At 48.1% G+C, this 66131-nt stretch overlaps 1 protein-coding gene across 1 annotated transcript; it reads left to right on the top strand.

The window, feature by feature from the left end:
- Positions 1-6118: 6118 nt before the first annotated feature.
- Positions 6119-51240, top strand: LOC139242062 (interferon-induced GTP-binding protein Mx1-like). The gene is made up of 14 exons (XM_070870208.1): positions 6119-6201; positions 10543-10652; positions 11943-12135; positions 16016-16153; positions 18119-18273; positions 19410-19548; positions 22599-22797; positions 27023-27101; positions 32068-32190; positions 33913-34057; positions 35497-35655; positions 40788-40864; positions 47836-48060; positions 49981-51240. Exons 2-14 carry the CDS (start codon positions 10566-10568, stop codon positions 50203-50205), a joined length of 1944 nt encoding a protein of 647 aa, XP_070726309.1. The 5' UTR covers positions 6119-6201; positions 10543-10565; the 3' UTR covers positions 50206-51240.
- Positions 51241-66131: the final 14891 nt, after the last annotated feature.

The raw sequence follows: 66131 nt of genomic DNA, 5'->3' as shown, positions 1-66131 counted from the left end.
CCTCTCTCCTCTCTCTTCCCCCCACTTCTCTCTCTCTCTCTTTCCTCTCTCTTTCCTTTCTTCCTTCCCCCTCTCTCTCCTCGCTCTCTCACTTCCCCCTCTCTCTCTCTCTCTCTCGCCTCCCACCGCTCTGGGGCCCAGGACTCCTGCGGGGGGGGGGGGGGGGGGAGGGCGGAGCCTCAGGTCATGGAATGATTGGGCCGGGAGGGAGGCGGAGCTTGACAGGGGGCGGGGCTGGACAGACGCCTGTCTGGGGAAGCACCAATCAGCGCCGCTCTCTGACTGTCCCTTGCCACTATTGTATCCCATGGGCTAACATGTTTTGCCGCCTTGATACAAGTGAGAACAACACTTGTCAAAACATATGGAGAGAAAGATAAAAGGAGAACACATTGAAGAGTTGCACTGAAACATTTTTAGGTACAAATCATTGCACTGTGTGTTTACCCAAAGAGAAAATTGTTGACAAAATAGAGTTGAATAAAGAGCCGCATACCTCTATATCCCTGACCGAGTGCCTGAGCAGTCTGGGCTATATGAGAAAGCGAACAGTGTTCATGAAGTCTGACTTACTAATCTCCGCCCACTAAAACGTTACCAAACTATTTTGTCTAAGTTTCGATTGTATTATAGGGATACTGCAGCCATTCAAAAACAACTTGCTAACACGTTTGTTCTCTCATTTATTCGTGAATGCATATCATGATGCACAGGCCAAGATAGAATTTGCTTTATATTGTGCCTTTCACGATCTTAGGACGTCCCAAAGTGCCTCATAGCCAATGAAGTACTTTTTGAAGCAGTCACTATTATAACATAGCAAACACGACATCCAATTAGCGTCCTCGCCCAGGCCAACATCCCCAGCATCGAAGCACTGACCACACTCGATCAGCTCCGTTGTGCCAGCCACATTGTCCGCATAGCAACATAGAAACATAGAAAATAGGTGCAGGAGTAGGCCAATCGGCCCTTCGAGCCTGCACCACCATTCAACAAAATCATGGCTGATCATTCCTTCAGCACCCCTTTCCTGCTTTCTCTCCATACTCCTTGATCTCTTTAGCCGTAAGGGCCATATCTAACTTCCTCTTGAATATATCCAATGAACTGGCATCAACAACTCTCTGCGGTAGGGAATTCCACAGGTTAACAACTCTCTGAGTGAAGAAGTTTCTCCTCATCTCAGTCCTAAATGGCCTACCCCTTATCCTAAGACTATGTCCCCTGGTTTTGGACTTCCCCAACATCGGGAACATTCTTCCTGCATCTAACCTGTCCCGTCCCGTCAGAATCTTATACGTTTCTATGAGATCCCCTCTCATCCTTCTAAACTCCAGTTTATAAAGGCTCAGTTGATCCAGTCTCTCCTCATATGACAGTCCAGCCATCCCGGGAATCAGTCTGTTGAACCTTCGCTGCACTCCCTCAACAGCAAGAACGTCCTTCCTCAGATTAGGAGACCAAAACTGAACACAATATTCCAGGTGAGGCCTCACCAAGGCCCTGTACAACTGCAGTAAGACCTCCCTGCTCCTATACTCAAATCCCCTAGCTATGAAGGCCAACATATCATTTGCCTTCTTCACCGCCTGCTATACCTGCATGCCAACTTTCAATGACTGATGAACCATGACACCCAGGTCTAGTTGCACCTCCCCTTTTCCTAATCTGCCGCCATTCAGATAATATTCTGCCTTCGTGTTTTTGCCCTCAAAATGGATAACCTCACATTTATCCACATTATACTGCATCTGCCATGCATTTGCCCTAACCTGTCCAAATCACCCTGCAGCCTCTTAGCATCCTCCTCACAGCTCATACCGCCACCCAGTTTAGTGTCGTCTGCAAACTTGGAGATATTGCACTCAATTCCTTCATCCAAATCATTAATGTATGTTGTAAAGAGCTGGGGTCCCAGCACTGAGCCCTGCGGCACTCCACTAGTCACTGCCTGCCATTCTGAAAATAATCCGTTTATCCCAACTCTCTGCTTCCTGTCTGCCAACCAGTTCTCTATCCGCGTCAATACATTATCCCCAATATCGCGCACTTTGATTTTGCACACCAATCTCTTGTGCGGGACCTTGTCAAAAGCCTTTTGAAAGTTCAAATACACCACATCCACTGGTTCTCCCTTGTCCATTCTACTCGTTACATCCTCATAAAATTCCAGAAGATTCGTCAAGCATGATTTCCCTTTCATAAATCCATGCTGACTTGGACCGATCCTGTCACTGCTTTCCAAATGTGCTGCTATTTCATCCTTAATGATTGATTCCAACATTTTCCCCACTACTGATGTCAGGCTAACCGGTCTATAATTACCCATTTTCTCTCTCCCTCCTTTCTTAAAAAGTGGTGTTACATTAGCTACCCTCCAGTCCATAGGAACTGATCCAGAGTCGATAGACTGTTTTAAAATAATCACCAATGCATCCACTATTTCTAGGGCCACTTCCTTAAGTACTCTGGGATGCAGACTATCAGGCCCCGGGGATTTATTGGCCTTCAATCCCATCAATTTCCCGAACACAATTTCCCACCTAATAAGGATATCCTTCAGTTCCTCCTTCTCATTAGACCCACTTTCCCCGAGTACATTCAGAAGGTTATTTGTGTCTTCCTTCGTGAAGTCAGAACCAAAGAATTTGTTCACTTGGTCTGCCATTTCTTTGTTCCCCATTATAAATTCACCTGAATCCGACTGCAAGGGACCTATGTTTGTCTTCACTAATCTTTTTCTCTTCACATATCTATAGAAGCTTTTGCAATCAGTTTTTATGTTCCCAGCAAGCTTCCTCTCGTACTCTATTTTCCCCCTCTTTATTAAACCCTTAGTCCTCCTCTGCTGAATTCTAAATTTCTCCCAGTCCTCAGGTTTATTGCTTTTTCTAGCCAATTTTATGCCTCTTCCTTGGCTTTAACACTCTCCTTAATTTCCCTTGTTAGCCACGGTTGAGCCACCTTCCCCGTTTTATTTTTACTCCAGACAGGGATGTACAATTGCTGAAGTTCATCCATGTGATCTTTAAATGTTTGCCATTGCTTATCCACCATCAACGCTTTAAATATCCTTTGCCAGTCTATTCTAGCCAATTCACGCCTCATACCATCGAAGTTACCTTTCCTTAAGTTCAGGATCCTAGTTTCCGAATTAACTGTGTCACTCTCCATTTTAATAAAGAATTCTACCCTATTATGGTCACTCTTCGCCAAGGAGCCTCGCACAACAAGATTGCTATTTAGTCCCTTCTCATTACACATCATCCAGTTTAGGATGACCAGCTCTCTAGTTGGTTCCTCGACATATTGGTCGAGAAAACCATTCCTAATACACTCCAGGAAATCCTCCTCCACCACATTGCTGCCAGTTAGGTTAGCCCAATCAATATGTAGATTAAAGTCGCCCATGATAACTGCTGTACCTTTATTGCACATATCCCTTATTTCTTGTTTGATGCTGTCCCCAACCTCACTACTACTGTTTGGTGGTCTGTACACAACTCCCACTAGCGTTTTCTGCACTTTGATATTCCGCAGCTCCACCCATACCGATTCCACATCATCCAAGCTAATGTCCCTCCTTACTATTGCATTAATCTCCTCTTTAACCAGCAATGCCACCCCGCCTCCTTTTCCTCTCTGCCTATCCTTCCTAAATATTGAATACCCCTGGATGTTGAGTTCCCAGCCTTGGTCACCCTGGAGCCATGTCTCCGTGATGCCAATTACATCATACCCGTTAACTGCTATCTGTGCAGTTAATTCATCCATCTTAGTCTGAATACTCCTCGCATTGAGGCACAGAGCCTTCAGGCTTGTCTTTTTAACACACTTTCCCCCTTTAGAATTTTTCTGTAATGTGGCCCTTTTTGTTTTTTGCCTTGGGTTTCTCTGCCCTCCACTTTTACTATTCTCCTTTCTATCTTTTGCTTCAGCCTCCATTTTATTTCCCTCTGTCTCCCTGCAATCGGAGAGGCGGGAGTTCGGGGATTGGTGAGGTCTATAAAGGCCCAGCGGCAGTCGGAGAGGCAGGAGTTCGGGGATTGGTGAGGCCTATAAAGGCCCAGCCGGTGCAGCTGCAGCGGGGAGAGAAGGCAAAATCAAGCAGAAAGAAATCGAAAGGTGACGTCACAGCCAAGGGGGTAAGTGATTGGCTGGTGATTGGTAAGTAGCTTTTCTTTTTTCTCTTCTTTATCAGTAAGTAACCTTTAGCATTGTTGTTGCCAAATAAAGTTTATCTAAGGGTTAAGTCATGGCAGGAGAGCTGGACACGTGTTATGCTCCTCCTGTACTATGTGGGAAGTCAGGGGCGCTTCAGGTGTCCCTGACGACTACGTGTGCGGGAAGTGTTTCCACCTCCAGCTCCTGACAGGCCGCTTTGCGGCCCTGGAGCTGAGGGTGGATTCACTCTGGAGCATCCACGATGCGGAGAATGACGTGAATAGCACGTTTAGTGAGTTGGTCTTACCGCAGGTAAAGGGTACACAGCCAGATAGGGAATGGAAGACCAGCAGGAAGAGCAGTGCAAGGAAGGTAGTGCAGGGGTCCGCTTTGAGTACTGTTGAGGGGGATGACTCATCAGGGGAGGGCAGCAGCAGCCAAGTTCATGGCACCATGGCTGGCTCTGCTGCACAGGAGGGCAGGAAAAAGAGTGGGAAAGCGATAGTGATAGGGGATTCAATTGTAAGGGGAATAGATAGGCGTTTCTGCGGCCGCAACTGAGACTCCAGGATGGTATGTTGCCTCCCTGGTGCAAGGATCAAGGATGTCTCGGAGCGGGTGCAGGACATTCTGAAAAGGGAGGTTGAACAGCCAGTTGTCGTGGTGCATATAGGTACCAATGATATAGGTAAAAAAAGGGATGAGGTCCTACAAAGCGAATTTAGGGAGCTAGGAGCTAAATTAAAAAGTAGGACCTCAAAAGTAGTAATCTCAGGATTGCTACCAGGGCCACGTGCTAGTCAGAGTAGGAATCGCAGGATAGCTCAGATGAATACGTGGATTGAGCAGTGGTGCAACAGGGAGGGATTCAAATTCCTTGGGCATTGGAACCAGTTCTGGGGGAGGTGGGACCAGTACAAACCGGACGGTCTGCACCTGGGCAGGACCGGAACCAATGTCCTAGGGGGAGTGTTTGCTAGTGCTGTTGGGGAGGAGTTAAACTAATATGGCAGGGGAATGCCAGACACGAGATTCCCAAAGCAAGCACTCTACTCGGAACTCCTTCACGGCAAATGAGCCACAGGTGGGCAGAGGAAACGTTACAAGGATACCCTCAAAGCCTCCCTGATAAAGTGCGACATCCCCATTGATACCTGGGAGTCCCTGGCCAAAGACCACCCTCAGTGGAGGAAGTGCATCCGGGAGGGCGCTGAGCACCTCGAGTCTCATCGCCGAGAGCATGCAGAAATGAAGCACAGGCAGCAGAAGGAGTGTGCGGCAAACCTGTCCCACCCTCCCTTACCCTCAACGACTATCTGTCCCACCTGCGACAGAGACTGTAATTCCTATATTGGACTGTTCAGTCACATAAGGACTCATTTTTAGAGTGGAAGCAAGTCTTCCTCGATCCCGAGGGACTGCCGATGATGATGATGATGATAACAGCCCTGCTCTTCTTCGGAACAGTGCTGTGGGATCTTTTACATCCCCCTGAGCGTTTCCCACATTACAACAGTGGCTACACTCCAAAAAGTACATCATTGGCTGTAAAGCGTCCGGTGGTCGTGAAAGGCGCTATATAAATGCTAGTCTTTCTTTCTCTTTCCCAACATACTGCTGACCAATATATTATCCTACCAGCATTAGGCATTTAGATTTTTTTCTGCTGAAATGCTATTTTTCTTTCAGAAGGTTCAAATCTATCATTCACTCCCTGCATCTTTTCATCGCGGTTAGATCTGCTTAGTTCTGTCCCCTGCTTTTAATAAGGTTCACATTCGTTTCCCGAGGAAATGCAGAGGAAACTTCCAGGGAAACCGTAAGCTACCGAGAAACGAAAGTGTACCGGCACGGTCATGTGCTTTCCGCTAAATGACGACCAGGAACTGAAAGCGAAGCGGGAGGGATAAGAAAAGCTGAAATCAAAGCTTGTGCTCCACATCCGCGGCGGCCAGTTTGCAGCAACTGTGAAGAGCTTTCTCTGACAATCTCAGGAGATAGACAGGGACCGGCCGCGACCGTCAAAGCCAACAGGTACCCCTGTCCCTTCTTATACCACTTCAAATCCTCGCTAAACAAGAATTTGTTTTCATGTTTATTTTCCTTAAAAGCCCAAACTGAGTTGTGATTGTAATACATAGAAGCTGTCTATCATTTGGTTGTGGGAACAATTGGCGCATCTCACTTGGAGCAGAGGCTGTATTTAATAAATACTACTTGGATGTTGCTCTTTGATACGGGATTGAAAATAATTGTTTGCAAAGCCATTGGTCTGTTAATTCAGTGCAGGCCATTTGTAGCCGGCCGAGTAGCAGACATCTTTTATACACCTTCCCATTTAAAATAGATAGCATGTCATCATCATCGGCGGTCCCTGGAACCAGGATGACTTGCTTCCACATGGGTTCACAGATGTTTCAATGAAGGACCCGATGTTCCAGTCCTGAACTCCAGTTGAAGGGTGGAAGATGCCTGTGGGTGGATTTTTTAATGTGGGGTGACCGTTGCACATTGCCACCACACGGGCCTGACAGAACTAGATCTTTATCCAGGGGAAGGGTTAACCAGGATCACTGGAGACCTGCTCTGTCTCCAGTAGTCTTCATCTGCTAATATTGCCAATAGTCATGGTCAAACTCGTGTTGGGTTCAAGCCGTGACTGGCACAGCTTCCTCAAAGTAAAATGCGCTTCACAGACAGCCAGGAAGATTATCTGAATTACATTACCCCACCAGTTGTCAGGCCTCGACCGTTTTCTTTTAATAATCAGGTCATGCCTTAAATCAGAAAAAGTGTTGTCTAAATCCTTCCCGCCGTAGCCACCTTGTCCTGCCACCCGAATATTGGAGTGGCCTTCTCTCTGGCACTTGCCCACATTCCTCAGGTGCTTCTCCCTGGTGCCCTCCCTCACGTCCCTCTGGTGCTGCCCTCCCCGATGCTCTACTTGCTGCCAGTTGTGGTTCTTGCCTGAAACCATTGCTTCACTGAAGGAGTGGTTCATCAAGCCCAGCTCTGTGGGTGCAAATTCCTGGTCTAGTAACACCTTTTGCCATACCAGGAATTCCTAACGCCCTGGTGTTAATGTAAAGGCGGGTTCTGAGTGGGGGAAATGTGTGAAACCCAACAGTAAAGTTCACAGGTCGGATTCTCCGATTTCAGCTTGACTAAGCCATTACATTTTGATTTCCGGCTTTCGAGTCTCCAACCTGGATGATCAGCAGTCCATTAAGGGAACAGTAACAAAGTAGTTATGTTAATGGACTAGTAATACAGAAGTCTGGACTAAGGATCCAGGAACATGAGTTTAAATCCACCACAGGAACTAGGGAATTTAAATTCAATTTATATAAATATATCTGGAATAAAAACCTAGTATCAGTAATGGTTTCCATGAAAATACCAGATTTTTAAAAAACCCATCTGGTTCACTAATGTCTTTTAAGGAAGGAAATCTGCAGTGACTCCAGACCCACATCGATGTGAATGACTTTTAGCTGACCTCTGAAATGGCCAAGCGAGCCACCCAGTTGTACACGACCGCTACCAAAGTCACTGTCACTTCACCACCGTCATCGGCAGTCCCTCGAAGCGAGGATAACTTGCTTCCACACCAAAAAAGGATGAGTTCACAGGTATTTCAATGAAGGACCTAATATTCTGGATCCTGAACTACCTCCTCAAGGGTGGAAGATGCCTGTGGGTGGATTGTTTTAACGTGGGGTGGCTGTTTCACACCAGCCATCACACGGGGCTTGACAGAGCGAGGTCTTGGTCCAGTGGCAAGGGTTATCCAAGACAACTGGAGACCTGCTGGAGACTACTGGAGTTCAGAAGAATGAGAGGGGACCTCATAGAAACGTTTAAAATTCTGACGGGGTTAGACAGGTTAGATGCAGGAAGAATGTTCCCAATGTTGGGGAAGTCCAGAACCAGGATAAGGATAAGGGGTAAGCCCTTTAGGACCGAGGTGAGGAGGAATTTCTTCACCCAGAGAGTGGTGAACCTGTGGAATTCTCTACCACAGAATGTTGTTGAGGCCAATTCACTAAATATATTCAAAAAGGAGTTAGATGAAGTCTTTACTACTCAGGGGATCAAGGGGTATGGCGAGAAAGCATGAATGGGGTACTGAAGTTGCATGTTCAGCCATGAACTCATTGAATGGTGGTGCAGGCTAGAAGGGCTGAATGGCCTGCTCCTGCACCTATTTTCTATGTTACTAGAATTGTAGAAGACAAACTAGATGGACCTTTGCTTTTTTTGTCTAACAATTCCTATGTTTCTAACAACCAGGGTGGAAGATAGCAAAAAGTTTTGATGGGGATAAAAGGATCAAAAGGTGAGAGTGGTTAATCAGCAGAGGTACATTGATTATTTTGAAGCAACAGAATTCAGGTCGTAACTGCCTACAGTAATGATCAGACTGCCACTTGCTGGCACATTTAGGTAAAAGAATTTGCAACAGCCAATCAGAAGTACAACACAATGAAAATTTACATATACTTAGAAATTACAATTGCAACTGATCAGCTATTCTTTGATACTATGAAATAAGGAAGCATTCCACTGCATATTAAAAGGCTACTTACAAAAGTATATTCCCATAACGCTAACCTATCATTTATTCACAGAAAAACTTCTACAACTGGGGTAGTACTGACCAAATAAAAACAATTGTATTTTATCCTTTTGCAGAAAATATATTTTCACTCTATTCTCTTCTTCCTATCTTCTACAGGGGCTCTCTGGCACGAACCCAAGTGATAATAGTTTTTATGAGAGCTTCAACAGCAAATATTGGTAGGATATTCAACTGCATGGGGCGTCACAACTGAGCTTGAACCCATCTTGACCTGATGGTAACAATGCACAGTTCAGTAAAGTCTCTGGACAGCAAATAAGAGCTAGAAACTTGCCTCTCAGGGCATGAACACCAATACAATGAACACTGTCACTTCACCACACGGACTGCAGCGGTTCAAGAAGGCCACTGTACCATCATTTTCTCAAGGGCAATTGGGGATGGGCAATAAATGCTGGCCACAGTGATGCCCACATCCCAAGAATGAATTATAAAATAAAAACGATTTAAATGGAATTTGGAGGTGATTAGCTTGGATGAACAAAGGCCCAAGGGCAGCACTTCGATTTAATGATGCTTCCCTGGAATTACTGCTGGGTGCAGTCAGGAGCAGGGAATAGAGGGTTATGCTGATGGGAGTTAGATGAGAAAAGACGGGAATAGGTTCGAGTGGAGGGACAGACTTTCCCCCACAATGGGAGGGATTAACTTCCAGCTGTCACCAAGATGGGGTGGTTGGAGTTAACTGAGGAGGTGAGCAGCAGGAAGAAGCATTGTGCCCTAGACCTGGGACACAATGCAGGCAGCAAGTTTAATGACCTCACCAGGTCAGGAAAAGTGAGTATATTTGCTGATTCACCTATATCCTGTGGTATAGCCCCCCGCATCTTGTTCGGTCTAGCCAAGCGTCCTCCCATCACATTACTTCTCACACCCACAAGTTTGAGCAGCACCAGTCCTTCACTATCCATGCACTCCCTCTGTATCCATCGCCCGCTGCCACTCAGCCCAGTCCTAGTGCCATGCACTGCGTCCGTCGGGTGAAAGCTTGACCTCCGTTCACTCACAGGTCTGGTTTTTTCGTCCCTTGTAGGAGAAGAGAGCATAAAATGTAAGGCAGAGGGAAGAGGAGGTGGGCTGGCATGAATAGTCCAGCTCACAGATGCAGAGGAGGATGTCATGGAGATAAGTGGCACATTTGCATCCCTCTCCATCGGAGATGGGGAACCTGGGAATTTTCACATAGCTAGTGACAGAATTACAAATATGTCTGATACACACATGCCCACTTTATTTTATCAATGACTAAACTATGAGAAGACTGATTAGTACATCGGATATACGGCACACAAACAGGCCATTCGGCCCAACCAGTCAATGCGGTGTTTATGTTCCACTCGAACCTATTCCCGTCTTTTCTCATCTAACTCCCATCAGCATAACCCTCTATTCCCTTCTCCCCCATATGCTTGTCTAACCTCCATTTAAATGCATCGATACTATTTGCCTCAACCACTCCCTGTGGCAGCCAGTTCCACATTCTCACCGCTCTCTGGGTAACGAGGTTTCTCCTGAATTCCCCATTGGATTTCTGGGTGATGATCTTATATTAATGACCTCTAGTTATGCTCTTCCCCGCAAATGGAAACATTCTCTCAGTGTCTACTTTATCAAAACCTTTCATCATTTTAAGGACCTTAATTAGGTCACCCTTCAGATTATGGTGATTGTCACAATTATTACTTTGCCATGACTAATTCAGATCCCTTTCTTTTGTCTTCCGGGGCCTTCAGGTGGAGAGCTGCAGTTGCTGGAGATGAAGGAGGAGGATTACCGAGAGGAGTTCATTTCTTATGAGGCTACGCAGTCACAGCCAATCACCAGCGCCGATTCGCGCACTTTGGTGGGTCCATGCAGACAGTTAGTTGAGTTTTCACCTGGTAACTTACCAGTGAGTACGAGCAGGCACTGATGGCAGGGACAGCTCTGGAGAGTCCCTGTCAGTGGGTGCAAACCTCTCCCAAGCTCCTCTCAGCAGGACATAGAGGCTGAACCCCGGGGGGGGCGCCGTGGGACACCTGTGCTGGAGGTGTTCAATTTAGAGGAAAGTTAAATTAATTTGAAACCCCCCCCCTCCCATTTCCATGATATCACCATCACCATAGGCGGTCCCTCGAAACGAGGATGACTTGCTTCCACGAGAAAAAAAGGATGAGTTCACAGGTGTTTGAAATGAAGAACCTGAGCTATATCCTCAAGGGTGGAAGATGCCGGTGGGTGGATTTTTTTAACATGTGGTGACCGTTGCACACCAGCCACCGCATGGGCTTGACAGAGCGAGGTCTTGGTCCAGTGGCAAGGGTTAACCAGGACGACTGGAGACCTGCTCTGCTGCACGGACTTAGTGCGCCCACATATCGCAGTGTGGGCTGGGCCGTGCTGCCCCTGGGCCCCTGGCCCTGAACTCACGCCTCCCCTGGGCCCCTGGCCCTGAACTCACGCCTCCCCTGGGCCCTAACTAAGATGTTAAATGCCCAGCCGCCTGCACTAATGATTGTGCCAACACTGATGAGCAGGTTGCTCACCTGCAGCCAATCAGGCCTCAGTCAAACCTGGAAGTGTGTGTGTGGGGAGCTGGGTCTCGGTTCTGCTTCAATCTTCTATCTTTAGTATGCACCCGACCCCCAACCCACCCGTCCTTGGCTGTTAAAATCCGACCAACCTCTCTCGTCCCCCTGCAGTTCCTTCCTGCAGCACGTAGCAAGGAATCCATTCCTGTAACAGAGCAACACCATCAGGTAGGAGCTCGCCCCTTTGGTGTTGCATTTGCTTCGAACCCAACTTTACCAACCCACCTCCTGTACTCCAACCCAACGATGGAGGAGAGATGCTAACTCATGGAGGTTTCATCACCTGCCTCCAACCCCGCTGCCCAATCAAACAGCCCATTTCCAGCACATTTACAGCAAATAAATAAAACCGACTTTTTTTTTGTTTCATGAGCCTATGATTTATCTCCCTGGGTTGCTCGTAACAATGTCCAGGAGATAACAATGTCCAGGAGATGAATCTTCAGTTCCAGGACAATCCTGAAGGGTTGGTGACCCGACTCTGGACCACGTCCGTCACCACCTTCGATCAATGTCACAGGAGATTTGACGATTTTGCAAAACCTTTCCGATTGTTTTCACAGCCCATGGATGCAGTGCTGTACAATCATTATGAAGAGAAGGTGCGACCTTGCATTGACCTCATTGACTCGCTGAGAGCATTGGGTGTGGACCAGGACCTGTCTCTGCCGGCCATCGCAGTGATTGGAGACCAGAGCTCTGGGAAAAGCTCAGTCCTGGAGGCATTGTCTGGGATAGCTCTTCCCAGGGGGAGTGGTAAGAACGTTCCCAGTACCAGCAGCTATGCTCCTTTCTGTCTCCTTGTAATCACCCCACTCTTTCCTTATTGCAGTACTTGGGGCAGTTAGACTGACAGAGGCTAATATAGTAGCCACCAGACTTGTCGACTTCCATGAACTCTCAGAGTTTGATCCTTTGCATCATAAACAAGACCATTGCAGGAAACCATTGTTTCTTTTAAATGTGGGGTTTGCTGGCACAGAAGAATAGACAGTGGCCTTTTCATCTGGCTGCAAATCTAGGCCAGGTTGAAGGTATTGAAATCATGTTGGAAAGGTAAGTATGAAACGGAACCAACCAGGGGGCAGACTATCTTAGATCTGGTCCTGTGTAATGAGACAGGATTAATAAACAATCTCCTAGTAAAGGATCCCCTCGGAAAGAGTGATCATAGCATGGTTGAATTTCAAATTCAGATGGAGGGTGAGAAAGTTGGATTTCTAACCAGCGTACTAAGCTTAAATAAAGGGGACTATGAAGGTATGAGGGCAGAGTTGGCTAAAGTGGACTGGGAAAATAGATTAAAGTGATGAACAGTGGTGTACAGTTAAGGAAATATTTCACAACTCTCAAGAAAAATATATTCCAGTGAGGAGGAAAGGGTGTAGATAAAAGATAGCCATCCTTGGTTAACTAAAGAAATAAAGGATGGTATCCAATTAAAAACAAGGGCAGACAAAGTGGCCAAAACTAGTGGGAGGACAGACAGAAGATTAGGAAGCTTTTAAAAGCCAGCGAAGAATGACTAAAACAATGATTAAGAAAGGGAAGATAGACTATGAAAGTAAACTAGCACAAAATATAAAAACAGATAGCAAGAGTTTCTATTGGTACATAAAAAGGAAAAGAGTGGTTAAAGTAAATGTTGGTCCCTTAGAGGGTGAGACTGGGGAATTAGTAATGGGGAACATGGAGATGGCAGAAACTCTGAACAAATATTTTGTATCAGTCTTTACGGTAGAGGACACTAACAATATCCCAACAGTGGATAGTCAAGGGGCTATAGCGGGGGGGGGGAGGAACTTAACACAATCACAATCACTAAGGAGATGGTACTCAGTAAGATAATGGGACTAAAGGCAGATAAATCCCCTGGACCTGATGGCTTGCATCCTAGGGTCTTAAGAGAAGTAACGGCAGGGATTGTGGATGCATTGGTTGTAATTTACCAAAATTCCCTGGATTCTGGGGAGGTCCCAGCAGATTGGAAAACTGCAAATGTAACGCCTCTATTTAAAAAAGGAGGCAAACAAAAAGCAGGAAACTATAGACCAGTTAGCCTAACATCTGTGGTTGGGAAAATGTTGGAGTCCATTATTAAAGAAACAGTAGCAGAACATTTGGAAAAGCATAATTTGGTCAGGCAGAGTCAGCATGGATTTATGAAGGGGGAGTCATGTTTGATAAATTTGCTGGAGTTCTTTGAGGATGTAACAAACAGGATGGATAAAGGGGAACCAGTGGATGTGGTGTATTTGGACTTCCAGAAGGCATTTGACAAGGTGCCACATAAAAGGTTACTGCACAAGATAAAAGTTCACGGGGTTGGGGGTAATATATTAGCATGGATAGAGGATTAGCTAACTAACAGAAAACAGAGAGTGGGGATAAATGGTTAATTCTCGGGTTGGCAATCAGTAACTAATGAGGTGTCGCAGGGATCAGTGCTGGGACCCCAACTATTTACAATCTATATTAACGACTTGGAATAAGGGACTGAGTGCAACGTAGCCAAGTTTGCTGATGATACAAAGATGGGAGGAAAAGCAATGTGTGAGGAGGACACAAAAAATCTGCAAAAGGACATAGACAGGCTAAGTGAGTGAGCAAAAATTTGACAGATGGAGTATAATGTTGGCAGAAAAAAAAATCAAAGAGCAAGTTATTATTTAAATGGAGAAAGATTGCAAAGTGCCGCAGTACAGCGGGACCTGGGGGTACTTGTGCATGAAACACAAAATGATAGTATGCAGGTACAGCAAGTGATCAGGAAGGCCAATGGAATCTTGGCCTTTATTGCAAAGGGGATGGAGTATAACAATCGGGAAGTCTTGCTACAGTTATACAGGGTATTGGTGAGGCCACACCTGGAATACTGCGTGCAATTTTGGTTTCCATATTTACGAAAGGATATACTTGCTTTGGAGGCAGTTCAGAGAAGGTTCACTCGGTTGATTCCGGAGATGAGGGGGTTAACTTATGAGGAAAGGTTGAGTAGGTTGGGCCTCTACTCATTGGAATTCAGAAGAATGAGAGGTGATCTTATCAAAACATATAAGATTATGAGGGGGCTTGACAAGGTGGATGCAGAGAGAATGTTTCCACTGATGGGGGAGACTAGAACTAGATCTTCGAATAAGGGGCCGCCCATTTAAAACTAAGATGAGGAGAAATTTCTTCTCTCAGAGGGTTGTAAACCTGTGGAATTCGCTGCCTCAGAGAGCTGTGGAGGCTGGGACGTTGAATAAATTGAAGGCAGAAATAGACAGTTTCTTAAACGATAAGTGGATAAGGGGTTATGGGGAGCGGGCAGGGAAGTGGAGCTGAGTCCAATGATCTTATTGAATGGCGGAACAGGCTCGAGGGGTCGTATGGCCTACTCCTGCTCCTATTTCTTATGTTCTTATGTCCTCTTATAACCTGAGTTTGAGCAGACTCAATCCAGTTCCTCATGGGCAAAGGCCCTCAGAACTAAACCTGCCATTCATTAGCACCCTTGCTCAAGATCGCTGCAGTGGGGAATAGCAAAAGTAATGCAGTGAGAGATGATCAGGGAAGGGGGGGTGACACACCTTATTCGAGGGGAGCCTGAGCTGTGCTAGATTTGACCCTGGCATAGGGCACCTAGAGTGGAAAGTTTTGCTTTTTCCAACACCAACATGACTCAACTTAAGGAGCACAAAATTCACCAAGAAATGCTCACTAAAAGCTAGTGGACAAAAAAATAATTAAAATGGCTAATGGAATGTTGGCCTACATCTCAAGGGGGTTGAAATACATCGGAGTAGAAGTTATGTTCCAGTTATATAAAGCTCATTTAAATATAGTGTTCATTTCTGGGCACTGCACCGCAGGAAGTGTATATCGGCCTTGGAATGGGTGCAGTGCAGATTCACCAGAATGATACCAGGGTCTGTGGCTCTCTAGCGGACTGTTCAGCCACCAAAGAACTCACTTTAGGAGTGGAAGCAATTCTTCCTCGATTCCGAGGGACTGCCTATGATGATGACCAGGGCTAAAAGGGTTAAATTATCAGGCCAGGTTTCATAGACTAGGCATGAGTTTAGAAGATTAAGGAGCGATCTCGTTGAAATATTTAAGATGATTAAAGATAGGGTAGATAGTGAGAAACTATTTCCTCTGGCGGGAGAACAAGGGGGCATAACCTTAAACTTAGAGCCAGGCCGTTCAGGGGTGATGTCAGGATACACTCCTTCACACAAAGTGGGAGTGGGAATCTAGAACTCTCTCCATACAGAGGCTGGGCAGGGTCAATTGAAAATGTCAAAACTGAGATGGATTGATTTTGTTTATGTAAGAGTACTAAGGGATATGGAAGCAAATGGGTGAATGGAGTGTAAAGATACAGATCAGCCATAATCTAATTAAATGGTGGGACAGGCTGAATGGCCAACTCCTTGTTCTCTGTTCCTAAAGGTCAATTTAAAAAAGTTAGGTCCGCAGTTTCAATGGGAGTCGCAATGTTGGTTGGTGAGTATCATCCCATGTTAGTGGAGGAGTCTACCTGACACAACTCTAACTCCCCCCCTCCCCCCGCCACTTTTTAAAGACTTGAAACAACTCCACCCTCCGATTATCCAAAGATTGACTGCCATCCCTTCTCTCTGTTTGGCAGGTATTGTGACAAGATGTCCTCTGGAACTGAAGCTGAAAAAAGCCAAAGTGGCGAATGTATGGAAGGGACGAATCAGTTACAAGAATTATATGAAAGATTTGTCAAACCCATCTGAAGTGGATAAAGAAATTGTGAAAGGTGCTGGTCCCACTGCTCGAAGCTGTGTTTTGGGTTGGATGATGATGAAATATTTCTGAGCTGTTTTGTTTGTAAAATATGTCGGCAGTTACTGGCGTCTGGTTTATTTTCCTTCATCGCCCCTGTACTCTTGAAGGTGTGGACTCCTTGCTGAGCTTTGGTTTAATGGACGCTGGGTGCTCTCTGATACCCTCACCCCAGTGACCATTATTCATGTGGTAGCATTGACCGCGATTGTTGGTGGGCTACCCACCTAGAGGGGACACCATAGCCAAGCCCAACCCTATCCTCATTTGACATCAGCCATCGCTGGATAGCAGACAGAAGTGGGACCTTATTCCCCCACCACCACACCCCAACCTTGGCTAGTGGTGAGGTCAGCAGGGCATGAGGGTTGTCTCCATGGAGATCAGCTCGTTCTGCAGGTGGCGAACCGAATGTCTAAATTCTATTTTAAACAGTTTTATTTTCAATTTTCTGTGTCCCACCCCTGAAAGGTTTGGGGTCGGGTTCCATGGGTATTAGGAACCCTTTGGCAAATTTCTCAAGTGGCCGTTCTGGCCTTGATTTTAACACCCAGCGAGAACGGTCAGGGGATAAAATTGGGCCGACTTCACTTGCCAGCCTGAGGCCACATCACTCTCCCACCCGGCGACACCTTCCCTCCACCGACATTGGAATAGGTTGAAGCTCCCGCTGCAGGCAAACGAGAGCTGAAGAAGAGGCCAAGCTTGGTTTTAAGAAAATAGCTGTGAAACCCTGGTGGGCCAGGTCAAGCAGGAGCTGTTCTCCCACCCAGGCCCGGCAAAGAGTCCTTGGGTCTCCCCAGCCTCGCCTCCCCCTCTCGGACCTAACAGAAATAGACAGTTTCTTAACTGATAAGAGAATAAGGGGTTATGGGGAGCGGGCGGGGAAGTGGAGCTGAGTCCATGATCAGATCAGCCATGATCGTATTAAATGGTGGAGCAGGCTGGAGGGCTCCTGCTCCTGTTCCTATTTCTTATGTTCTTATCGGCTACCAAAGCCCTTGCCCAGCACTAACTTTATGCCCGAGGACTATTCCTTTGGGTCCTAATGCTCCCGATCTGATTTTCCCCTCCAGCCTGGCAGCCCTGCTGGTTTCTAGAGGGAGACTGTCCTGCATTATTTCACGCTGAGATCACCGGGGGGTTTCCCATCCACCCTTCCCAAATGTCCCCTCCCCACCACAGTACAAATCTAGGAAGGGAAGAGGCAGAAAAAACAGCAAGCAGAGGCTAGGAGGGATGTAACTGAGTCACCTGTCGGCCCTCCCATCAGTGTTCTCGATCAGGCCAACATCCCCAGCATCGAAGCACTGACCACACTTGACCAGTTCCTTTGGGCAGGCCACAACATTCTCACGCCCGACACAGGACACCCAAAGCAAGCGCTCTACTCGGGGCTCCGACACGGCAAGTGAGCCCCAGGTGGGCAGAGGAAACGTTACAGGGACCACCCTTAAAACTCCCTGATAAAGTGCAACATCCCCACTGACACCTGGGAGTCCCTGACCCAAGAGTGCCCTAAGTGGAGGAAGAGCATCCGGGAGGGCGCTGAGCACCTCGAGTCTCGTCGCCGAGAGCATACAGAAGCCAAGCGCAGACAGCGGAAGGAACATGCAGCAAACCAGTCCCACCCTCCCCTTCCCTCAACCACTGCCTGTCCCACCTGTGACAGAGACTGTAATTCCCGTATTGGACTGTTCAGTCACCTGAGAACTCACTTTTAGAGTGGAAGCAAGTCTTCCTCGATTTCGAGGGACTGCCACTTGTAGAAGTCTTGAGCGCCAATCTTCGATGTATCCTCTCGGGCGGAGAAGGGTAAACAACAGCGACAGATCTGAAGAGAGGGGTGTCAGCAATCAGTTTATCCCTGTGTGCTCTGTGGATTTCTTTCTGGAAATTGTGCAATGTGATTGATGCTGAGTTGGGTTTGGTTTTACAGCTCAAAACACCATGGCGGGAAAGGACCTTGGAATCTGCTCAGAGCTCATCAGTCTGGAAGTGGAGTCAAGCAGTGCCCCTGACCTAACGTTAATTGACCTGCCAGGAATCGCACGAGTTGCCGTCGGTAACCAGCCGCACGATATCGGAGAGCAGGTAATGTAGCAGCAGGGCACAATCACCGGCACAATATCATCTCTGGTTCCCAGCTGGATACCTGAAAAGTTTAATTATGAAAAAGTAGTCAATAACCTCGGAGTGCATCTCACTCCTGGCCACATCTATTGTTCCTTCCCATCCTCCTCCTCTCATCTCTGCTTTGCTTCTCTTGCTTCTCGATCACCTGTTCTGTCTCTTTTTGGTTCCTCACGTCTGTCATCGGTGACCGTGCCTTCTGTTGCCTGGGCCCCAAGCTCTGGAACTCCCTCCCTAAACCTCTCCGCCTCTCTACCTCCCTTTCCTCCTTCAAGGCGCTCCCTAAAACCTACCTCTTTGAACAAGCTTTTGGTCACCTGCCCTAATTTCTACTTATGCGGCTTGGTGTCCAATTTTGTATCTCATAATAATCCCGTGAAGTGCCTCAGGACGTTTCACTATGTTAAAGGCGCTATATAAATACAAGTTGTTGTTGTCACACTCGCTCCTCATTCCTCCCAGTCTGTCTCGCTCTTGCCTCTTTCCCTTGCTTATATTTTTCTCTTGTCTGTCTCACTTCGTGCTGCCCCTGCTCTCCCTAAATCTGACCCTTGCTCACACCTCTTGTGTCTGGCCCTTTCTTGCTCGCTCCTAGTTCTTATTTGAAGATCATGTTTACATTTGAGTTCCACTTTTTTCCCCGCAGTGTCAGCTGCAGCTCTGTGGGTAGCACACTGGCCTCTGAGTCAGCAGGTTGTGGGTTCAGGAACTTGACCACATAAATCTAGGCTGACACTCCAATGCAGTGCTGAGGGAGTGCTGCACTGTCGGAGGTGCCGTCTATCGGATGAGACAATAAACCGAGGTCCCGTCTGTTCTCTCAGGTGGACATAAAAGATCCCACTATTACGAAGAAGAGCAGGGGAGATCTACCGGTGTCCTGAACATCTAAAAAAACAGATTATCTGGTCATTATCACATTTCTGTTTGTGGGACCTGGCTGAGAGAAAATTGGTGCTACATTTCCTACTTTATAACAGTGATTACACTTCTAAAGTTCGCCATTGGTTGTAAAGCGCATTGGGATACATGAAAGGCGCTATAGAAGTGTGCATAGCTTTCCTTTGATGAGTTGATTTTGTTCACAATTTATTCAGATCAAGCAACTGATCAGTTCCTACATTAACGAAGATAAGACTATAAACCTTGTAGTCATCCCATGTAACGTTGACTTAGCAACCACAGAGGCCTTGAAAATGGCTCAGGAAGCAGATCCTTCAGGAGAGAGAACCGTAGGTAAGAAGAAACCTCTTTCAGAGGTTTGTTGTGGTAAAAATACACAAGGCTGACCATGAGTGTTCTGATTATACAACAACAATTTACATTTATATAGTGCCTTCAATATAGTAAAACATCGCAAGGCGCTTCACAGCAGCGTTACCAAATAAAATGTGAAATCAAGTCACATGAGGAGATATTAGGACAGATGACCAAAAGCTTGGTCAAAGAGGTAGGTTTTAAGGAGCGTTTTAAAAGAGGAGAGGTGGAGAGGTTTAGGGAGGGAGTTCCAGAGCTTGGCTTCTAGGCAACTGAAGGCACGGCCACCGATGGTGGAGCGATTAAAATCGGGGATGCTCGTGAGGGCAGAATTGGAAGAGCGCAGAGATCGCAATGGGTTGTGGGGCTGGAGGAGGCTACAGAGATAGGGAGTAGTGAGACCATGGAGGGATTTGAAAACCAGGATGAGAATTTTGAAATCGAGGCATTCCTTAGCCGGAAGCCAGTGTAGATCAGCGAGCACAGGGGTGATGGGTGAGTGGGACTTGGTGTGAGTTAGGACAGAACCCTAATTCATCGTCCATGGTTAACAATGGCAGGAAGTAACATGCTTCCAGAACTCGACCCAACCGTACAGTAACATGTTTTATAATGCGCTCCTTAGCATATCACTCTCTGATTAACATTGGTTACGGCTCCATCTCTAATTGAGAATATGGCAAAAAAATCCACGGGGGTGTTGAGGGGGCACACATTCCAGGCGTAAGTGCTAAGGTGTACCCACTGGGATCGAAGGTTCATGGGGTCGGAGGGAGGTCCCTGCTTTCCATGGTAATGGAAGGTGCTCACGGCACCAGGTGTGCATCTAAGACTGCTGAAGAGGCAGGGAAATTTGGCTGAAGACTGGCCCGCCAGAGGGGGATTGGGAGAGAGTTGGGGGGGGGGTTTGGATCCTTCATTAGAAACAATTTGCCTACTTCAGATGATGCCCCCCTTTTAAGAGAGGGCTACGGTTAAAAATAACTTTAAAAAATGAATGTTCTCCTTGAGGCTGCACTGTCGGAGGGGCCGTCTTTCGGATGAGACGTTAAACCGAGGCCCCGTCTGCTCGCTCTGGCGGATGTAAAAGATCCCGTGGCACTATTTTGAAGAAGAGCAGGGGAGTTATCCCCAGTGTCCTGGGGCCAATATTTATCCCTCAATCAACGTAACAAAAACAGATTATCTGCTCATTATCACATTGTTTGTGGGAGCTTGCTGTGTGCAAATTGGCTGCCACATTTCCTACATTACAACAGTGACTACTCTCAAAAAAGTACTTCATTGGCTGTAAAGCGCTTTGGGACGTCCGGTGGTTGTGGAAGGCGCTATAAGAGTCGCAAGTCGTGGGGCCCACCTCCAACATTCAGCAGCATGGTACAGTGGTCTTCACCAGGCCTACGAGCTGAAAAGCCGACACTCGGAATCGCCACATCCCAGATCCGCCCCTTCTTGTAGAATCATAGAATAGTACAGCACAGAAGGAGGCCATTCTTTCGAAGAGCGATCCAGTTAGTCTCACTTCCCCGCTCGTTCCCCATATCCCTGCTATTTTTTCTCCAAGTATTTATCCAATTCCTTTTGAAGGCTTCTATTGAATTTGTATAACATAAGAACATAAGAATTAGGAACAGCAGTCGGCCATCTAGCCCCTCGAGCCTGCTCCGCCATTCAACAAGATCATGGCTGACCTGGCCGTGGACTCAGCTCCACTTACCCGCCCGCTCCCCGTAACCCTTAATTCCCTTATCAGCCAGTGCATTCCAAATCCTAACCGCTCGTTGCAAAAAAACATTTTTCCTCGTGTCGCCTCTGGTTCTTTTGCCAATCACTTTAAATCTGTGCCCTGTGGTTACCGACCCTTCAGCCATTGAAAACCGTTTCTCTTTAAAATGATGAAGGGTTTAGATAGAGTAAATAAACACCTCTATCGAATCGCCTCTTGGCTTTGCAAGGGGTGGGCGGAGGCCAGTACCCAACATATCTCTGTCCTGCCCTAAATTGCCGTGGATTTTTGAGGCGTTGAAAATATTAAACTTTTTTCCTCAGCACATTACTCAGGTTCCTTCCTATCGAACAGCACTGTGGGAGCACCTTCACCACACGGACTGCAGCGGTTCAAGAAGGCGGCTCACCACCACCTTCTCCAGGGCCATTGGCAATGGGCAAAAATACCGGCCTTGCCAGCAATGCCCACATTCCGAGAATGAATTTTAAAAAAAATTCAAACATTGTTTGTGACTCTCTCTCTAATCGAGAAAGCATCCAAGTCGGGTTCTCTGGAGCAATCTCTGATGTTATGTTTGTAGATACCTCTCAAGTCCCTCTGTGCATGGAAAGTAATGGCAGTGAAAATATTTACCCAGATTTCTCCCATAGACAGTTACTAGCGCTAACCCATGTTAAACAAACAGGAACACCTCCGATTCAATGGCGGACAGAGAAATTGCACAGGCATGTTTATACAGTAATATGGCACCATGTGATTGCTGGGCTGTAGTGACTGTTTGCAGCACACAGCAGAGGCATTTATTGCCCATCCCTAATGGCCCTTGAGAAGGTGGTGGTGAGCCGCCTTCTTGAACCGCTGCAGTCCGTGTGGTGAAGGTGCTCCCACAGTGCTGTTAGGGAGGGAGTTCCAGGATTGTGACCCAGCGATGATGAAGGAACGGCCGATATATTTCCCAGTCAGGATGGTGTGTGACTGGGAGGGGAGTTTGCAGGTGATGGTGTTCACATGTACCCGCTGCCCTAGTCCTTCGGGGTATATTTGACTCATGTTGTACCTGACCGAGTAATATTTGATACCACACTGGATCCCCACTGTAAAAGTATTCCATGTCCCAACTAAAAAATGGGATTAAGTGCAATATTAATGATTACGGACAGAGCGCAATGGAGTGAGATTTGACAGGGTGTGGTATGTGTTGACAAAACACTTGCACAGACCTGATGGGCCACATGGCCTGTTTCTGCACTGTGAATATCCATTACTAACGCCTTGCTATCATTGACATTTGAACATGCAGGTATATTAACCAAGCCAGACCTGGTTGACAAGGGGACAGAGGAAAGCATCCTTAAAATCATGAGGAACGAGGTTGTTGCTTTGAATAAAGGTTACATGCTTGTCAAATGCCGTGGACAGCAGGAAATTAATGAACAATTGACCTTGGTTGAGGCATTGGAGAGGGAAAAAGCGTTTTTCAAAAGAAATGAGTATTTCAGGTAAGGAACATAGTTATTTTGTTGACCTTATTGACCTCCATAGTATTTCCTGTGTATGACCATACGTGAAAATGACATCATCGGGAGCCGATCTATTTTATTAGTCGGAGGCTTGAGCCGGGATGGGGAGGAGGGCGGACAGTGAGGGCTTACCCCATCGGGCTAGATCTGCCGGGAAGTGGATCGTAGGCCAGAAGAGGCCTGACATAGAAACCTTTGGCTTCCATTGCCCTGGGATTCCCTTCCCCTGACTGTCACTGGCTGTGGCCAATTTACCCCTCCGGCCCGTCCGTCCACCCGCCAGATACTGGGCGGGTCAGCGAGAAGATAGATGGTATTGAGGTTTGACGGTTCAGATCGGCTGTGCCTGCCTGGGGTCACCACCCGCTGCAGGGGTCACGTGCACCATACCGCCACTTAAAATCCTATGGGCTAGAAATTCACCGGGTTTTTGGCAATATTTCACCATATTTGGCGAAAAACCAGTCGGCAGGAAATTCGGTGACTTTTTGCAGTGGCACTTTCCCCGTACCGCTGGGGAGAGGAGTGTCGCCCTGCGAGACCCGAAATAGCGTTTTCGCCCGAAATTTGGCTCTCTCCGTCCAGAATACCGATCGGGCAAAACCTGGTGCAGTCCTGCCAGCAGCGGTAAGTATGATGACCTGCAAAAAAGTAAGTTAAATTTTTTATTTTTAAATTCTTTTTCAGCGATTTAGTCAGTAAGGGTTTTGTGAATTTTGTTTTTTTCAACTTTTTTTGATATTTTCTCCCCCGTCCCAAGGCCTCTCACGCAGCGCTATCGGCCTCAGACTAAAGTTGCCAAAAGTCGCGGTTTGCGCCACGAATCCTCGTACAACGTTGATTTTTACCGCTGCGCAAGTTAAAGGCCGAATATCCGGCCTAGTGAAGCAAATGGTAATTTTGGTGTAAAAATACCGTTTTCGCCGAAAACCGAATTTTTCGCCGTGTGTGAAATGAGAAAAGGTCCATCCACTGATGTAGTCCGCTGCTTCCACAGACCATGTGCAAACTACCCTCGCGGCATACCGCCATCGATAAAACCCCGGGACAGCGGGAACCTAGGGACTCCCACTCTCGCCTGGATTGGTCACTGTGTTTTGGGGAAGCAGAACACAAGCCATCCGGGAAATTCCAGCGAAGATCCATTCATGAAGATTTTTTTTAACTAAACATAATGAATAAATGTGATGTCTTATCTATCCCTTGCATCATTTGACTGCCCACTTGCTAACTAGTGGCCTTTTAGATTCTAGTAAGATGGGGCAGCCATTTTGTAATCTCTGTGGAGACACCAGGAACCCCCACCAGTTAACCATTTCCCATCCGACATTCAACTCATTTTTACAGTAAGATGCTTTTTACTCAGAAATTTGGATTGTTGCTGCACAGTGGCAAACATGTATGAGTGACTACTTAACATTTTGTTTTCAAAATTCGGCAAATTCCAGCCTTCCCTCCCAAATACTTTGAAAATGTTTTATGATGCACTTAAATGCCTAATCACTGTTGGGTTAAACACAGCCAGTTGATTTTTATCAGTAATAAAAACACATCAGCATTTTTCTTGAGGATTCGCCCAATGACCATTCTTTATACAGGAGCTGAACCAATGAGTATCAGCTGGCTGTTTGACCAGAGCCTGATTGTGTAAATGTGGTGGGAGTGGGGAGGGAGGGCTTTCTATTTGGGGGGCTGAGTGTACCCACGCAGTGGCAATCAGTAACCCTGACAACCCCGGGGAAGCCAGAGACTCTAGAAAAACGTGAAGGTCCTTACGGTCATCTGTGTGACCACGTGGTGATATTGTATAAATTGAACTGCCCTGGCAAAGAGGGCATTAGTGGGGTGCCTTTAGAGGAGCACTAACACACTGGACCTGTGCCCATGAGCCCCTGAGAAATATGGCAGCCCCGTAAATTCTTCGTAACGCTGGATCAAAATATTCTCACCATAATAAGTACCGCCACAAGGGGGCAGCGCAGCATTGTGACAGTGTAAATACTGACACTTGCCGCTGCATTTCAAAGGTTAGAACAAAATTATTTGCTCTGATTTGAGGAATCTTAGCAGCAGAGTTAATGAGGACTTTTAGTTAATAAGAAATGGACAGAGTTTGTTGGAACCAAGGCTCCAGTTGCTGGGGGTTTGAAGTCGTGCTGGGGCTTGCGAAGGGGCACCGCATGTTCCGAGGACCCCCTCAAGAATTCTCACTCTGTCTCTTTGCGTGTACTGCAAAATTGGCTGATCTGGAAAAAGTACCCTGTGGCTCGCTGGAATGAGCCTTGAGGTATGAGATTTCAGAGTTGCGCTTACCTTCCGAGCCACCGTACAAGCTGTCTGTGCCGTGAGCCTGTGATCCTGATCTGGCTGCAGCAGTGAACAGAGCTCCTCCAAAGATTCGAGACTGAAGTGGGCCCCACCCCCCCCCCCCCCCCCACGATGAGACGGAGGGATTCAGGGTTATTAGAAACAAACCGAGGAGAGGTGGGCTCAATGGACTGAAGGCCTTCTGCTGGAATCTGTTACTGTGTAGTGCTCCTGGGAAAGGCTTTGGATGGTGTGCCAGGGACATAGAACATAAGAAATAGGAACAGGAGTAGGCCATTCGGCCCCTCGAGCCTGCTCCGCCATTCAATAAGTTCATGGCTGGTCTGATCATGGACTCAGCTCCACTTCCCCGCCCGCTCCCCATAACCCTTTATTCCTTTATCGCTCAAAGATGTGTCTATCTCCGCCTTAAATACATTCAATGACCCAGCCTCCACAGCTCTCTGGGGATTTACAACCCTCTAAGAGAAGAAATTTCTCCTCAAAGTTTTAAATGGGTGACCCCTTATTCTGAGTATGTCCTCAGTTTTAGTTCCCCATGAGTGGAAATATCCTCTCTGCATCCACCTTGTCGAGATCCCACATAATCTTATATGTCTCAATACGATCACCTCTCATTCTTCTGAGCTCCAATGAGGAGAAGCCCAACCTACTCAACCTTTCCTCATAAGTCAACCCCCTCATCTCAAGAATCAACCTAATGAACCTTCTCTGAACTGCCTCCAATGCAAGTATACCCTTCCTTAAATAAGGAGACCAAAACTGTACGCAGTACTCCAGGTGTGGTCTGACCAACATTCTGTACAGTTGTAGCAGGACTTCCCTGCTTTTATATCCCCCTGGCAATAAAGGTCCACATTCCATTTGCCTTCCTGATCACTTGCTGTACCTGCATACTAACTTTTTGTGTTTCATGCACAAGTACCCCCAGGTCCCTCTCTACTGCAGCACTTTGTAATCTCAATTTAAATAATAATTAGCTTTTTTAATTTTTTCTGCCAAAGTGGATGACCCCACACTTTCCCACATTATACTCCATCTGCCAAATTTTTGTCCTCTCACTGAGCCTGTCTATATCCCTTTGCAGATTGTTTGTGTCTGTAGGTCCTGCTGGATGGGTAGTCCTGAGATGGTCTGGCTCCCCTTTGCTGCTGCTCCTCTAGATATTGGAAGTGGGATTCCCACTGTGCAACTCTCAGTGCTCAGTAATTCTCTTGGACTAGAATGCTTACCAAAGGCAATGTAGAATGTAAGGGACCGTTTTCTGAGTATAAAAGTATAAAAAAACCTTTTTATGCCATAATTGCCGTGAACCTGACCAAAAGTCTCCACAGTCAATCTTAGTTAAGCAATGTTCCTTTGACAAAATACCTTGGCTTTGATGAACGGGTCCTGGTGAACTGGATTTTTTCAATAGCGGCACACATTCACAAGGGCAGTTGAGCAGACGGAAACAGCGTTGGGAGCTCACCTCACGCTAACCCGTGACATTTGCACTTGAGGAAGAACACTTTTGTCAGGGGGCCGCCCTGTAGGAGATTCTGCCGGGTGATTCTCTGGGAGAGTCAGAAGCTCCTGGCCACGCAAAGGTGCAAATCTTAACCTCCGCCCTTTCCGTAACCCAGGAATTTCAGGGCCTGCATCCATAACCCCAATTTTAACTCCGGGGCGAGCGTGGAGCTCGCTGGCCTGAAGCCCATTTTAACTCCCAGCCCTCGTAACACCCGATTTTCATTCCCTTTAAATTGCAGGCACGGACTCACACCAGCCTGATTATTCTGATGTTCATTGGGTGCGGGAAGTCTCTCTCTCACCTGCTGGGTCGGAACAATCTAACTGACGTTTTTGTCCTATGTGCTTTTCCTTTGTCACATAGGACCCTCTTGGAAGAAAAAGTGGCATCGATACAGTGCGTGGCTGCCAGACTGACCACAGAACTGGTCAATCAGATCCGGGTGAGTGACACGCTTCTCTCGACACAATGAGCAGAGATAGCAACTACAGAACCCAGGGCACTAGGGACCTGGCACAGTGGTAAGCCACAACAAGCTCCACAGCAGAATAATCTTCTCTCATCCTATTTCCCCATTCCTTCCCTCTTTTTTTCTTTTAGTATTTTTTCTTCTTCTGCTTTTTATCTAATTCCATATTGTCGATTGTTGTTACCCACACCTCCGCCACCATTGGTGGAAAAGCAATCTCTGCTCCAAGTAACATTTTTACATTGAATTTTACAGCACAGAAACAGACCATTCGACCAATAGGTCCACGTCTGCGTTTATGTTTCACACAAGCCTCCTCCCACCTTACTTCATCTCACCCTATCAAAGTGTCCTTCTATTCCTTTCCCTCATGTGTTTATCTAGCCTCCCCTTGAATGCATCGATACTATTCACCTCAACCACTCCTTGTGGTAGTGAGTTCCACATTCTCACCACTCTCTGGATAAAGACGTTCTCCTGAATCCTTGATTGAATTTATTAGTGACTGTCTTGTATTGATGGCCCCCAAGTTTTGGTCTCCCCAGAAAATTGGAAACATCTCTACGTCCACCCTGTTGAGCCCCTTCATAATTTTAAAGACCTCAATTGGGTCGTCTCTCAGCCTTCGCTTTTCTGGAGAAAAGAGCTCCAGCCTTTTAAATATTTCCTGATTATTGTACCCCCTCATTGTGTGTGGAAATTCTGTATAACCTCTCTCGTCCTAAGCCTCTGTTTGTTAGCTTGACTCTTTTGATAGCACTCTCACCTTTGGGACAAAGGTTTTTGGCTTCAAGCCCCTCTTCAGGTCTTGGGCACATGGGTTGACAAGTTAGTGCAGTGCTGAGGCAGTGCCACATTGCCTGATGAGCCTATATACTGGCTCACGTAGATATAAAAGGTCCCATGGCACTAATTGAAGGAGACCAAGAGAGTTCCTGTGGTGTTTTTATTCAGCAATACGAAGGTGCAGGATGGGGAAGGCCATTTACTTCACCATAGACCTAAATATATGATTACCTCCATAACGTGAAAAATAATATCAATTGAACTGCAGAAAAACCCAGCTACATCCAAGTTCAACGTTAAATAAAATCAGATAAATTGGAGGTTTAATCATCTCGCAAGGCTAAAAGTGTATTAAGATGGAGAGTGACACAGTTAATTCAGAAACTAGGGTCCTGAACTTAAGGAAAGGTAACCTTGATGGTTTGAGGCGTGAATTGGCTAGAATAGACTGGCAAATTATACTTAAAGGGTTGACGGTGGATAGGCAATGGCAAACATTTAAAGATCACATGGATGAACTTCAGCAATTGTACATCCCTGTCTGGAGTAAAAATAAAATGGGGAAGGTGGTTCAACCGTGGCTGACAAGGGAAATTAAGGATAGTGTTAAATCCAAAGAAGAGGCATATAAATTGGCAGAAAAAGCAGCAAACCTGAGGACTGGGAGAAATTTAGAATTCAGCAGAGGAGGACAAAGGGTTTAATTAAATGGGGGAAATAGAGTACGAGAGGAAGCTTGCCAGGAATATAAAAACTGATTGCAAAAGCTTCTGTAGATATGTGAAGAGACAAAGATTAGTGAAGTCGGACTCAGATGAATTTATAATGGGGAACAAAGAAATGGCAGACCAATTGAACAAATACTTTGGTTCTGACTTCATGAAGGAAGGCACAAATAATCTTCCGGAAGTACTAGGGGACCGAGGGTCGAGTGAGAAGGAGGAACTGAAGGATATCCTTATTAGGCGGGAAATTGTGTTGGGGAAATTGATGGGATTGAAGGCCAATAAATCCCTGGGGCTTGATAGTCTGCATCCCAGAGTACTTAAGGAAGTGGCCCTAGAAATAGTGGATGCATTGGTGATCATTTTCCAACCGTCTAGCGACTCTAGATCAGTTCCTATGGACTGGAGGGTAGCTAATGTAACACCACTTTTTAAAAAGGGAGGGAGAGAGAAAACGGGTAATTATAGACCGGTTAGCCTGACATCAGTAGTGGGGAAAATGTTGGAATCAATTATTAAGAATGAAATAGCAGCACATTTGGAAAGCAGTGACAGGATCAGTCCAAGTCAGCATGGATTTATGAAAGGGAAATCATGCTTGACAGATCTTCCGGAATTTTATGAGGATGTAACTAGTAGAATGGAGAAGGGAGAACCAGTGGATGTGGTGTATTTGGACTTTCAAAAGGCTTTTGACAAGGTCCCACACAAGAGATTGGTGTGCAAAATCAAAGCGCACGGTATTGGGGGTAATGTACTGACATGGATAGAGAACTGGTTGGCAGACAGGAAACAGAGAGTCGGGATAAACGGGTCCTTTTCAGAATGGCAGGCAGTGACTAGTGGAGTGCCGCAGGGTTCAGTGCTGGGACACCAGCTATTTACAATATACATTAATGATTTAGATGAAGGAATTAAGTGTAATATCTCCAAGTTTGCAGATGACACTAAACTGGGTGGCGGTGTGAGCTGTGAGGAGGACGCTAAGAAGCTGCAGGGTGACTTGGACAGGTTAGGTGAGTGGGCAAATGCATGGCAGATGCAGTATTATGTGAATAAATGTGAGGTTATCCACTTTGGGGGCAATAACTCGAAGGCAGAATTTAATCTGAATGGCGGCAGATTAGGAAAAGGGGAGGTGCAATGAGACCTGGGTGTCATGGTTCATCAGTCATTGAAAGTTGGCATGCAGATACAGCAGGCGGTGAAGAAAGCAAATGGTATGTTGGCCTTCATAGCTAGGGGATTTGAGTATAGGAGCAGGGAGGTCTTACTGCAGTTGTACAGGGCCTTGGTGAGGCCTCACCTGGAATATTGTGTTCAGTTTTGGTCTCCTAATCTGAGGAAGGACGTTCTTGCTATTGAGGGAGTGCAGCGAAGGTTCACCAGACTGATTCCTGGGATGGCAGGACTGACATATGAGGAGAGACTGGATTGACTGGGCCTTTATACACTGGAGTTTAGATGGATGAGAGGGGATCACATAGAAACATATAAGATTTTGACGGGACTGGACAAGTTAGATGCGGGAAGAATGTTCCTGATGTTGGGGAAGTCCAGAACTAGGGGACACAGTCTTAGGATAAGGGGTAGGCCATTTAGGACTGAGATGAGGAGAAACTTCTTCACTCAGAGAGTTGTTAACCTGTGGAATTCTCTACCGCAGAGAGTTGTTGAGGCCAGTTCATTGGATATATTCAAGAGGGAGTTAGATATGGCCCTTATGGTGAAAGGGATCAAGGGGTATGGAGAGAAAGCAGGAAAGGGGTACTGAGGGAATGATCAGCCATGATCTTATTGAATGGTGGTGCAGGCTCGACGGGCCGAATGGCCTACTCCTGCACCTATTTTCTATGTTTCTATGTAAGCACTCGTCCAGTTCCAGGGTATATATTGTGGCAGAAGGTGAAGTCAGTGTGAATTTTAGTACCAATGAGTCAGCGTACAGCTCTGCACCATTACTTGGTAGGACATCAGTTTGCCTAAGTAACTCTCTTTATTGGCTGGGCAGGGAGTGGAGCCAAGAGGTTCGGAACTGGGAGAAATCATAAAGAGCTGCATTGGCATCTCCCGTTCAGCTCGAAATTGGCATTGGGAGCAGGTTGTTTGGCCGAGGGAGGCCTTGGAAGAGGAAGGAAATAAAATACATTTTAGAGATAGTAGTGAGGGTGGAGCACAATACAGTTATTCCAATCATTTCAAATACCCAAACTAATTCCCACTCCTGCATCAGGAATATGCAAGACCTGTCAGGCTCAAGGAGTTGACATCATGGGCTGGAAATTGCTCTCCGTCCCGTTTGGGGCGGATAATCCGAATTAAATGAAGAATTACCGCCAGGCGGGGCGGAGAATAGATCGAAATTCGGCCCTTTTGCTGTAAAAACAAGTGAACGAGGCGGAAGAGAGTCGGGCGCAGGGCAAGCTGAGCACATTGGCGCGGTGCTGATGACAGTGACGTGGACATGCCGCGCTGCGTTGACGCGTAGCAACGCCTCTTCTCTTAAAGGCGAGGCCTAGTGAGAGTCGGCTGACAATGAAAACAAAATGGCGGCCTCGGCGTTGCACTGCCCCCTTTAAGGGTGGCCGCACCACCCAGCAACGGGCAGCTTCCCACCTCATGAGGCTATCGGGGACACCGATGAGCGCTGGTGGGTGATTCCAGGGCAGCGTCTCTCCCGGGCCGGTGAGCAGGCGGTGCGCACGGTAATGACGTCTTTATCACCATGCGTGGACGAGCGAGCGGGTGTCGGCAGAGCTGGGCAGTAATGTTTTGCGCCTGCAGAAATGAGGAGGATAATGTCCTGATCGTCGTTGAGGCTGCCCCGACAGGGTGGAAAGGCCTTACTGCCCCGTTACCCGGCCCTTAAAACGGGGGAGGGGGGGCAGTAAGGCCTTTCCACCCCCATTTCTCTCCTAAAACAAGGTGAAGTGCAAAGGATGGTCGTCGGATTGTTGTAAAGACCCATCTGGTTCACTAGTGTCCTTTAGGGAAGGAAATCTGCCACCCTTACCCGGTCTGGCCTATATGTGACTCCAGACCCACAGCAACGTGGTTGACTCTTAACTGCCCCCTGAAATGGCCCAGCGAGCCACTCCGTTGTAACAAACCGCTATGAGAAACAATAAGAATAAAACCGGATGGACCACCCAGCTGCGGTCCCAGCAGCACTGTGGGAGTACCTTCACCACACGGACTGCAGCGGTTCAAGAAGGCAGCTCACTGCCACCTTCTCCAGGGCAATGGGCAATAAATGCCGGCCTTGCCACATTCCGTGAACAGATAAAATAAAAGCTCAGGATGTCAAAAGGGTGAAAAGAATAAGCGGCTATAGAAGCAATCTCAATTGGGGGGAAAATAGCTCTGCCTGTTTAACGCATTTTGTTCGCTTGAAGTAACATGTTTTCAACTCCTTTCTCTCTTTAAAGAAAACCCTGCCAACGATTGAAAGTGAGGTTCGCTGCAAAATTGCTGAAACTAGTCGGGAATTGGAGATGCTGGGATCAGGAGTACCAGATGCCAGTGATGATAAAATGCCTTACCTCATTGATGTAAGTGCGAGAGAAAGCTCATTTAAGGGTTTTTTTTAAAAGAAAGGTTTGGTTTCGTGGCCACAGGTTTGGGGGAATCTTGGACTGATAGCTGTCAGTTTGAGTACAGACTTCAGTATCAATGAGGAACCATCACGAGTTGTTCTGCAGATGGGAGTTTGCAGGCGTGCCGTGAGCTAGTATATGAACAGAGTTTTCAATCATAAATCCTTTTTCATTTGATCATCATCATCATAGGCAGTCCCTCATATTGAGGATGACTTGTTTCCACACCAAAAGGGATGAGTTCCCAGGTGTTTCAATGAAGGACCTAATATTCCGGATCCCGAACTACATCCTGAAGGGTGGAAGATGCCTGTGCGTGGATTTTTTTAACGTGGGGTGACCGTTGCACACCATCCACCACACGGGCTTGACAGAGCGAGGTCTTGGTCCAGTGGCAAGGGTTAACCAAGACGACTGGAGACCAGCTCTGCTGCACGGACCTAGTGCGCTCACACATATCGTAGTGTGGGCTGGTCCGTGCTGCCCCTGGGCCCCTGGCCCTGAACTCACACCTCCCCTGGGCCCCAATCACATCCCTCCAGTCTCTCACTGCTCCTCCTGTACCTGCCCGCGCTCCAATCACCGACCTGGACCTTGATGACGTCACTCTTTGCTGCCGTTGCCCTCCTGCACCAGCTCGCTCTGCTCCCTGAAGTGGCATACCTCCACACTGCTCCAAGGCCACCGTTCCTTTTATGGCCCTGACCTGCCGCTGGTGTTCTCACGCAGGTCGGGGCCTCCACGATGCATTGGCAGGATCGGCGCATCAACGTCAGCATTCTCGCTCCGGTCAACATCCCCAGCATCCAGGCACTGACCACACTCGACCGGCCCTGATGGAGCCACACTGTCCGCATGTTAGACTCATTTGATACTGAATTGTTGAGAACCATAACCACAATAAGGGGTCGGCTATTTGGGACTGAGATGAGGCGAAACCTCTTCACTCAGAGGGTGATGAATCTTTGGAATTCTCTGCCCGAGAGGCTGTGGAGGCTCAGTCGTTGAGTACATTCAAGGTTGAGATCGCAAAATGTTTGGGCATTAAGGGAATCGAAAGATAGGGCGGGAAAATGGAGATGATGTCGAAGATTGAATGGCGGGGCAGGCCCGAGGGGCTGAGGCCTACTCCTGCTCCTATTTCTTATGCTCTAACAATATAACAAACATTCTTTAGTATCGGGAAGGAGATTTTGGTAATTTTAAAAGCAATGATGTCACATATAAATTATGTTTTGAAACAGTTGATAACCTGTTGCGGCCAAATGCTAATGCAATCGTATGGCAGTATTCAGTATTTACAAGATTTCCAACAAGGCCATGATCACTTTTACTGATACCAGCTTATTATTTCCTGATGTAAACTGAATTCAAATTCTCAAAGCTGCCATGGGTGGGATTTGAATTCACATTCTCCAGTTTGCTAGTCCGGTAACATAACCATTCCACTGCTGCACCAGTATACAACTATAGCTATAACTATACCTGCTGACATTGGGTACCTGCACTGGGAAAATGTTTCTTTCCCCAGAGCTAACAACCTCCATTTTGTCAAGCTGAGAAATATCGCCAATGATATTGTTTTAGAGCGTGAAGGAGCTGGTGAGGAAGTGAAAGGTGTGGTGATCAAGTTACAGTTCAAGACTAACTGAAAAGTTATTTTCACACGAACTGCAGAAAATTAGATCCTACACTGATGACCTCTTCAGCTTAACAACTGGAGAATATTCAAAGGAATACGAGGATGATATGAAATTATACACCGTGGTGCGAGGGAGTTTTGGGAAGTGGCAGAACCTCCTTGAGGAAGATCAGACAGAGTGTAAGTATTGAAATTGGCACAGCAACGACCCCATTCGAATTGTGTTTGGACATTAAGCTTGATCAAGTGCATGAAAGTTGTTTATGAAAGAACTTCCATTTATATAGGGCCTTCGTATCTTCAGGAAGTCCCAAGTGCTCCACAGCCTATGAGTTACCTGCAAGGTGTAGTCACTGCTGTAATGCAGAAAAACACAGCAGCTGTTACGCGCACAGAAAGATCCCAAAACAGCAATGAGACGAATGACCAGATAATCTACTTTAGTGATGGTTGTTGCCAGATCATCATTGGCCAGGACATCAGGGAGAACTCCCTGTTTCTCGTCATGTAGTGCCAGGGTCAACAGATAGGGGCCGAGGTTTAGAGTTGCATCTGAAAGACGGCACCTCTGACAATGTAGCACTTCCTCAGTACCGCACTGGCGAGTTAAGTCGAACCCACAGCTTTCTGAGTCAGACACCAGCCTGCTTTCACTGAGCCAAGCTGATACTTGATATACATTGGCCCTCCTTTCACCCCAGCATCCGTGGCTGAGCCTTCAGCTGCCTGAACCTATGACTCTGGAATCCACCCCACCGCCCACCCCCCCAGCTCTCCATTTCTCTCTGCACCTTTCAAAACCTTCCTGAACTCATCTCTTTGACCAAGCTTTCAGTTACCATCCCTAACTCTTCTTCCTTTGACTCGGCATCTAATCTCCTTTCTAGTTCTATTTGCAAAGCACCTTGGAATTTTTTTTACATTAAGGGATTACATAGATGCAAGCAGGCTGGGTCTCTCTTCGGTTGAATAGAGAAGGCTGAGGGGTGACCTAATTGAGTTCTTTAAAATGATGTAAGGTTTTGATAGAGTGGATACAGAGAGAATGTTTCCACTTGTAGGGAGGAGCAGAACTAGAGGCCATCAATATAAGCTAGTCACCAAGAAATCAAATCGGGAATTCAGAAGAAACTTCTTTACCCAGAGAGCGGTGAGAATGTGGAACTCGCTGCCACAGGGAGGGGTTGAGGCGAATAGTATCGATGTATTTAAGGGGAGGCTAGACAAGCATATGGGGGAGAAGGGAATAGAGGGTTCTGCTGATAGATTTAGATGAGGAAAGACAGGAGGAGGCTCGAATGGAGCATAAACACCGGCATGGACTGGTTGGGCCGAATGGCCTGTTTCTGTGCTGTAGATTTAATGTAATGTTATTATGGGCGTAAAACCAACTTGGCTGCTGATGAATCTGAAAATATTGAGGCTGAATTCCCCCGAGGGGCACGCATTTCCCTTGGGGCAAAGGCCAGTAAAATGGAACAGAGACCTGGTTCACTGGCCCTTTTAAATAAAACAAACTTTAACTGCACTCGAAAACAATAGTGTGAGAAACACAAAAATATATCCCGGGATTTTGAAATGCAGTAAGAATGGTTTTGTTCTTCAATTCTTTTTTGCAGTCAAAGATATAATGAATGACAAAGTGAGCGAGTACGCCAAGAGGTCCCGCGGGAGAGAACTACCTGGATTCACCAATTACAGAATCTTTGAGTCACTCGCCAAGAATCAGATCATGAAGTTGGAATCTCCCTCGGTCTCGATGCTGAAAGAGATATCAGGTGATGTGTACGATCTACCCTGCACTCTACAACTTTAAAGAAACTGCATGATAAAGGGAAGGACTTGCGTTTATATAGTGCAGTTCACCACTTCAGGACATCCCAAAGTTTCCTCACAACCTATGACGTACTTTTCCCAAGTGTAGTCACTGTTGCAATGTAGGAGACGGAGCAGCCAATGTGTGCACAGCAAGCTCCCACAAACAGAAATGAGATAATGACCGGATAATCTGCTTTTAGTGATTTGGCAAAGACAACAGGGAGAACTGCCCTGCTGCTCTTCGAATAGTTCCATAGGATCTTTTACGTCCTCTTGAGAGAGCGTAAGAGAGTCCTCTTGGTTTAAAATCCCATCTAAAAGATGGCACCTCCAACAGTGCAGCACTCCCTCAGTGGAGCTGTGGGAGTGTCAGCCTGTGTGCTCAAGTGCTGCGTGGGATTGGAACCCACAATCTTCTGACCCCGAGGTGAGAGTGCTACCCACTGAGCCACAGCTGACAATGTGAATGTGTCTTAGCAAAGGACTTAAAGGATGGTTATTGTGATCTTTGTTCACTTGTTGGAAGTAACTGGTCATCGTGAAGCTGTTATTAACCAGGTTGATTAAGTAATGGGATACATCTTGAGCCCTTTTGGCTATAGGCCAAACCAAGTTATTTTCACCTGTAAATGGAGCATTCATGAGGCCACAGTTTGGAGAACTATCTTTAAAAAGGAGATTGATCTGGTGGAGAGCGTTTGGACAGAGTTCAGAAGAAGGACATTAATCCTAATCTTTGGGCTGTAAGCAATGAAAAGAGACTCCAAGAACTGAATTTGTCTTTTCTGGACATGGGAAGATTGAGAGAGGAGCTGATTCAAGATTTCAAAGTACTGAGAGGAATGGGTAGCACAGATTTTGATCGGCTAGTTAATCTAGGCTGAGAATGTAGCCCCAGAGGAGTTTATTAATGGTCAATTGTTGAGCAAGGTTGAGATTAGATGGATTTGTTTTAAAATGATAGAGATTCATTAGGGTAGACACAGAGAAACCATTTCCTCTGGTGGGGGAATCCAGAACAAAATAGGAAATCTTTAAAAGTTAGATCTAGACCAGTTAGTGAAATCTGGAAGCATTTTGTTCAAACAAAGATTGGGCTGGACTTTCGGTTCTGCTCATCTCAGGGCGATAATGGCAGCAGGATAAAGTTTGCGCCCGGGAACAGTTCACTCCTCCGTCAGCAAAATTCATCAGCTGGGCCCTGTGTGTGGGGCGGAGCGCAGAGGGATGCATTGTACACCTCCCTTAGGGCACTAGGCCAGCTGAGCATATGAAAATCCCCAGCTAAACAGCCGGCCTTCGAGTGCTCCGAGAGAGACCTGTGGAACAAAAACAAACCTGAAAAAATAACCCCAACAACATTCCCAATAAATAACTCACCCCACCACAACATAAATCGCGAAATAACCCAACAACATTCCCAATAAATAACTCGCCCCACCACAACATAAATCGCAAATAAAACCAATCACGCTTACCCGAGGTCACAGGTAGTCCCAGCAGGGGGCGCTCTACGGAGCAGGTCGGGCGGGAGCCAAAAATCGAGCCGGTATCGCAACCAGGGGCCTTGCACACCGGCTCGCCTCTTCTGGGCGGTAATGCTCCGCCCCTCGCCGAAACCGGCCCCGAAAACCCCGGCGGGATGCTGGAAGCTGTCTGCCCGTCTGGAAGAGCTTACCGCCGCCCCCTCCGAGGCGAAAACAGAGGCGGCAACAAGCTGACGATCCAGCCCCCGAGTAGTTCATCTCTTGGACACTTTTCGCCCAAAGGGCTATGGATGCTGGGGGACAATTGACATTTTCAAGTCATTATCTCATAGAATGGCGGAACAGGCTCGAGGGCCCAATGGCTCACTCCGGTTATCTTTTAGCAGAGTTGTTTGAATGTCGTTTATAACATCAAAGTTTGGCACCTTTTTAGAAAGTATAATATCTGGGTAGGGATTGGATTGATGCTTATAGTGATAGGTGCAGCTAGAGATTGTAATTCTTGTGTAATGTGATGGTTACTGAGCCACAGTATCCATGGAAGTGGTATAGCAAGAAAGGGAACTCGTCAAATAGTGTTCAGATAGAAGGTTAAGTAAATATTCTGGAGTTTTACTTGATTTATCTTTGAGAAATATTGCAGATTAAATAGGAGCAGGAGTCGGCCATTCGGCCCCTCAAGCCGGGTTCATTCAATTAAATCATGGCTGATCTGCGGCCTAACTCAATCTACACGCCTTGGTTCCATAGCCCATACGCTTACCCAACAAAAATCTTATCACTGTTGGATGGACTCTACGATAGGGCAGTTGTACAGGTGCAGCATCCAAAATATGGAATGTTCCGGAAACCGGACTCCAGGACGAATCATGGCAGGGTCGTCTGGAATCCGTAAAATATTCCAGAATGTGGACCGGACGATCCTGCCCGACCTCGGGGCCTCGCCGCCCTTACCTTGGGGCCTCCGTGCTGGCCCACGCAAACACCTCCTCGGCGGGGCCCCGCCCGACGATGACATCCTTGGCGGGGCCCACTGGCCCAACAACCTCCTTGGCGGGGCCTGCCCATCCGAACACCTCCTCGGCAGGCGGGGTCCCGCCCGACAGCTTCCTCAGCGGAGCCCCACCTGACACAAACACCTCCTCGACAACCTCCGGTGGCCCATCCGACAACATCTTCGGCAGGGCTGGCCCCACAACGATCTCCTCGGTGGGCCCTGGACGGCCTGAACAGCTCCTTGGCAGGTAGCCCACCTACCCGCGCCCCCGCCTTCTGACGTTCCGAAATCCGGAAATACCCGAGCCTGGGCTCGGTCCCAAGGGTTCCAGATTTGGGACGCTGCACCTGTATCTGATTTTGGACTTGCCGATGATATTTCTCTGTAGTTACCTTCCCCTTTAAGCAGCTTGGATGAATTACAACAATTGTACATTCCTGTCTGGCGTAAAAATAAAAAAGGGGAAGGTGGCTCAACCGTGGCTATCTAGGGAAATCAGGGATAGTATTAAAGCCAAGGAAGTGGCATACAAATTGGCCAGAAATAGCAGCGAACCTGGGGACTGGGAGAAATTTAGAACTCAGCAGAGGAGGACAAAGGGTTTGATTAGGGTAGGGAAAATGGAGTACGAGAAGAAGCTTGCAGGGAACATTAAGGCGGATTGCAAAAGTTTCTATAGGTATGTAAAGAGAAAGAGGTTAGTAAAGACAAACGTAGGTCCCCTGCAGTCAGAATCAGGGGAAGTCATAACGGGGAACAAAGAAATGGCAGACCAATTGAACAAGTACTTTGGTTCAGTATTCACTAAGGAGGACACAAACAACCTTCCAGATATAAAAGTGGTCAGAGGGTCTATTAAGGAGGAGGAACTGAGGGAAATCTTTATTAGTCGGGAAATTGTGTTGGGGAAATTGATGGGATTGAAGGCCGATAAATCCCCAGGGCCTGATGGACTGCATCCCAGAGTACTTAAGGAAGGTGGCCTTGGAAATAGCGGATGCATTGACAGTCATTTTCCAACATTCCATTGACTCTGGATCAGTTCCTATCGAGTGGAGGGTAGCCAATGTAACCCCACTTTTTAAAAAAGGAGGGAGAGAGAAAGCAGGGAATTATAGACCGGTCAGCCTGACCTCAGTAGTGGGTAAAATGATGGAATCAATTATTAAGGATGTCATAGCAGCGCATTTGGAAAATGGTGACATGATAGGTCCAAGTCAGCATGGATTTGTAAAAGGGAGATCATGCTTGACAAATCTTCTGGAATTTTTTGAGGATGTTTCCAATAAAGTGGACAAAGGAGTACCAGTTGATGTGGTATATTTGGACTTTCAGAAGGCTTTCGACAAGGTCCCACACAGGAGATTAATGTGCAAAGTTAAAGCACATGGGATTGGGGGTAGTGTGCTGACGTGGATTGAGAACTGGTTGTCAGACAGGAAGCAAAGAGTAGGAGTAAATGGGTACTTTTCGGAATGGCAGGCAGTGACTAGTGGGGTACCGCAGGGTTCTGTGCTGGGGCCCCAGCTGTTTACATTGTACATTAATGATTTAGACGAGGGGATTAAATGTAGTATCTCCAAATTTTCGGATGACACTAAGTTGGGTGGCAGTGTGAGCTGCGAGGAGGATGCTATGAGGCTACAGAGTGACTTGGATAGGTTAGGTGAGTGGGCAAATGCGTGGCAGATGAAGTATAATGTGGATAAATGTGAGGTTATCCACTTTGGTGGTAAAAACAGAGAGACAGACTATTATCTGAATGGTGACAGATTAGGAAAAGGGAAGGTGCAACGAGACCTGGGTGTCATGGTACATCAGTCATTGAAGGTTGGCATGCAGGTACAGCAGGCGGTTAAGAAAGCAAATGGCATGTTGGCCTTCATAGCGAGGGGATTTGAGTACAGGGGCAGGGAGGTGTTGCTACAGTTGTACAGGGCCTTGGTGAGGCCACACCTGGAGTATTGTGTACAGTTTTGGTCTCCTAACTTGAGGAAGGACATACTTGCTGTTGAGGGAGTGCAGCGAAGATTCACCAGACTGATTCCCGGGATGGTGGGACTGACCTATCAAGAAAGACTGAATCAACTGGGCTTGTATTCACTGGAGTTCAGAAGAGTGAGAGGGGACCTCATAGAAACGTTTAAAATTCTGACGGGTTTGGACAGGTTGGATGCAGGAAGAATGTTCCCAATGTTGGGGAAGTCCAGAACCAGGGGTCACAGTCTAAGGATAAGGGGTAAGCCATTTAGGACCGAGATAAGGAGAAACTTCTTCACCCAGAGAGTGGTGAACCTGTGGAATTCTCTACCACAGGAAGTAGTTGAGGCCAATTCACTAAATATATTCAAAAGGGAGTTAGATGAAGTCCTTACTACTCGGGGGATCAAGGGTTATGGCGAGAAAGCAGGAAGTGGGTACTGAAGTTTCATGTTCAGCCATGAACTCGTTGAATGGCGGTGCAGGCTAGAAGGGCTGAATGGCCTGCTCCTGCACCTATTTTCTATGTTTCTATGTTTGTCAGAGCTTCATCACCTAAGGAACATTTACAAATAGAAGTTGCTAGAAATGGCATCCCCCTAACTGGACTGTCTTCTTTTCCTTACAGACCTGGTCCAGTCAGTGTTTAACGAAATGGCTTTGCAGCATTTTCAAGGATTGCCAAACCTAATGAAAAGCATTAAGGTATGTAGAAGACTGATTTCTTGTCTCCATTCATTGCTATTCGTTCTGGGTTGTGGGCATCGCTGGCAAGGCCGGCATTTATTGCCCATCCCTAACTGCCCCTTGAGAAGGTGGTGGTGAGCCGCCTTCTTGAACCGCTGCAGTCCGTGTGGTGAAGGTGCTCCCACAGTGCTGTTAGGGAGGGAGTTCCAGGATTGTGACCCAGCGATGATGAAGGAACGGCCGATATATTTTCCAGTCAGGATGGTGTGTGACTGGGAGGGGAACGTGGAGGTGGTGGTGTTCCCATGCGCCTGCTGCCCTTGTCCTTCTAGGGGGTAGAGGTCGCGGGTTTGGGAGGTGCTGCCGAAGAAGTCTTGGTGAGTTGCTGCAGTGCATCTTGTAGATGGTACACACTGCAGCCAGGGGGCGCCGGTGGTGGATGGAGGGAGGGCATGGAGAATGATGTGTGCACTTGGGGCGGGGAGGGAGTGGGGAGGGGTGGAATTGGAAACAAACAGTAAATAATTAGTTTTCCATGGTTTAATTTAAAGACGTTAAAAATATGGCCATGTCCAGGAAAGGAGGAGACCGTTGGGACAGTCAGTATGAATTCGTTAATGGAAGGTCGTATCTGACAAACTTGATTGAATTTTTTGAGGAGATAACCAGGAGGGTCGATGAGGGTAGTGTGTACGATGTAGTGTATGTGGACTTTAGCAAGACTTTTGATAAGGTCCCACATGGCAGACTGGTCATGAAAGTAAAATCCCATGGGATCCAGGGCAAAGTGGCAAGTTGGATCCAAAATTGGCTCAGAGGCAGGAAGCAAAGGGTAATGGTCGATGGGTGTTTTTGTGACTGGAAGGCTGTTTCCAGTGGGGTTACGCAGGGCTCAGTACTAGGTCCCTTACTTTTTGTGATATACATCAATGATCTAGACTTCAATGTATAGGCACGGTTAAGAAGTTTGTAGATGATACAAAAAATGGCCCTATGGTTGATAATGAAGAAGAAAGTTGTAGCCTGCAGGAAGATATCAATGAACTGGTCAGCTGGGCAGAAAAGTAGCCAATTGAATTCAGTCTGGAGAAGTTTGAGGTAATGTTTTTGGGGAGGGCTAACAAGGCAAGGGAATACACAATAAATGGTAGGATCCTGAGGAACAGAGGGACCTCAGAGTGCATGTCCACAGGTCGCTGAAGATAGCAGGCCAGGTAGATAAGATGGTGAAGAAGGCATACGGAATATTTGCCTTTATTAGCCGAGGCATAGAATACAAAAGCAGGGAGATTATGCTTGAACTGTATACAACACGGGTTAGGCCACAGTTAGAGTACTGCTTGAAGTTCTGTTCACCACGTTACAGGAAGGATGTGATTGCATCAGAGAGGGTACAGAGGAGATTTACGAGGATGTTGCCAGGACTGGAGAATTTTAACTATGAAGATAGTTTGAATAGACTGGGGTTGTTTTCTTTGGAACAGAGGAGGCTGAGGGGAGACTTAATTGAGGTGTATAAAATTATGAGGGACCTAGATAGAGTGGATAGGACGGACCTGTTTCCTTTAGCAATGGGTCAATAACCAGGGGGCATAGATTTAAAGTAACTGCTGGCGGTTTAGAAGAGATTTGAGGAAACGTTTCTTTACCCAGAGGGTTGTGGGGGTCTGGAACTCACTACCTGAAAGGGTGGTAGAGGCAGAAACCCTCATTGCTTTTAAAAAGTGCTTGGATGTGCACCTGAAGTGCCGTAACCTGCTGGGCTATGGACCGAGAGCGGGAAAGTGGGATTAGGCCAGAAAGTTATTTTTCGGCCGGCGCGGACACGGCCTTCTGTGCTGGAAATTTCCGAATTTCAGTCCCAGTAAAATACTCCTGATCAACACGTCAGTCGAGGAGGCGGGAGCTCGGAGCAGCGCGAGTCCGGGGTCGGCGAGAGGTGAATCCGGGGTCGGCGAGAGGTGAGTCCGGGGTCGGCGAGAGGTGAATCCGGGGTCGGCGAGAGGTGAGTCCGGGGTCGGCGAGAGGTGAGTCCGGGGTCGGCGAGAGGTCAGTCCGGGGTCGGCGAGAGGTGAGTCCGGGGTCGGCGAGAGGTGAGTCCGGGGTCGGCGAGAGGTGAATCCGGGGTCGGCGAGAGGTGAGTCCGGGGTCGGCGAGAGGTGAGTCCGGGGTCGGCGAGAGGTCAGTCCGGGGTCGGCGAGAGGTGAGTCCGGGGTCGGCGAGAGGTGAGTCCGGGGTCGGCGAGAGGTGAATCCGGGGTCGGCGAGAGGTGAATCCGGGGTCGGCGAGAGGTGAATCCGGGGTCGGCGAGAGGTGAGTCCGGGGTCGGCGAGAGGTGAATCCGGGGTCGGCGAGAGGTGAATCCGGGGTCGGCGAGAGGTGAATCCGGGGTCGGCGAAAGGTGAATCCGGGGTCGGCGAGAGGTGAATCCGGGGTCGGCGAGAGGTGAATCCGGGGTCGGCGAGAGGTGAGTCCGGGGTCGGCGAGAGGTGAATCCGGGGTCGGCGAGAGGTGAGTCCGGGGTCGGCGAGAGGTCAGTCCGGGGTCGGCGAGAGGTGAGTCCGGGGTCGGCGAGAGGTGAGTCCGGGGTCGGCGAGAGGTGAGTCCGGGGTCGGCGAGAGGTGAGTCCGGGGTCGGCGAGAGGTGAGTCCGGGGTCGGCGAGAGGTGAGTCCGGGGTCGGCGAGAGGTGAGTCCGGGGTCGGCGAGAGGTGAGTCCGGGGTCGGCGAGAGGTGAGTCCGGGGTCGGCGAGAGGTGAGTCCGGGGTCGGCGAGAGGGAGAAGGCAAAAAAGAAGTAGAAAGAAACAGAAAGGTGACGTCACAGTCAAGGGGGTAAGTGATTGGCTGGTGATTGGTGAGTAGTTTTTCTTTTTTCTCTTCTATATCAGTGAGTAAACTTTAACATTGTTGTTGCCAATTTAAGTGTATCTAAGGGTTAAGTCATGGCAGGAGAGCTCGGTCACGTGATATGCTCCTCCTGTACTATGTGGGAAGTCAGGGACACTTCCGGTGTCCCTGACGACTACGTGTGCGGGAAGTGTATCCGCCTCCAGCTCCGAACAGACCGCGTTGCGGAATTGGAGCTGAGGGTGGATTCACTCTGGAGCATCCACGATGCGGAGAATGACGTGGGTAGCACGTGTAGCGAGTTGGTCTTACCGCAGGTGAAGGGTTCACAGCCAGCTAGGGAATGGAAGACCAGCAGGAAGAGCAGTGCAAGAAAGGTAGTGCAGGGGTCCCCTGCGGTCATCCCCCTGCAAAACAGATACACTGCTTTGGGTACTGTTGAGGGGGATGACTCATCAGGGGAGGGCAGCAGCAGCCAAGTTCATGGCACCGTGGCTGGCTCTGCTGCACAGGAGGGCAGGAAAAAGAGTGGGAGAGCGATAGTGATAGGGGATTCGATTGTAAGGGGAATAGATAGGCGTTTCTGCGGCCGCAACTGAGACTCCAGGATGGTATGTTGCTTCCCTGGTGCAAGGGTCAAGGATGTCTCGGAGCGGGTGCAGGACATTCTGAAAAGGTGGGTGAACAGCCAGTTGTCGTGGTGCACATTGGTACCAACGATATAGGTAAAAAAAGGGATGAGGTCCTACGAGATGAATTTAAGAAGCAAGGAGCTAAATTAAAACGTAGGACCTCAAAAGTAGTAATCTCGGGATTGCTACCAGTGCCACGTGCTAGTCAGAGTAGGAATCGCAGGATAGCTCAGATGAATATGTGGCTTGAGCAGTGGTGCAACAGGGAGAGATTCAAATTCCTGGGGCATTGGAACAGGTTCTGGGGGAGGTGGGACCAGTACAAACCGGACGGTCTGCACCTGGGCAGGACCGGAACCAATGTCCTACGGGGAGTGTTTGCTAGTGCTGTTGGGGAGGAGTTAAACTAATATGGCAGGGGGATGGGAACCAATGCAGGGAGACAGAGGGAAACAAAAAGAAGACAAAAGCAAAAGACAGAAAGGAGATGAGTAAAAGTGGAGGGCAGAGAAACCCAAGGCAAAAAACAAAAAGGGCCACTGAATGTAAAGGGGCTGCAGGAGGGGTCAAAACTAAAAATCATGGTTTAAAAACTAGTATTAAAACACTCTACCTAAACGCACGCAGCATTCGAAATAAAGTAAATGAGTTGACGGCACAAATCATTACAAATGGGTATGATTTGGTGGCCATTACAGAAACGTGGTTGCAGGGTGGCCAAGACTGGGAATTAAACATACAGGGGTATCTGACGATTCGGAAAGATAGACAAGAAGGGAAAGGAGGTGGGGTAGCTCTGTTAATAAAGGATGATATCAGGGCAGTTGTGAGAGACGATATTGGCTCGAATGAACAAAATGTTGAATCATTGTGGGTGGAGATTAGAGATAGTAAGGGGAAAAAGTCACTGGTGGGCGTAGTTTATAGGCCCCCAAATAATAACTTCACGGTGGGGCGGGCAATAATCAAGGGAATAATGGAGGCATGTGAAAAAGGAACGGCAGTAATCATGAGGGATTTTAACCTACATATCGATTGGTCAAATCAAATCGCACTGGGTAGCCTGGAGGAGGAATTCATAGAATGCATACGGGATTGTTTCTTAGAACAGTATGTTACAGAACCTACAAGGGAGCAAGCTATCTTAGATCTGGTCCTGTGTAATGAGACAGGAAAAATAAACGATCTCCTTGTAAAAGATCCTCTCGGAATGAGTGATCACAGTATGGTTGAATTTGTAATACAGATTGAGGGTGAGGAAGTAGTGTCTCAAATGAGCGTACTATGCTTAAACAAAGGGGACTACAGTGGGATGAGGGCAGAGTTGGCTAAAGTAGACTGGAAACACAGACGAAATGGTGGCACAATTGAGGAACAGTGGAGGTCTTTTAACGAGCTCTTTCATAGTGCTCAACAAAAATATATTCCAGCGAAAAAGAAGGGCGGTAAGAGAAGGGATAACCAGCCGTGGATAACCAAGGAAATAAAGGAGAGTATCAAATCAAAGACCAATGCGTATAAGGTGGCCAAGGTTACTGGGAAAATAGAAGATTGGGAAAATTTTAAACGACAGTAAAGAATGAATAAAAAAGCAATAAAGAAAGGAAAGATAGATTACAAAGGTAAACTTGGGCAAAACATAAAAACGGATACTAAAAGCTTTTACAAATATATAAAATGGAAAAGAGTGACTAAAGTAAATTTTGGTCACTGAGAAGATGAGAAGGGGGATTTAATAATGGGAAATGTGGAAATGGCTGAGACCTTAAACAATTATTTTGCTTCGGTCTTCACAGTGGAAGACACAGAAACCATGCCAGAAGTTGCTGGTCACAGGAATGTGGGAAGGGAGGACCTTGAGATAATCACTATCACTAGGGGGGTAGTGCTGGACAGGCTAATGGGACTCAAGGTAGACAAGTCCCCTGTCCTGATGAAATGCATCCCAGGTTATTAAAAGAGATGGCGGAAGTTATAGCAGATGCATTCGTTATAATCTACCAAAATTCTCTGGACTCTGGGGAGGTACCAGCGGATTGGAAAGCAGCTAATGTAACGCCCCTGTTTAAAAAAGGGGTCAGACAAAAGGCAGGTAACTATAGGCCGGTTAGTTTAACATCTGTAGTGGGGAAAATGCTTGAAACTATCATTAAGGAAGAAATAGCTGGATATCTAGATAGGAATAGTGCAATCAAGCAGACGCAGCATGGATTCATGAAGGGGAAATCATGTTTAACTAATTTACTGGAATTCTTTGAGGATATAACGAGCATGGTGGATAGAGGTGTACCGATGGATGTGGTGTATTTAGATTTTCAAAAGGCATTCAATAAGGTACCACACAAAAGGTTACTGCAGAAGATAGAGGTATGCGGAGTCAGTGGAAATGTATTAGCATGGATAGAGAATTGGCTGGCGAACAGAAAGCAGAGAGTCGGGATAAATGGGTCCTTTTTGGGTTGGAAATCGGTGGTTAGTGGTGTGCCACAGGGATCGGTGCTGGGACCGCAACTGTTTACAATATACATAGATGACCTGGAAGAGGGGACAGAGTGTAGTGTAACAAAATTTGCAGATGACACAAAGATTAGTGGGAAAGCGGGTTGTGTAGAGGACACAGAGAGGCTGCAAAGAGATTTGGATAGGTTAAGCGAATGGGCTAAGGTTTGGCAGATGGAATACAATGTCGGAAAATGTGAGGTCATCCACCTTGGGAAAAAAAACAGTAAAAAGGAATATTATTTGAATGGGGAGAAATTACAACATGCTGCGTGCAGAGGGACCTGGGGGTCCTTATGCATGAATCCCAAAAAGTTAGTTTGCAGGTGCAGCAGGTAATCAGGAAGGCAAATGGAATGTTGGCCTTCATTGCGAGGGGGATGGAGTACAAAAGCAGGGAGGTCCTGCTGCAACTGTATAAGGTATTGGTGAGGCCGCACCTGGAGTACTGCGTGCAGTTTTGGTCACCTTACTTAAGGAAGGTTATACTAGCTTTGGAGGGGGTACAGAGACAATTCACTAGGCTGATTCCGGAGATGAGGGGGTTACCTTATGATGATAGATTGAGTAGACTGGGTCTTTACTCGTTGGAGTTCAGAAGGATGAGGGGTGATCTTCTAGAAACATTTAAAATAATGAAAGGGATAGACAAGATAGAGGCGGAGAGGTTGTTTCCACTGGTCAGGGAGACTAGAACTAGGGGGAACAGCCTCAAAATACGGGGGAGCCAATTTAAAACTGAGTTGAGAAGGAATTTCTTCTCCCAGAGGGTTGTGAATCTGTGGAATTCTCTGCCCAAGGAAGCAGTTGAGGCTAGCTCATTGAATATATTCAAGTCACAGATAGATAGATTTTTAACCAATAAGGGAATTAAGGGTTATGGGGAACGGGCGGGTAAGTGAGCTGAGTCCACGGCCAGATCAGCCATGATCTTGTTGAATGGCGGAGCAGGCTCGAGGGGCTAGATGACCTACTCATGTTCCTAATTCTTATGTTCTTATGTCCTCCAAAGAGCAAAATTGATGAAATTCGTCAGGTGCAGGAATCGGAAGCAGAGGAGATGCTGAAGACTCTGTTCAAGATGGAGAAAATGGTCTACTGTCAGGACATAATTTACTGCAACAAGCTTAATGAAATCCAGACCGCGTACGAGTTACCCGAGGAAGAAGACAAGCAGCTGATCTCTGTCTCTACGGATATCATCGCAATGTCCATTCACTTGGAGACCTATTACCTGGTGAGCAACGTGAGCCAGTACCATAAACGGACATTGCTCTTCCGTTCACGGGCGTGGTTGATCCTTCTGCTGCCCTCTCATTTCACGCCACACATTGTGTTGCAGCCACTTTCCCTGCATGGGGAGGAGTTGTGGTGCATAGGGGCACTGGGCAGAGAGGGCAACGGAGAACCAGGCAAGAACATAAGAACATGAGAAATAGTAACAGGAGTAGCCCATACGGTCTCTCGAGCCTGCTCCGCCATTCAATAAGATCATGGCTGATCTGATCATGGACTCAGATCCACTTCCCCGCCCGCTCTCCATAACCCCTTATACCCTTATCGTTTAAGAAACAGTCTATTTCTGTCTTAAATTTATTCAATGTCCCAGCTTCCACAGCTCTCTGAAGTAGCGAATTCCTTTTGTGTTTCATGCACAAGCACCCCCAGGTCCCGCTGTACTGCAGCACTTTGCAATCTTTCTCCATTTAAATAATAACTTGCTCTTTGATTTTTTTTCTGCCAATGTGCATGACCTCACACTTTCCAACATTATAAGAACATAAGAATTAGGAACAGGAGTAGGCCATCTACCCCCTCGAGCCTGCTCCGCCATTCAACAAGATCAGCTCCACTTACCCGCCCGCTCCCCGTAACCCTTAATTCCCTTATTGGTTAAAAATCTATCTATCTGTGACTTGAATACATTCAATGAGCCAGCCTCAACTGCTTCCTTGGGCAGAGAATTCCACAGATTCACAACTCTCTGGGAGAAGAAATTATTTCTCAACTCGGTTTTAAATTGGCTCCTCCGTATTTTGAGGCTGTGCCCCCTAGTTCTAGTCTCCCCGACCAGTGGAAACAACCTCTCTGCCTCTATCTTGTCTATCCCTTTCATTATTTTAAATGTTTCTATAAGATCACCCCTTATCCTTCTAAACTCTATCTGCCAAATTTTTGCCCACTCACTTAGCCTGTCTATGTCCTTTTGCAGATTTGTTGTGTCCTCATACATTGCTTTTCCTCCCATCTTTGTATTATATTGGTGTCAGAGGGCCAAAGAGCAGAGTTGCCCAACGTTTATAAAAAAAATTTCAATGCTGACCTTTTCAGCACCCATTCCAAATGTGCAGCTGAATTGTTGCAGAGCCACTGAAGATACATTATGGGGCACCCGCCTAGTTGCCATGTAAACCAGAGCTCTAATCAGCCCAATGTGCAGAGATTTCTGAACTCCTCCCTCCTTTACACATGATCTGCCCAATGGTGTCCACGGTGTCCAATGTTCTGAGGCTTTTGGAAGCCTCACCAACATTCTACTTTCAGCAAAACTTACTGAATGGTGATGCAGGCTTGAGGGGCAGCATGGCCTATACCTGCTCCTATCATCCTCATCGGCAGTCCCTCGGAATCGAGGAAGACTTGCTTCCACTCTACAAATGAGTCCTTAGGTGACTGAACAGTCCAATACGTGAGTCACAGTCCCTGTCACAGGTGGGACAGATAATGGTTGAGGGAAGGGGAGGGTGGGACAGATTTGCCACACGTTCTTTCCGCTGCCTGCGCTTGCTTTCTGTATGCTCTCGGCGACAAGACTCGAGGTGCTCAGCGCCCTCCCAGATGTACACCCTCCACTTAGGGTGGTCTTTGGCCAAGGACTCCCAGGTGTCGGTGGGGATGTTGCTTTTTATCAGGGAGGCTTTGAGGCTTGTAATGTTCCCTCTGCCCCCCTTTGGCTCATTGGCCGTGAAGGAATAGAGGGCTTGCTTTGGGAGTTTCGAGTCTGGCATGCGAACTATGTGGCCTGCCCAGCGGAGCTGGTCAAGTGTGGTCAGTGCAACCCACTCCTAGTTCTCATGGTCAAAGACCTAAAGTATCCCCCCCCCTCCGGCCCCCCAGAAGAAGACTGCTTGATGGCTGATCTATGTTTGTGTTTCAGATTGCGTCAAATCGACTGGCCGACCTGGTCCCGATGGTCCTTCGATTCTACCTGCTCGAGGAGTATGCGAGCAAGCTACAGCGCAAACTGCTGCAACTGCTGCAGGGCAAAGAGCAGATGGTCGAGCTGCTGGTGGAAGAGGAAGATATCTTCGAGAAACGCAGGTTTCTCAACAACCGCTTGAGCAGGCTGAGAAAGGCACGGCAGATCCTGACCATCTGTTAAAAGAACATGCTTATTGATCGATTTAATAAATATTGAGCAAACTGGGAAATATTTAGTAGTCGCCGGTGATGACCCCCCCTGTAGAGGTCTGTGTGGAAAACATATCCAGGAGATAAAAGCACTCTTGTTATTTGCCATGATATACACCTAAATAGGTGTAAATTGAACATCGGAAGCAGTTAAGGCCATTTAGGCCTCGAGCCTGTTCCACCATTCAATTAGATCATGGCTGATCTGTATCTTAACTCCATCTACCCGCCTTGGTTCCGTATACCTTAATGTCCTTGCCTAAAAGCAATCTTACCGATCTCGGTTTTGAAATGTTAGCTCCCAGCCTCAGCAGCTTTTTGAGGGAAGAGATTTCCAGATCTCCACTACCCTTTGTGTGAAGAAGTGCTTCCTGACGTGGTTTAACATTAATTTTAAGGTTATGCCCTGTCCCCGTTCTGGACTCCCCCCAGCAGAGGAAATAGTTTCCATCTTCCCTGTCCACGCCTTTGATCTGTATCTCCTAAACTCCAGGGCAGTCTCGCTACAAGTAGGAGTCGGAGGTCGGCAGGATCCTGGCCCTCCGATGGTACACGATGGATCAGAGATTGTGGACAGCACACTTCCAAATTTCCGATGGGTGCTCCCAGCAGGCGAGGTTACCCCTCAGCAGCACAGACATCTACAATAACCCCACCATTGCTCTTTACAGTCTCCACAATCTCTCTCCCACACCCCACTTTCGTCTTTAAAAGGATAATCTTGTGGATATTCCCTGGCAGTAGGTCAGATGTTTATTTTGGTATCGCTGATGTTGGTTCTTGAATGCAAGAACTTTAGGGAGAAGGGATTAAACTAACCAAAGTATAGAGAGAAGGGATTAAGGCCCCTGTTTTTTCTTTCGCAGTGTAACAATCTAATTTAGAGATCTAGCGGGTATGGTCAGCGAGACTCTGGTCCCAACACTGGCTATGAAGCCTTGCTTTGTTACCACTTATGACTAAAGTGCGCTGTGTGTTCTTGTGAGCCTCTGATGGTTCAATAAAAGACAATTTAAATAGTATGTCTGCCTATTGTTTTATTCTACTTTTCTTCTGTCAAATCAACAGGCAGCAACTGGTTATTCACTCCTTCCCTAAAGGCACTGTCTGAGCCTGGCTGTAATTCCATGATCACCAATAGCCTTCCTCTCTCGACCCTCTCTGAATTAATATTCTTTGTGTGCGAGTGTTAGAAGAAAAATAATTACTTCCATTTATATAGTGCCTTTATAGCCTCATGACCAACGTTTCCTGTAATTTGTTTGGGCCCTGCAGTCACTTCAAAATACCATGCATGCGTTGTTGTGTCCTTAGATGCTCTAGTAATGACTCCACGAGGCAATGTGTTGTAACTGAATTGTAGTGACCTTAGTCTGTTATTTGCTAACTCCAGAGTGAGGGTCACACCTGGTGACCTGCCTGTTATACTAGGCCAGGCACACCTGTACAGGTAATCTACAAGTCTCCCTCTGGTGGCACACCTTGTGATAGTACCAACAGTAACCATGTAGCATACATGACATGTGTGATTTTTGCATTGAAAAGCCAGCTCCACAGCTTGACTGGGAACATTGCTCATGATGCCTTCAAGTGCTTTACAGCCAATGAAGTACTTTTGAAATGTAGTCACTTGTAGTGTAGAAGTGTTAACACTCTATTAACATAGAAAATAGGTGCAGGAGTAGGCCATTCGGCCCTTCGAGCCTGCACCGCCATTCAATGAGTTCCTGGCTGAACAATTAAAACATAGAGTGTATCATAACCATATCCTTTATTTTTAATTCATCTCTAATTGCCCTTGAGAAGGTGCTGGTGAGCCACCTTCTACAACTGAGTGACTTGCTGGCCCATTTCAGAGGGGCAAGTTAAGAGTCAACCACATTGCTGTGGGTCTGGAGTCACATATAGGCCAGATTGGGTAAGATTTCCTCCCCTAAAGGACATCGGTGAACCAGATGGGTGTTTACGACAATCCAGTCATTCTATAGTCACCATTACTGATACTAGCTTTTTATTCCAGATTTATTTAATTAACAGAATTTAAATTCCCCAGCTGCCACAGTGGGATTTGAACCTTCGTCTCTGGATCATTAGTCCAGGCCTGTGAATTACTATCCAGTAACATAACCACTATGCTACTGTACCCCAATCCCATCCTTTCCCTATGTCCGTGCACACATGTACTTTCTGGAAGTGATGACTGGATAGCGACCAGTAATGGGATTGATTTTGTCTCACTAGCTTGGGGAAGTTGAGGAAATGCTGACATCCCAGCTGAAATTGGCTAACTCCGCACACTTCAGAACCTCTGATCTTTTAGGCCACCAGAGGAGCTGTGTGGGTCGTTGTGCTACACCAGGTTTAGGAGTGGAGGACGGCTTTTTAAGGATATAGATTACCAAAAGCACACTTGGAAACCTTTAAGCAATTCTCCTGGATGACCTTCTGTACTGTGAGCTTTAATAGTCAGGATGGGGGTATGAAGTAGAACAGGATATGGGGAAATTACAGACACCAGAGAAGGCCTAAACCATCCCAGCAAATTGATGGAGGGGGTTCGATAATACACTTTTGCAAGCAGCTTCGAGTAAATTCCAGCACAAGGGGAAGGACTATTTTTGAATAATCCTGTGTATGAAATAAGATAGCCCACCCTCCACTCATCTATGGACTTGTTTTTTTGTCATCTCCCCGTGCAACGGAGCTTCTTCTTTGTACCATTTTCATGCTTGTAAATGCAGAATTCACACACATACTGTGAATGAGGGAGGGGTGAAATTGATCTTGGCCAGTAGCGCAAAAACAGGCGATAGTGAATTGGCTGCCCGTTTTACACCCTGACTGATTTTCTTTCCCATTGAGGTCAATTATGGTGACAGTCACATTAAGGTAGAAGTTCTGATCAGCAAACATTGTCGATTCCCTTCATCATTTGAAACATCTCAGTCAGAATACTCCGTAACTTTCTCATCTCCAGGGACTACCACCCAGGTTTAGCCAGTCCCTCATTGTGATTTAATCTCTTCAGACCCAGGTATCGCCCTGGTTGTGTTACCAACCCTCCAGGATTTCCCTGGATTCTCCAGGAGTTGAAGATTAATCTCCGTAACACTGCTGCGTGCAACAATCCAGAGAGCGATCATTGGGGCCTTACAAAATGGTGTTTATTTTTTATTTTCTTCAAACGCGTTGATTAGTTCTAAATATATTGGCGATGGCGGGGTGGGTGGGAGAAAGATCGACTGACGTCCAAGAGTCATCCAATGAATGAAGTTGGTTTGCTTTCTGGTCAGGTTGGGAAGGTGGTGTGTGCAGAGGATGGGCGTGTCGGGTGACCTATGGCAGGGGTGTGGGGGCGGGATGTTTGGAGGCAGGAGGACATGTGATGACATCTCCAGGAATATGTCCAACCAAAGCTGCCAATCCTACATACTGGTGAATCATTGCTGGACTCTTTTGAGGCCAGTATATCTTTTCCTAAGCTGGGTCACCTGAAATGGAACAGCCGTCGATATAACACCGTGGTACTTGCATTTACATTCCACACTTCATGTGAAGGTCAACATCCTATTAACCTTTTTGATCTTTTTCGCACCAGAAGGACAGCTTTTACTGACTTGGCTACCCGGATCCTTCAATCCCTTTGCTCAGCCATGCCCCCATTGCCTATTCTTACATCCAAAGTGCAAGGCTCATTAGGCCTTGAAAAATATTTAAATTGGGGATTGTTCCATGATGTAACTGGAGCACGTGAGCGGTGCTCACTTGGGCCACGATTTCGCCACACGCGGTGAGATCGATGTGGCTGGGGTTGGTGGCATGTGGAAAGCCCACTTCCGACTCTCTCCTGCTCTCTCTCCTGAATCTTCCCTAGGTTGGGCTTGTTAAGCCCGCCCTGTGGGCTTCCCGGTCAATTAAGAGGAAACAGATCTGATGACATCATTTGATGACATGTCATCAGCCAGTTTCCTTAAAGGAACCATGCCTACAATGATTTTGACAGTTCTTCTGTCAGTGTTCTGCACCATTGAGGTGTTGCAAACAGTGAGGGGCACTGCACAAAGGTGCATGGCTGCCCCAAGCCTTTCCCATGACTCCCTCCAGATGTTTATGGAGGTGAGACAGCATGCAGGAAGGTCCTATTCCCTTCCAATGGGCAGAAAAAAGCTCCCAGGACACCAACACAGCCTGGTTGCACATTGCACACGAGAGCACAAGCAGGAATGTGGTCAGGAGGACCAGACTGCAGTGGCATAAACCTTTCACAGATCTCAGTAGATCACGAACCGTTACTGCAAACCACACTCAACCTCATCCTGCTGTGCCTCTCATCACATCCCCATCACTCTGCCTTCCCTACCCTACTCTGCACATCCTTATACCAATTTACCTTGCACTTATACCCATCCCTCACTCTCTATCTACATTATCAGTTCTCCATCTCACTAGCCACCCCTCACACTCACCCTCATCCTAGTGCATTCATACCAACTAACAGCACACAAGGGTAGGCACTTGGGTCCTTTAGCCAATGTTTATGTATAGTTAATGTTGATGTATTGTCAAACATTGAACCCTTTATTTTAAATACTTTGCGTTCTTGGACAGATTTGTGGGAACCAATGGAAATGGCTTGGTGAGTTGTAGTGAATGGTGAGACATAACAGTACCCCACAATGGTGCTGAGTATGAAAGGAATGGCTCGGGCATTGCAGGGATGCTTTATGGTGTTCGTGTGGGGTAGTGCCAACCTGGCACATCATGTAGCAGTCAGGGTGTACAGCGTGAAGTGAAGTAAAAGTGGCCATGGTGAGTCCATCACTGGCCTCCCAGGCAGCAATGTGGTCGGGTGCTGATGCCCTGTGTCCTGTGCAGCATCAGGTGATTGCGGAGAAGGTTGGTGTTGGTGGTGATGCTGATGTATTTAGTGATGTTGGTGTTGGGGCCGATCGTGGTGGGATTTTAAGAACCAAGATGAGATTTTTTCAAGGGCACCGATGCTGCTGGAATAGATGGCAGGTGAGGTTGAGATGACAGAAGCGATCTGTCACTGGTGAGAGAGGTAGCTCTAAGGAGGTGACAGTGAATAGAGAGTTCACCGCAAACATTTCCAACCTGCATACAGCTGAAAAGTCTCTTCCAAATCCTGAAGGCTTCAGCTTCTGACATTGGAAAGTGAACAGCTGTGAAATTATAGCTTTTATACCACTTCTGCAGCTGTCAACTTGCCAAAGCAATGGAGAGTCGCCGAGAACACGACACACTTACCCGGTGTGAAACCCGATGCACGGCAAACTCGGCAAAAGGTTGGAAAAATTGTAAGTGCTTTTAACCATTTAACCATCTTAACTACCATTTAATTAAGTAAGTTATCTGTCCCGCCACTTGCTGTCAGGTCTGTGACAGCTGAGAAACTCAGACGGATTCGGGTTTAGAGCGGGATCCCGACCCACTGTCAATCAGGGCCATTTTGACAGTGGGTCCACCTCCAACCCACATCACAGAGCTGGAGTGGGCATTGAAGCTGAGGTCTAGTTAAACTGCATCTAGCATTGCTCCGTCCTCTTGTTTTATCTATCTATATATGTCATTTGTAATGTTCTTTGCTCTTCACAGTTCATTGTACTTTCTACATCAGTATTGTCTGCAAACTTGAGAGAACTGCGGTTAGGAACATAGGAACAGGTAGAGTAGGGCATTCAGCCACTCGCACATGTTCCACCATTCATTTAGATCATGGCTGATCTGCATCTTTATTCCAACTACCCACCTATGGCTCTGTAACCCTTAATAACAATGGGGGAGTGGAAGGAAAACACAAACTGATCGATAAACACTGCAGGTCCATCAGCATTTGTAAAACAAACAAATGGGTTTCTGTCCCGGGCATAAGCACTTAGTCAGCACTCCAAGATGGATGTTGTAGTGGGATGTACAGATGAAAATATTGCTAAAAATATACACGATCCTGACTCAACATAAAAACTGACTGCAAAAGCTTCTATAGATATGTGAAGAGAAAAAGATTAGTGAAGACAAACATAGGTCCCTTGCAGTCAGAATCAGGTGAATTTATAATGGGGAACAAAGAAATGGCAGACCAGTTGAACAAATACTTTTGTTCTGTCTTCATTAAGGAAAGCACAAATAACCTTCCAGAAATACTAGGGGACCGAGGGTCGCAAGAAGGAGGAACTGAAGGAAATCCTTATTAGTCAGGAAATTGTGTCTGAGAAATTGATGGGATTGAAGGCCGATAAATCCCCAAGGCCTGACAGTCTGTATCCCAGTGCACTTAAGGAAGTGGCCCTAGAAATAGTGGATGCATTGGTGGTCATTTTCCAACATTCTATAGACTCTGGATCAGTTCCTATGGATTGGAGGGTAGCTAATGTAACACCACTTTTTAAAAAAGGAGGGAGAGAGAAAATAGGGAATTATAGTCGGGTTAGCCTGACATCAGTAGTGGGGAAAATGTTGGAATCAATTATTAAAGATGAAATAGCAGCACATTTGGAAAGAAGTGACGAGATCGGTCCAAGTCAGCATGGATTTATGAAAGGGAAATCATGCTTGACAAATCTTCTAGAATTTTTTGCGGATGTAACTAATAGAGTGGACAAGGGAGAACCAGTGGATGTGGTGTATTTGGACTCTCAAAAGGCTTTTGACAAGGTCCCACACAAGAGATTGGTGTGCAAAATCAAAGCACATGGTATTGGGGGTAATGTACTGACGTGGATAGAGAACTGGTTGGCAGATAGGAAGCAGAGAGTCGGGATAAACGGGTCCTTTTCAGAATGGCAGGCAGTGACTAGTGGGCTACTGCAAGGTTCAGTGCTGGGACCCCAGCTATTTACAATATACATTAATGATTTAGGTGAAGGAATTGAATGTAATATCTCCAAGTTTTCAGATGACACTAAGCTGGGTGGCGGTGTGAGCTGTGAGGATGATGCTAAGAGGCTGCAGGGTGACTTGGACAGATTAGGTGAGTGGAAAAATGCATGGCAAATGCAGTATAATGTGGATAAATGTGAGGTTATCCACTTTGGTGACAAAAACAGGAAGGCAGATTATTATCTGAATGGTGACAGATTAGGAAAAGGGTCCTAAACAGATTAGGCAACGAGACCTGGGTGTCATGGTGCATCAGTCATTGAAAGTTGGCATGCAGGTACAGCAGGCGGTGAAGAAGACAAATGGTATGTTGACCTTCATAGCGAGGGGATTTGAGTATAGGAGCAGGGAGATGTTACTGCAGTTGTACAGAGCCTTAGTGAGGCCACACCAGAAATATTGTGTTCAGTTTTACATACATAAGAACATAAGAACATAAGAATTAGGAACAGGAGTAGGCCATCTAGCCCCTCGAGCCTGCTCCGCCATTCAACAAGATCATGGCTGATCTGGCCGTGGACTCAGCTCCACTTAACCGCCCGTAACCCTTAATTCCCTTGTTGGTTAAAAATCTATCTATCTGTGATTTGAATACATTCAATGAGCTAGCCTCAACTGCTACCTTGGGCAGAGAATTCCACAGATTCACAACCCTCTGGGAGAAGAAATTCCTTCTCAACAAGGTTTTAAATTGGCTCCCCCGTATTTTGAGGCTGTGCCCCCTAGTTCTAGTCTCCCTGACCAGTGGAAACAACCTCTCTGCCTCTATCTCGTCTATCCCTTTCATTATTTTAAATGTTTCTATAAGATCACCCCTCATCCTTCTGAACTCCAACGAGTAAAGACCCAGTCTACTCAATCTATCATCATAAGGTAACCCCCTCATCTCCGGAATCAGCCGAGTGAATCGTCTCTGTACCCCCTCCAAAGCTAGTATATCCTTCCTTAAGTAAGGTGACTAAAACTGCACGCAGTACTCCAGGTGTGGCCTCACCAATACCCTGTACAGTTGCAGCAGGACCTCCCTGCTTTTGTACTCCATCCCTCTCGCAATGAAGGCCAACATTCCATTCGCCTTCCTGATTACCTGCTGCACCTGCAAACTAACTTTTTGGGATTCATGCACAAGGACCCCCAGGTCCCTCTGCACCGCAGCATGTTGTAATTTCTCCCCATTCAAATAATATTCCCTTTTACTGTGTTTTTTTCCAAGGTGGATGACCTCACACTTTCCGACATTGTATTCCATCTGCCAAACCTTAGCCCATTCGCTTAACCTATCTAAATCTCTTTGCAGCCTCTCTGAGTCCTCTACACAACCCGCTTTCCCACTAATCTTTGTGTCATCTGCAAATTTTGTTACACTTCACTTTGTCTCCTCTTCCAGGTCATCTATGTATATTGTAAACAGTTGTGGTCACAGCACCGATCCCTGTGGCACACCACTAACCACCGATTTCAAACCCGAAAAGGACCCATTTATCCCGACTCTCTGCTTTCTGTTCGCCAGCCAATTCTCGATCCATGCTAATACATTTCCTCTGACTCCGCGTACCTTTATCTTCTGCAGTAACCTTTTGTGTGGCACCTTATCGAATGCCTTTTGGAAATCTAAATACACCACATCCATCGGTACACCTCTATCCACCATGCTCGTTATATCCTCAAAGAATTCCAGTAAATTAGTTAAACATGATTTCCTCTTCATGAATCCATGTTGCGTCTGCTTGATTGCACTATTCCTATCGAGATGTCCCGCTGTTTCTTCCTTAATGATAGCTTCAAGCATTTTCCCCACTACAGATGTCTCCTAATCTGAGAAAGGACAATTTTGCGATTGAGGGAGTGCAGCGAAGGTTCACCAGACTGATTCCGGGATGGCAGGACTGATATGTAGAAAGACTGGATCAACTAGGCTTATATTCAATGGAATGTAGAAGAATGAGAGGGGATCTCATAGAAACATATAAAATTCTGATGGGATTGGACACAGGTTAGATGCAGGAAGAATGTTCCCGATGTTGGGGAAGTCCAGAACCAGGGGTCACAGTCTAAGGATAAGGGGGAAGCCATTTAGGACCGAGATGAGGAGAAACTTCTTCATTCAGAGAATTGTGAACCTGTGGAATTCTCTACCACAGAAAGTTGTTGAGGCCAGTTCGTTAGATGTGGCCCTTATGGCTAAAGGGATCAGGGGGTGTGGAGAGAAAGCAGGAATGGGGTACTAAAATTGCATGACCAGCCATGATCATATTGAATGGTGGTGCAGGCTCGAAGGGCCGAATGGCCTACTCCTGCACCTAGTTTCTATGTTTCGATGTTTCAGCATGTGAACGAAGTAAATGTGGATAATGATATCCTGGATCTAGTGTTTAATATCGAGCCTGACCTTGTACCCGGCCTCCATGTGGGTGAACAGTTAGCCATCAGCGATCACAACAGTATACGGTTTCAATTGGCGAATGGAACTAAAGGTACTGAGTGTCTTTAACTCGTACCAGATTCTGAAGAGCAAAGTTCGCTAAAACGGCAAACAATTTGGAACGGGTAAATTGGTCAACCCTGCTGGGTGGTGTAAGATATAAAGGGAAAGCTTTTAAGAACAAGATTAAAAAATGTGGAAAAAAATAAGAAGGAAGTGCAGGAAAAAAAAGCCAAGGTGGCTGACTGGTTCTGTACAAAGACAAATAAGATGCAAATAGAAATGTTTCTATAAATTAAGGACAATTAATACTCAACGACACAGTGTTGAGTAGAAAGAACAACTAAAGAAAACAAAGGCTACTATTAAATCAGCAAAAACGGTGGAAGTAGTGGGAAGAGCTTTTTGCATTATGTGAAGAGTCAGAGAGCTGTCAAAGTCTGTATTGGCCCATTGAAAGATGTTCAGGGTCGGGTTACAAAGGGCTCAGGGTATGGCGGAAATATTAAATGAGTACTTTGCGTCAGTCTTCACCCTTGAAAATGATGCTCAATGATTAGAATTTAATTAATAAACTAGTAACATTAACATAGATGAACATATTGTTTTTCAAAGAATTAAGAACTTTAAAATAGATAGAGCAGCCGGGCCAGATGATATCCACCCGAGGGTCCTCCGGGAGATAGGACATTTGCTGTGCGAGGGTCCTCCGGGAGATGGGACATGTGCTGTGTGAGGGTCCTCCGGGAGGTGGGACATGTGCTGTGTGAGGGTCCTCCGGGAGATGGGACATGTGCTGTGCGAGGGTCCTCCGGGAGATGGGACATGTGCTGTGTGAGCCCCTCCGGGAGATAGGACATGTGCTGTGTGAGGGTCCTCCGGGAGATGGGACATGTGCTGTGTGAGGGTCCTCCGGGAGATGGGACATGTGCTGTGCGAGGGTCCTCCGGGAGATGGGACATGTGCTGTGTGAGCCCCTCCGGGAGATAGGACATGTGCTGTGTGAGGGTCCTCCGGGAGATGGGACATGTGCTGTGTGAGCCCCTCCGGGAGATGGGACATGTGCTGTGTGAGGGTCCTCTGGGAGATGGGACATGTGCTGTGTGAGGGTCCTCCGGGAGATGGGACATGTGCTGTGTGAGGGTCCTCCATGAGATGGGACATGTGCTGTGTGAGGGTCCTCCGGGAGATGGGACATGTGCTGTGTGTGCCCCTCCGGGAGATGGGACATGTGCTGTGTGAGCCCCTCCGGGAGATGGGACATGTGCTGTGTGAGGGTCCTCCGGGAGGTGGGACATGTGCTGTGTGAGGGTCCTCCGGGAGATGGGACATGTGCTGTGTGAGGGTCCTCCGGGAGATGGGACATGTGCTGTGTGACGGACCTCCGGGAGATGGGACATGTGCTGTGTGAGGGTCCTCCGGGAGATGGGACATGTGCTGTGTGAGGGTCCTCCGGGAGATGGGACATGTGCTGTGTGAGGGTCCTCCGGTAGATGGGACATGTGCTGTGTGAGGCCCCTCCGGGAGATGGGACATGTGCTGTGTGAGGGTCCTCCGGGCGATGGGATATGTGCTGTGCGAGGCTCCTCCGGGAGATGGAACATGTGCTGTGTGAGCCCCTCTGGGCGATGGGACATGTGCTGTGTGAGGGTCCTCCGGGAGATGGAACATGTGCTGTGTGAGCCCCTCTGGGCGATGGGACATGTGCTGTGTGAGCCCCTCCAGGAGATGGGACATGTGCTGTGTGAGGGTCCTCCGGGAGATGGGACATGTGCTGTGTGAGGGTCCTCCGGGAGATGGGACATGTGCTGTGTGAGCCCCTCCGGGAGATGGGTCATGTGCTGTGTGAGCCCCTCCGGGAGATGGGACATGTGCTGTGTGAGCCACTCGGGGGATGGGACATGTGCTGTGTGAGCCCCTCCAAGAGATGGGACATGTGCTGTGTGAACCCCTCCGGGAGATGGGACATGTGCTGTGTGAGGGGCCTCCGGGAGATGGGACATGTGCTGTGTGAGCCCCTCCGGGAGATGGGACATGTGCTGTGTGAGGGTCCTCCGGGAGATGGGACATGTGCTGTGTGAGGGTTCTCCGGGAGATGGGACATGTGCTGTGTGAGGGTTCTCCGGGAGATGGGACATGTGCTATGTGAGCCCTTCCGGGAGATGGGACATGTGCTGTGTGAGGGTCCTCCGGGAGATGGGACATGTGCTGTGTGAGGGTTCTCCGGGAGATGGGACATGTGCTGTGTGAGGGTTCTCCGGGAGATGGGACATGTGCTATGTGAGCCCTTCCGGGAGATGGGACATGTGCTGTGTGAGGGTCCTCCGGGAGGTGGGACATGTACTGTGTGAGGGTTCTCCGGGAGATGGGACACGTGCTGTGTGAGGGCCCTCCGGGAGATGGGACATGTGCTGTGTGAGGGTCCTCCGGGAGATGGGATATGTGCTGTGTGAGGGTCCTCCGGGAGATGGGACATGTGCTGTGTGAGGGTCCTCCGGGAGATGGGACATGTGCTGTGTGAGGGTTCTCCGGGAGATGGGACATGTGCTGTGTGAGCCCCTCCGGGAGATGGGACATGTGCTGTGTGAGCCCCTCTGGGCGATGGGACATGTGCTGTGTGAGGGGCCTCCGGGAGATGGAACATGTGCTGTGTGAGCCCCTCTGGGCGATGGGACATGTGCTGTGTGAGCCCCTCCGGGAGATGGGACATGTGCTGTGTGAGGGTCCTCCGGGAGATGGGACATGTACTGTGTGAGCCCCTCCGGGAGATGGGACATGTGCTGTGTGAGCCCCTCCGGGAGATGGGACATGTGCTGTGTGAGGGTCCTCCGGGAGATGGGACATGTGCTGTGTGAGCCCCTCCGGGAGATGGGTCATGTGCTGTGTGAGCCCCTCCGGGAGATGGGACATGTGCTGTGTGAGCCACTCGGGGGGATGGGACATGTGCTGTGTGAGCCCCTCCAAGAGATGGGACATGTGCTGTGTGAGCCCCTCCGGGAGATGGGACATGTGCTGCGTGAGGGGCCTCCGGGAGATGGGACATGTGCTGTGTGAGCCCCTCCGGGAGATGGGACATGTGCTGTGTGAGCCCCTCCGGGAGATGGGACATGTGCTGTGTGAGGGTCCTCCGGGAGATGGGACATGTGCTGTGTGAGGGTTCTCCGGGAGATGGGACATGTGCTGTGTGAGGGTTCTCCGGGAGATGGGACATGTGCTGTGTGAGCCCTTCCGGGAGATGGGACATGTGCTGTGTGAGGGTCCTCCGGGAGATGGGACATGTACTGTGTGAGGGTTCTCCGGGAGATGGGACATGTGCTGTGTGAGGGCCCTCCGGGAGATGGGACATGTGCTGTGTGAGGGTCCTCCGGGAGATGGGAGATGTGCTGTGTGAGCGTCCTCCGGGAGATGGGACATGTGCTGTGTGAGGGCCCTCCGGGAGATGGGACATGTGCTGTGTGAGGGTCCTCCGGGAGATGGGACATGTGCTGTGTGAGGGTCCTCCGGGAGATGGGACATGTGCTGTGTGAGGGTCCTCCGGGAGATGGGACATGTGCTGTGTGAAGGTCCTCCGGGAGATGGAACATGTGCTGTGTGAGCCCCTCTGGGCGATGGGACATGTGCTGTGTGAGGGTCCTCCGGGAGATGGGACATGTGCTGTGTGAGCCCCTCCGGGAGATGGGACATGTGCTGTGTGAGCGCCTCCGGGAGATGGGACATGTGCTGTGTGAGGGTCCTCCGGGAGATGGGACATGTGCTGTGCGAGGGTCCTCCGGGAGATGGGACATGTGCTGTGCGAGGGTCCTCCGGGAGATGGGACATGTGCTGTGTGAGCCCCTCCGGGAGATGGGACATGTGCTGTGTGAGGGTCCTCCGCGAGATGGGACATGTGCTGTGTGAGCCCCTCCGGGAGATGGGACATGTGCTGTGTGAGGGTCCTCTGGGAGATGGGACATGTGCTGTGTGACGGTCCTCCGGGAGTAGGGACATGTGCTGTGTGAGGGTCCTCCGGGAGATGGGACATGTGCTGTGTGAGGGTCCTCCATGAGATGGGCCATGTGCTGTGTGAGGGTCCTCCGGGAGATGGGGCATGTGCTGTGTGTGCCCCTCCGGGAGATGGGACATGTGCTGTGTGAGCCCCTCCGGGAGATGGGACATGTGCTGTGTGAGGGTCCTCCGGGAGGTGGGACATGTGCTGTGTGAGCCCCTCTGGGCGATGGGACATGTGCTGTGTGAGGGTCCTCCGGGAGATGGGACATGTGCTGTGTGACGGTCCTCCGGGAGATGGGACATGTGCTGTGTGAGCCCCTCCGGGAGAGGGGACATGTGCTGTGTGAGCCCCTCCGGGAGATGGGACATGTGCTGTGTGAGGGTCCTCCGGGAGATGGGACATGTGCTGTGTGAGGGTCCTCCATGAGATGGGACATGTGCTGTGTGAGGGTCCTCCGGGAGATGGGACATGTGCTGTGTGTGCCCCTCCGGGAGATGGGACATGTGCTGTGTGAGGGTCCTCCGGGAGGTGGGACATGTACTGTGTGAGGGTTCTCCGGGAGATGGGACACGTGCTGTGTGAGGGCCCTCCGGGAGATGGGACATGTGCTGTGTGAGGGTCCTCCGGGAGATGGGATATGTGCTGTGTGAGGGTCCTCCGGGAGATGGGACATGTGCTGTGTGAGGGTTCTCCGGGAGATGGGACATGTGCTGTGTGAGCCCCTCCGGGAGATGGGACATGTGCTGTGTGAGCCCCTCTGGGCGATGGGACATGTGCTGTGTGAGGGTCCTCCGGGAGATGGAACATGTGCTGTGTGAGCCCCTCTGGGCGATGGGACATGTGCTGTGTGAGCCCCTCCGGGAGATGGGACATGTGCTGTGTGAGGGTCCTCCGGGAGATGGGACATGTACTGTGTGAGCCCCTCCGGGAGATGGGACATGTGCTGTGTGAGCCCCTCCGGGAGATGGGACATGTGCTGTGTGAGCCACTCGGGGGGATGGGACATGTGCTGTGTGAGCCCCTCCAAGAGATGGGACATGTGCTGTGTGAGCCCCTCCGGGAGATGGGACATGTGCTGTGTGAGGGGCCTCCGGGAGATGGGACATGTGCTGTGTGAGCCCCTCCGGGAGATGGGACATGTGCTGTGTGAGCCCCTCCGGGAGATGGGACATGTGCTGTGTGAGGGTCCTCCGGGAGATGGGACATGTGCTGTGTGAGGGTTCTCCGGGAGATGGGACATGTGCTGTGTGAGGGTTCTCCGGGAGATGGGACATGTGCTGTGTGAGCCCTTCCGGGAGATGGGACATGTGCTGTGTGAGGGTCCTCCGGGAGATGGGACATGTACTGTGTGAGGGTTCTCCGGGAGATGGGACATGTGTTGTGTGAGGGCCCTCCGGGAGATGGGACATGTGCTGTGTGAGGGTCCTCCGGGAGATGGGAGATGTGCTGTGTGAGGGTCCTCCGGGAGATGGGACATGTGCTGTGTGAGGGCCCTCCGGGAGATGGGACATGTGCTGTGTGAGGGTCCTCCGGGAGATGGGACATGTGCTGTGTGAGGGTCCTCCGGGAGATGGGACATGTGCTGTGTGAGGCCCCTCCGGGAGATGGGACATGTGCTGTGTGAGGGTCCTCCGGGCGATGGGATATGTGCTGTGCGAGGCTCCTCCGTGAGATGGAACATGTGCTGTGTGAGCCCCTCTGGGCGATGGGACATGTGCTGTGTGAGGGTCCTCCGGGAGATGGAACATGTGCTGTGTGAGCCCCTCTGGGCGATGGGACATGTGCTGTGTGAGCCCCTCCGGGAGATGGGACATGTGCTGTGTGAGGGGCCTCCGGGAGATGGGACATGTGCTGTGTGAGCCCCTCCGGGAGATGGGACATGTGCTGTGTGAGCCCCTCCGGGAGATGGGACATGTGCTGTGTGAGGGTCCTCCGGGAGATGGGACATGTGCTGTGTGAGGGTTCTCCGGGAGATGGGACATGTGCTGTGTGAGGGTTCTCCAGGAGATGGGACATGTGCTGTGTGAGCCCTTCCGGGAGATGGGACATGTGCTGTGTGAGGGTCCTCCGGGAGATGGGACATGTACTGTGTGAGGGTTCTCCGGGAGATGGGACATGTGCTGTGTGAGGGCCCTCCGGGAGATGGGACATGTGCTGTGTGAGGGTCCTCCGGGAGATGGGAGATGTGCTGTGTGAGGGTCCTCCGGGAGATGGGACATGTGCTGTGTGAGGGCCCTCCGGGAGATGGGACATGTGCTGTGTGAGGGTCCTCCGGGAGATGGGACATGTGCTGTGTGAAGGTCCTCCGGGAGATGGAACATGTGCTGTGTGAGCCCCTCTGGGCGATGGGACATGTGCTGTGTGAGGGTCCTCCGGGAGATGGGACATGTGCTGTGTGAGGGTCCTCCGGGAGATGTGACATGTGCTGTGTGAGCCCCTCTGGCGATGGGACATGTGCTGTGTGAGCCCCTCCGGGAGATGGGACATGTGCTGTGTGAGGGACCTCCGGGAGATGGAACATGTGCTGTGTGAGCCCCTGCGGGAGATGGGACATGTGCTGTGTGAGCCCCTCCGGGAGATGGGACAT

Source organism: Pristiophorus japonicus, unplaced genomic scaffold (assembly GCF_044704955.1).
Source record: "Pristiophorus japonicus isolate sPriJap1 unplaced genomic scaffold, sPriJap1.hap1 HAP1_SCAFFOLD_1187, whole genome shotgun sequence".
Lineage (NCBI taxonomy): Eukaryota > Metazoa > Chordata > Chondrichthyes > Pristiophoridae > Pristiophorus > Pristiophorus japonicus.
Note: the sequence above shows the minus strand (reverse complement) of the source record. Positions and strands in the feature narration are given on the sequence as shown.

Bases quoted from the DNA above. Each gene is read 5' to 3' on its own strand.
- LOC139242062 (XM_070870208.1), top strand. From the start codon at position 10,566: ATGAAGGAGGAGGATTACCGAGAGGAGTTCATTTCTTATGAGGCTACG. The intron at 32,191-33,912 runs GTAAGTGCGAGA...CACGAACTGCAG, and splicing joins AAATGCCTTACCTCATTGAT to AAAATTAGATCCTACACTGA. The intron at 40,865-47,835 runs GTATGTAGAAGA...TGTCCTCCAAAG, and splicing joins ACCTAATGAAAAGCATTAAG to AGCAAAATTGATGAAATTCG.